General features: G+C 50.4%; 3 protein-coding genes across 5 annotated transcripts; 2 read left to right on the top strand and 1 right to left on the bottom strand.

The window, feature by feature from the left end:
- The first annotated feature begins 9,168 nt into the window (after positions 1 to 9,168).
- Positions 9,169 to 17,900, top strand: TMEM109 (transmembrane protein 109). Of its 2 annotated transcripts, none has more exons than XM_061166447.1 (4): positions 9,169 to 9,323; positions 14,603 to 14,847; positions 15,773 to 15,875; positions 16,297 to 17,900. In XM_061166447.1, exons 2-4 carry the CDS (start codon positions 14,611 to 14,613, stop codon positions 16,686 to 16,688), a joined length of 732 nt encoding a protein of 243 aa, XP_061022430.1. In that variant the 5' UTR covers positions 9,169 to 9,323; positions 14,603 to 14,610; the 3' UTR covers positions 16,689 to 17,900. The 2 variants fall into 2 exon arrangements, with proteins under 2 accessions (XP_061022430.1, XP_061022434.1); XM_061166451.1 differs by lacking the exon at positions 9,169 to 9,323 and adding an exon at positions 11,051 to 11,177.
- A 994-nt stretch (positions 17,901 to 18,894) lies between these two features.
- Positions 18,895 to 32,478, top strand: TMEM132A (transmembrane protein 132A). Of its 2 annotated transcripts, none has more exons than XM_061166426.1 (11): positions 18,895 to 19,124; positions 21,724 to 21,812; positions 22,158 to 22,376; positions 23,287 to 23,618; positions 25,308 to 25,457; positions 26,470 to 26,668; positions 26,753 to 26,896; positions 28,377 to 28,579; positions 29,875 to 30,151; positions 30,558 to 30,749; positions 31,175 to 32,478. In XM_061166426.1, the coding sequence occupies exons 1-11, from the start codon at positions 19,037 to 19,039 to the stop codon at positions 32,234 to 32,236; spliced, it is 2,955 nt and encodes a 984-aa protein (XP_061022409.1). In that variant the 5' UTR covers positions 18,895 to 19,036; the 3' UTR covers positions 32,237 to 32,478. The 2 variants fall into 2 exon arrangements, with proteins under 2 accessions (XP_061022409.1, XP_061022404.1); XM_061166421.1 differs by having other exon boundaries at positions 18,896 to 19,124; positions 21,724 to 21,938.
- SLC15A3 (solute carrier family 15 member 3) lies at positions 32,390 to 47,349 on the bottom strand. Its single transcript, XM_061166437.1, has 8 exons — positions 46,770 to 47,349; positions 43,076 to 43,365; positions 39,134 to 39,281; positions 37,362 to 37,472; positions 36,408 to 36,576; positions 34,137 to 34,295; positions 33,166 to 33,321; positions 32,390 to 32,687 (listed from the first exon to the last, which is right to left on the bottom strand). Exons 1-8 carry the CDS (start codon positions 47,325 to 47,327, stop codon positions 32,533 to 32,535), a joined length of 1,746 nt encoding a protein of 581 aa, XP_061022420.1. The 5' UTR covers positions 47,328 to 47,349; the 3' UTR covers positions 32,390 to 32,532.
- Between the last annotated feature and the right edge of the window lie 3,956 nt (positions 47,350 to 51,305).

The following is a 51,305-nucleotide window of genomic DNA, read 5'->3' as shown; positions in this document are numbered from 1 at the left end:
TAAAAGAGCTGAAATGACTCCAGGGTGACACCTAGAGGAATTAAGCTCATAAACAGAACATGTGTCCACCAGACAGTTTTCGGTAGTAATTTTATCCTGGCCAATCAACTTTAAAATAGGGAATAGAGTTTCCCAAAAAGAAGAAAAGAGGAGCCAACAAATACTTCCGTAAGTCTTTACTTAATTGGGAACTAAAGGAAACCCCACCCTGAAATGGGCAAGATGGGGTTGTTTGACATTCCAAAACTGGTTTTTGCATAGTTAAAGAAACTGGTTTGATAAACCATCTTTTCAAAACTCTGAACCCAGGGGAACAAAAGTCCTTCTAGGAGGAGCTTGCATTTCTCTCTTTGTGCTTTGAGATATAAAATGTTCTACCAGGACTCTGAGGAACTCTTATTTACACCACTTGCAATTTCTGAGACTAAGGGGGAAAAAACAGAAAAGAGACCTTTTTAAATTCAAGCAAGTAAATTTAACTTATTCTGTTAACTTACTTATAAACAAATGAGTTTTATATTGTCATAACTGATTAATGACTAAGTTTTTAGTTTTTATTTTATTTTTTAATAACTAAGATTTTCAGTGAAGCTATGGGATCTATGGCTATGTATGTCTATATGTCTGTGTATATGTTATAGATATAATATATTTCTACCTCTGGGTAGTATGGCCAAAATTAATTTGTAAAGGATCTCTATATAATTGGTTTAAATGAAATTAAGCACTTATACAAATTCTCAGAAATATAAAAGAAACTAACCCAAATGGATTTCAGGTTCACTCGAATCCGGGAAATATTCAGTATTACATTAATATCTGGTGTTAAACAAATTTAAGCCTTTTGATCTAATTAATATTGAGATGGTATAATCAGCATTATGTATAATCCTTTTATTGTATGTAGGGTTGCTAAAAGTCAAATAAGATCTGATTTTTACAAAACTTGTCAGCAAGAAAAATAACTTGCTATAGTAAGATTTTTACGAGTAAATTAAGTGTAAATGAGATAAGAGTTTTTAGGTAAACTCTTTAGGAATAATTATGTTTTACAGCCTGTTTACTTAAAAATAGTTTATGCAGATTTTTGGTAACTTGAAACTTTGGAGTTTTGCTAAGTTAAGTTAAATGATAGACGTTTATTGACTATCTAGGTCATTTACAAATAAAATAATATACTGAAACATTAATACAAAGATTCTTTTACAGAGAAACTAGTGATATTTAGGACTATTAGTTAATATGAGACATTTTCCATAAGAAAGTACATGATTTTAGAAATTATAGCTAATAAATTTTTCATTCTACAGACTGCTAATTAAAAGACAGTTCATAATTGCTTACTTCTTAACTTTTACTAGAAATTAAGGTTTTAAAGGTTTAAGATTATAATTAAAATACATAATTCAAACTTTCAAAAATTAATAAGGAAAATATATATTTGTATGCAAAGGAAAAATAGAAGTATAAAGAATGGAAGTGAATTTTGTTAAGGGAAAAGGAAATAATTTTGTTCTAAAAAAGGTTAAAGACAGAGAGAGAAAAGGGACAATATAGGACAAAATCTGAAGGTAAAAAAAGAAAGTTATAGAAGGTTATGGAAAAGAAATTCTAGGAAAAGAGTTTTGCATGTGAGTAGAACTGGCTAAGGTTAGAATTAACTTAATTGATTGAGTTTTACTATAAAAAATAAGCTGGTACAAACTTAGAATTTGGTTTTCTCTCTGTTAAGAGCAAAAAAGTTTTCTTGGCATATTGATACTGCTTTTGATGGCAGATTGTAAAGTTTCTTACCTTTTAAACAACCTGTTGTAAATTTTTGTATTTGCCTCTGAAATATTCTATTGTCACATGATTGAGGGCAGGAGGAGAAGAGAGCCACAGAGGATGAGATGGTTGGATGGTGTCACTACATGAGTTTGAGCAAGCTCCAGGAGATAGTGAAGGACCAGGAAGGCTGGCATGCTTTAGTTCATGGGGTCGCAAAGAGTTGAACATGACTTCATGACTGAACAACAACAACAACTGTCACTCGGTTAAATAAATATTGTTTCATAATGACCTATGATCCTATTTGACCAAGTGTTTTAAATTTTTTTTAATTATTTATTTATTTACTTATTTATTTTTGGCTGCACTGAGTCTTCACTATTCCGTGTGGACTTTGTCTAGTTGTGGTGAGTGGCGGCCACTCTCCAGCTGCGCTGCACGGGCCTCTCGTTGTGGCAGCTTCTCTTATTGTGGAGCATGGGCTCTAGGTGCGTGGGTTTCAGTAATTGCGTCACATGGACTTAGTTGCTGCTCAGCATGTGCAATCTTCCCAGACGAGGGATTGAACCCATGTCCCCCAAATTGACAGGTGGATTCCTAACCACTGAACCACCAGGCAAGGCCCTAAAACTTTTTGTTATCTTTGACAAACTTGCTCAAACCAATTTTAAAATGAAGCTCTCTTGACCTCTAGCTAACTTGGGGATACTTCAGAGGATACGAAAACATCTCAAAGAAAGATATTAAGTTAATTATGCTTATTTGGTATATTAAATTACAGGGGAAGCACTGTCAACTTTCTTAGGTTATAGTGTGTGTTGTGTTAGTTGCTCAGTCATGTCTGACTCTTTGGGACCCCATGGACTGTAGCCCACCAGGCTCCTCTGTCCACGGAATTCTCCAGGCAAGAATACTGGAGGGCACTGCCACTTCCTTCTCCACTATGGGTAACTGTTATTAACATAAATGGTCTGGAAATTATATGAAATGTCTAAAATTTGACTGTGTCCTGATAAAATGTTATCAGTCATAATTCTAATTATTATTTTAATATCTTATGTCACAAAAATAACTAAATTTCTTTGACAACTACATTGTAGTCAGGTCTTTAGCCTTGCCCTTTAAAGTCTTTTGTCATTTATTGACAATTTTTATTTTGCTCTGGTGCTTTGTAAAAATGCGTCATCTTCGAGAAGACTCATAGAAAGGGCTTTCTGATAAGTACAGGTTTCTGAAAATGTTTAGATTATATTGCTGAACTGGGTAAAAAAAGAATTCTAATGGAAAACCTGATGGCTTCATAAACCTATGAAATATCAGGATTAACAAGTATGGCTTTTTGTCTGAAATATTATTGACTTTTAATCTTTGCTTTCCAGATATAAAGAAACCTTTCCCCTTAAGCTAACTGTGATTTACAGCAATCTGATAAATTATATCTTTGTAAGCAGAACTGAAACAATTATCTTTTCCCTCTATTTCATCCCTCCAGAATTTGGAAACTCTTAGTGAGTATTCTTATTTTCATGGCAATACTGTTATTTGCATAAGTTCAGTAAGAACTTATTCTCCTTAACAACAGCACACAATTGGAAACATTGGTTATACTATCAAGGCTTTGATTGGAATGTCATAATTGAGAGACATGTGCATAGACTCAGATATGACAAGACAGCATTAAGGAACTAAGACTGACTTTATGGAGCCATTAACTCCTTGAAAAAAAATAGTCTGGGACCATTCAACCTAATCAGATGAATAATTCAAGCCATTTCCTGGCAGGTTCAAGAACCTCAAGACATTTTGGACCCTCAAGATGAGAGTGATTCACCCAAGTTTATAGGTATCTCAAATAGAATCTGATGGCAAGTCCTTAGCATGACTTTCCTGGCCTTGAGAAACCTTTTAAAGTTCAAATCTGAGAATCCTTATGAAAAGTTCCAACAAAGCCAATTTAAAAGAGCTTTTGTCATTGTTCAGGAGCTAAGTCAAGTTTGACTCTTTGTGACCCCATGGACTGAGGCACACCAGGCTCCCCTGTTCTTCACTATCTCCTCGAGTTTGCTCAAACTCATGTCCACTGAGTCCGTGATGCTATTTAACCATCTCATCATCTCCCACCCTCTTCTCCTTTTGCCTTCAATTTTTCCCAGCATCTGGGTCTTTTCCAATGAGTCAGCTCTTTGCATCAGGTGGCCAAAATACTGGAGTTTCAGCTTCAGCATCAGTCCTTCCAATGACTATTCAGGACTGATTTCCTTTAGGACTGACTGGTTTGACCTCCTTGTAATCCAAGGGACTCTCAAGAGTCTTCTCCAGTACCACAGTTCAAAAGCATCAATTCTTTGGCACTCGGCCTTCTTTGTGGTCCAACTCTCAAATCTGTACATGACTACTGGAAAAACCATACAGACTTTTATTGGCAAAGTGATGTCTCTGCTTTTTAATATGCTGTGTATGTTGGTCATAGCCTTCCTTCCAAGGAGAAAGCGTCTTTTAATTTCATGGCTGCAGTCACAGTCTGCAATGATGTTAGAGCCCCCAAAATAAAACCTGTCGCTGTTTCCACTTTTCCCTTTCTATTTGCCATGATCTTGATGGGACCCAAAAATTTTGAGTTTTAAGTATGTATGGTCAATTATACTTATATATATAATCAGGTTAAGTTTATTGAAACTGGACTCATTTTGCAAGCAAATTAGTCTTAATCTGGCTATATTCTGTAGAGACAAGGATGGTTTTCAAAAGAAAAATTATGTTTCAGTAATATACCTTTGTAGATATTAAGCTCTAGTGCTGTTAGTGGGCTTTGCATTTTGGTATTTACTGCCTAAGACTCACTTCCCAGATGACTCCTTTTTATCAATTTGCATTATTGTAAGGTTTAATGAACTATTAAAAGGGCAGTCTAAAATTGTTTCTGATGTTTACTCTAGTAATCTATCTTTGGATGAAGATCATATGTGCCATGACCTGAAACAAGGAGATTTCAAACTGGAAAAGGCATCATTTAAAGAACTGTCTCCAACCTAGATGAAAGGATTTTTATCATATTCTTAACTAGCTCATGTGCAGTGAAACCAAAGAGAATTAACTCCTGCATTCATTCCTCCCAATTTAAAAAGGGCCCCTGTACCAGACTGGTCTAAAGACAGGACTGCTGACCTCAATATCACCTTAGAACAATACGCACACCAGGATGAGAAGATGACATGAGGAGTGAACAGCTATTCCAAGATGCTGGGCCTGACCTATGTGATCATTTATAGTGTTTTCTTGGTTTCTATCATGGATACACAAATCCTATGAAGAGTTTAAAAATCAATCCAATTGTTGTATTTATGGTTGATTATCCATGTTCTTTTGGTTTCCATTGGTGGATTTTTCCACTCCAAAGGCTTGATTGGATGGTCCTTAGGACATTTATTCTAGAAGAAAAAAGTTATATAGTTCTGTTCAAGCCCTTATTGATATTAATAGATAGGACTCCCTCACTTGGCTAATCAATCATACCTGCTCCGACCCTGGCCATAAATACAATTTTTCTTTAAAGGTTAAACACTCAAGCTCAATCAGAACAATGAACTAAATTTCAGTCAAAAATCATAACCTCCTGCTTACTGGGAGAGACTGTCCTTCAATTATGGGATGGATTTATATTGTTAATGCAATGCTATAGTCATTTAAATTTAAAGGCTTCCTTATAGTGGGAACACTTAAATTATACTAAGGATAATGAGCTTAATAACATTAAGAAATTAGGCTGAGTGAAGGCAATGGCAACCCAGTCCAGTACTCTTGCTTGGAAAATTCTATGGATGGAGGAGCCTGGTGGGCTGCAGTCCATGGGGTCGCACAGAGTTGGACACGACTGATGTGACTTAGCAGCAGCAGCCTTATGAAAAATGTCAACTTATTATTACCCTTAAAGATAGCGATTGGTGTGGAACAGATGGGTCAGGTGACCAGGGGTCACATCCAATGGAACTTCTTGGTTTAAATGCTAACTTAAGGGACTTCCCTGGTGGTCCAGTAGCTAATACTCCAAACTTTCAATGCAGGGGCCCAGTGTTCTGTTTCTGGTCGGGAACCTGGACCCCACATGCTGCAACTAAGAATTTGTGTGCCGAAACTAAAGATCCCTCACTCCACAACTAAGACTCAGTGCAGCAAATAAATAAATTTTAAAAATCCTTACTTAAGACTTTAAAAAATGCTACTAACTGTACTACCTGTATTCTGTTTACAAGATTGTTGTTTTTCATATTACCCAAAGTGCAACTGAGATTCTGACAAATATTTTGATGACTAAGCAGCTTGAAACAGTCAACCAAATATACAGCTGTTTCGTCCCTAAGTCGTGTCTGACTCCTTGTGACTCCATAGACTCAGTGCGTCAGGCGCCTCTGTCCATGGAATTCTCCAGGCAAGAATACTGGAGTGGGTTGCTATTTCCTTCTCCAGGAGATCTTCCCAACCCAGGAACTGAACCTGGATCTCCCGAGTCACTTGCACTGGCAGGCAGATTCTTTCCCACTGAACCACCAGGGAAGCCCTGACCAAATATATAGTTCTGTATAAAATTAAAATAATTGTAATAATGAGAAGCCCGGCATGCTGCAGTCCATGGGGTCACAAAGAGTCAGACACCACTTAGCATCTGAACAATAGTATAACTCTAGATATGGGAAGAAGCAACAAAAGGGAATCATTTCCTGAAATATAGCAGACTAGTGAGACAAGTGGTTCAGATATGTTTATGGCTACTATTAACAGGGACATTAATAATGCACTGAGTGGCATATCAAGGGAATCCTCACCTGACCTAGCAATAAGCCTTCCTGGCACCAGGGGACAATTTGGTTATGAAATGCCTCCCAAACCTTGGTTAAGTTTAGGACCACAAGGAGGCACTGTAAAACAAGGAATGTCACTCACCATCCAGTTTCACAAATCTACTAGATTAAGTCCTCAGCACTGACCTGCAATACACACCGAAAGAAATTCAGGATGAAGAACAGGGTGAGCCACTCTGTGCTTTGAGAAAATAGGCAAAACAGACCCTTTGATAGCTAGATATGATAGGAAATTTTTTTTGTGAACCCTAATTCTTGCATCTTCCCATACTTAGAAAAGCATTAAAATCATGAACTGAGATACCTGTTCCTCTCGACTAGCAGTAACCTTCTATCAAGATGTATGCTGGATTGCACACACCTCTTACCAAAGTTACAGATATACTGGCCTCTCCCCCTACCTCTTGGGAGTAGTTCCTCAGAGCTATGGAAGGCTGAATTAAAAAGCTGATTCAGGGAGGGAGGGGAAAAAATAGATTTCTCTTTTAGAGTGTTGAGTTTCAGAACTGTTTCAGGAACATCAAAGGGGAGCTTACCTACATAAGAGCATTTGGGCAGCAACTTAAATTTAAAAAACAAAGAACTTCATTTACTTCATCGGAAAAAGTTCACTCCACTTATTTCCTTGAATCCCCACACCTGCTAAGAAGTGAAGATGTATGTTAGGATCTTCTGATGCTGTCCAAAATCATGGCTTTCTCTGCCCACTGAAGCCAAATAAAATATGGAGACCAGGTTTGGAGGAAATAGAAAGGTGGCTTCAATCCTCAGGTGGAGGAGGGGAGACACAGCAGGCTCCTGCCTCAAGCACTGGGCCTCCCTTCCTTGAGAAATCAGGGAATTATATAGGTGAGGGTGCACAGTCAAGGGTCAGTGACAAGGAACAAAGGTGTAAGGATCTTATATTCTTCTTCCTCTTGCACTGTTTCAAAAACAGTTATAGACTGGAGTCAAGCAGCCTGTTAGTTGGGTCCATCGTCTTTCCTGGATTGTACTGGAGCCTTCCCCTGGGGACTCAGTTGGTAAAGAATCTGGCTGCAATGCAGGAGACCCAGGTTTGATCCCTGGGTCAGGAAGTTCCCCGGGAGGAGGAAATTGCAATCCACTCCTGTATTCTTGCCTTGAAAATCCCATGGACAGAGAAGCCCATAGGGCTATGACTCGCAGGGTTGCAAAGAGGTCCGTCCGACAGGACTAAACGAATTTTGCATGCATGCATGCACTGACTACAGATAGAAATATTCAAAGTAAAAAAAGTGCTCAGAAAAGGGCAAGAGAAAAAAAGAAAACTTTTTCCTTTTTCTCACTGGAACACTTTTAGTACTTCATAGAATTAAAAAACAAAATTCACCCAAATACATTTCAAATATCTAGTTATAGAAGATTCATAAATTAGGCAGCATCCCATCTCTCCAAAGCGCTATAGTAAAGGAACGGTTTTTAAACGCAGGACATGGAATCCATGAACACAAGAAAAGATTACTTTAGGCATGAAAGTGAAAGTGAAAAGTCGCGTAGTCTTGTCCAACTCTTTCCGACCCCCATGGACTATACAGTTCATGGAATTTTCCAAGCCAGAATATTGCAGTGGGTAGCCTTTCCGTTCTCCAGGGGATCTTTCCAACCCAGGGATGGAACTCAGGTCTCCCGCATTGCAGGCATAGGTTACATATTTTATGGGGAACGGAAGGGATCTATCTATATGGCAGATTATCTCAGCCTCCTTTGGGGACAACAGAGAGCCCGTGTGACAGATTGCCTCATTGATGCTAACCAAAAAATTCCTGACTAACTTGTCAAGCCTACATTTCTGGGTGACGTTGAAATTTAAGCTACGACAGGTACTAATTCCCGGATTAGGGACTTGTCCTAACAATAAGTGACTCCATTTCAAGCCTACAGTTTTCTTTCAAACAATAGTAAAGTTGAAATAAGGACATCCAGAGAGATGAAGTGACCTGCCAGAATAACAAAGCAGGCTAAAGACCTCGTCATTCCAAATCCCGCGGCGTTCTCACTCACAATGCTGCCTTTTTTATTGAAACGGGTCTGGAATTTAGTGCCCTTCCCTCTCTAAAACTGAGAGAACATTTAGGAATCATCTGCAGAGTTAAGGTGTGGAAATGCTCTCAGAGGGAAAGGATGCATTGTTCCCGGTTGAGCGCCTCTTACTGCTCCTCTAACACCGTTTTCCCTTTGTGTCTGTTAAGCGCGAAAATTTTTCTCAAAAGACCAGGTGCGCTCAGGCGCCTCTTTCTTAGAACTACATTTCCCACAATGCCTCCGGAGGCCCCACGTAGCAGGAGAACTACAATGCCCGAAATGCCAAGGGTCTTTTCTTTTTTTTTTTTTTTTGAGGCGGATAAGCTTCCACTCCAAATTCAAAAATGAAGTTTACCCACTCTGTAGCCCAGATATAGTCACTTCTTTCCCCTTTCCTGCCAGAAACTTCCGTTCCTAGCTCGAACTTCCGACCCCATTCTTCTCCCAGTGGGAATGCCTGGGATAAATACGCAAGCAGAGAGTAGGGCGCATGCGCTGACCCGGGGGTTTGGGCCTTTGGGGAGGCCCGCAGGTCCGGGCGCGTCCAGCCTTGCGCGTGCGCAGACGATAAACCAACGCCCCAGCGTTGAGGCGCGGGTGTAGTGCCGCATTTTAGTGAAGTCGCACGTGAAGAGCAGCGGTGGCCAGAGCCCGGTGAGTGCAAGCTGAGACCGGGGCTCGGGGGCTGCACGCGGGACTCGGTGGCGGCGGCTGCTATAGGTGGGAGCCCGGCGGCCGCGAGGCCTGGCGAGCGCCTGTGGGGAGGGGTCCGAAGTCGCTCCGCGGGCAATCTTAACTGCGGACCCGGATCCTCGTTGCTATGCAACAGGGGGCGTCGTTACTAAGTAACAGGGGAGGCGCGCGTTTCCGGGGAGAAGAGAGTTTGAGGTGCTGCTCCGAGGTCCGGTGGAGGACACGCGGCTGTCAGGTTTGCGGGACGAGGCCAGCGCTGAGCCCCTCGACCCCGACTCCCGCCTACGGCTCGGCCTCCCGCGGCTTCGCTCCGAGCCCTTTGGGGGTACCCCGAACCCCTGGGCCGCGCGGCGTCCCTTGCCGGCGACGTCACCCAGCAGCCTTGGCAGGGGACACGCTGTTCGAAATAGCACAAGCATGCCACTGACACCGTGTCTCGGGGAGGCCGGGCCCTGGGGAAGGCGCCGTGCGCATGGGAAGCTGCCCCTTCGCTCGCAGCCCTGCCCCCAAACAGTTGCTGGGCAGCAGCTGTTAGGGGTTTAGCGGGGGCTGCCCCCACCTGCCAGGACGCTGACTTCATACTCCCGAGTCGCAGCTTCACCCGGTCTAGGAGCTTCCTTTCCACGCAGCTGTGGTTTTCGAGTGGCCGCTGCATATTTGGATCAACTTTAAAATAGTCCTCTCCGTACCTCTCCGTGGCTCTCCGTTACCATGCTCACCGCTTCTTGGCGGGCTTCTAACACTCATTTAACAAGCATTTATTAGTCATTGTTCTGTGCTAGGCGCTGGGGAATCCAAGGAAGGTTAGCTGTCAAGTCTGAAGGGGAGGTGCTCAAAGTCTATTGGGGAAGGCAGGCATAAAAACTTCTAAATTATGCTACAGTGCAATGAGTGGTAAGTTGGCAGTTTGTGGGCTACAACTTTCCTATATGTTTATAGTTTACAAAGTTCTTGTAGAAACATGTTAACTACTTGCATTAACTCTTAACCTCGTTTGATCCCATTTTAGATTTGAGGAGACTGAAACTCAGACAGGTTAAGTAATAAAGTAGAAGGTAGTGGCTTCTAAATTTTATTTCTTTTGGCTGCGCTGCAGTGCCTGTGGGATCTTAGTTCCCTGGTCGGGGATTGAGCCCACACCCCCTGCACTGGAAGCATGGAGTGTTAACCACTAGACTGCCAGGGAAGTCCAGTAGTGGCTTCTAGTGTATGGCAGAACTGAGCCTGGGACAGAAAAGTCTAGAGTGCTTTGTTCACTGCTGCATTTTGGGGGCTTTGCCCGAACAGTAGACTTTTCCTGTGCTGCTGATCATTTGTGGCAGCTGTCCTGTTATGCATCAGAAATCTGCAAGGAGCTCTGAAAACAAAAGTCTGAACCTGACTCTGGGGAGAGTCCCAGTAAAGAAGCCTCAGGGGCTGGAGGGTGTAGGTGGGACAGAGACACTCCAGCTTGAGGAGGCTCAAGCCCTTCTCACGGCAACCACAATTGAGAACTGTTGCTCCATGGGGGCAGTTTCTACAATGATGGGGAAATCAGGACCGGCAGAAGGCACAAAATCAGCTGCCCCTCCTGCCATGTTGTGATTTATAGTGCGAGAGGAAGCGACCAGGAGGAAAGAGCCTTGGCAGGGAGTCTGGGGACCGCCCCACCCTACCCTCTTAGCAAACCACAGCTAAACATATAGTGCCAGTTAAATGAAGCAGTTTCCCCAGTTCAGCCTGTCCCTGCCCGAGCCATATTGCTGCTGCCTAAACAAAAGCGGCAGGTCTAGTCCTGGCTTTTTGCTGCAGAACCATGACCTGTGAGCCCAGCAGGTGGGTCATCTTCTGGTGGGTGGTCTCCTTGTGGGAGTCTGGGTGTCCTCTGTCTGTGAGGTGGTTGATTTGGGGGCAGAACTTTAAACTCCTTGAGGGCAGCAACCATGTCTTAGTGAGGCAGGGTGGGTGGGGTATGGAAGGAGCAAAAGGGCACGGTTTAGATCCTGGGTTCTGGAGTCAGTTCCCTGTCCTGCTGTGTGAACTTGAACACTTGATCTCTCTGAGCCATAGTTTTCTGAGTAAATGTGGAGAAATAGTAGTATCTTATAAGTTTGTTGTGGACTTAGATGAGACGGTGAAAGAACAAGCACTTTGTAAATTATAAAGCAACACACAATTTGTTGTTGTTTGAGTGCCTGCTATTTGCTGAGACGTTTAAGACATCCTTCCTCTCAGCGCTCACGGTTGCTGCAGCCCCTGACTCCCATGCTTCTTTTTATCAAAAGTATTTGATTGGGATGAAGTGAGGAGGTATCATGGTGATGAGTTAGACCCTTGCTGAAGAAGAAATGAAGAGGAATCCTTTAAAGAAAACAATTTGAAGAAAAAAGGGAAAATGAAAGTGTTAGTTGTGTTCAACTCGTTGCGACCCTATGGTCTGTAGCCCGCCAGGCTCCTGTGTCCATGGGATTCTCTAGGCAAGAATACTGGAGTGGGTAGCTAGTCCCTTTTCCAGAGGAATCTTCCCGACTCAGGGATCAAACCCAGGTCTCCTACACTGCAGGCAGATTCTTTACCATCTGAGCCACCAGGGAAGCCTTTGAAGAAAGGGAAGTAGCCAGTAATCTGCTGTCTTATCTCCAAAGGGCTCACTCTGGAATCGGGTTAGATTTGGTTTCTGGTACATTTCCGAAGGTTGACTGGCAGGCAATGCCAGCCTCACTGTGGAGAGTTTATTTCAAGGTCCCCCAAGTCTCCTCAGATTTCCAGGTGGCTCAGTGGTAAAGAATCCGCCTGCCAATTCAGGAGATGTAGGAGCCAGGGTTCAATCCCTGGGTCAGGAAGAACCCGTGGAGGAGGAAATGGCAACCTGCTCCAGTATTCTTGCCTGGAGAATCCCATGGACAGAGGAGCCTGGCGGGCTACAGTCCCTGGGGTCGAAAAGAGTCGGACACGACTGAGCGATTGAGCACACACAACTCCCCTGAACTGCAGCAAATGGCTGCCTGAAAGTTGAGGCTGGCACAGAACGCAGGAGGCTTCCAGTTGGGGGTGGGGGGGAGCAATTCACGTCGCCTTGACCTTCTAGATAGGAGGAGACATCATCGGATCCCTCCGGATGGAGGTCCTTGGATATAGAATCCAACCCAAGATAGCAACCCTGCTCGTTAAGTCCTCAGTGCGGTCATGACCCAGATAGACCAGGAACTGACCAGTGCTTTCCTCATCTCTGACCACAGGCAGGCAGGAACCATCTGGTTCTTGATTTGTGCCAGGAAAAGAGTAGAAGGCTTCCTAACCTGAGGTTGTTCCCTCTGAACTGCCTGTTTTGCAGCCTGCCTGATCCTACAGGCCTCAGGAGGGATTTAGAGCAGCTGTTTCTGTGCCAGAAAGTGCCCCAAATGTGATATTTTTGTAACCGGTTCTTGGACCCTCCTACCCACTAAACAAGAATGAGAATATCTTCTCCTCTTCCTTGATTTCTGGCTGACTACCTGAGGGCCCTGGTAGCTATAAAAACTTCAAACACCTGACTGCTCTTGCCTCAGGGGCCTGGTTAAGCCTCTGCTTCTCAAGTCTGAATCTCCGACACTCCCAGGAACTGCAGGTTCATTTCTGAGCCTGTAAGAGAACAGGGAATTTGCTGGTGCTGTTTGACTTTTCTCAAGCACGGTAGCAAATGGAAGTTGGAACTGAAAACTGAATTTTTCTTGACTAAATTCACTGGTACTTCAATGAGTCGATACTTGTTGGGTCTTAACTTGCCTACAGCATCACATTACAGAGGAGATCAGAGCATAAAACACAAAGCAGTTAAGTGAATTATCACCAGTAATTCACGGAGTGGGATTGGTAGATGCCAAGTCTATTTTAGCTCATGAATAATCTCTTGTGTGACTTTCCAAATCACTTGTGAGATTTAAGTTGAAGAGGATACAGTATGGTGGTATATGTGAGGGTGCTAATGTCACGTGCGTGCATGCTAAGTTGCTTCAGTGTCCAACTCTTTGTGACCCCACGGACTGTAGCCCGCCACACTGCTTTGTCCATGGGATTCTCCCGGAAAGAACACTGGAGTGAGTTGACATGCCCGCCTCCAGGGGATCTTCCCAACCCACGGATCAAACCCAAGTCTCCTTGTCTCCTGCACTGCAGGCAGATTCTTTCCCGCTGAGCCACCAGGGAAGCCTGATGTCAGGTGTACCTGGATTCAAATTCTGGCTCCCCTACTTGCTACTTATCCTTCCTCAGTTTCTTCATCAGTAAAATGGGGGATAAGAGCCTACTTAATGGGTTGTTATGAGGATTAAATGAGATAGGTGGCCCATGGTTAACTTTTTATTATTAATAATATTGTTCCTTAAAAGTTGTGCTTTAGCTCTTTGCCTCCATTGGGAGCTGGGGAGTTGAGGTCATTCAGTGTGAGTGGATCTTGACTTTGCACAGTGGAAACCTGTGGGGAGCTTTTGCAGGTCCAAGCCCGGGCCATACTCACCGTGACATCAGAACATCCTGTCTTAGGGCAGAGGCATCAATAGTTTGTGAAGCTTTCAGATGTTTCCAGTGAGCAACCACAGTTGTGATCCACCTTCACTTCTGTGATTTGGAAGCTGGAATTTGGGTCCAAATCCTGGCCTTTCTCCTTAGCCCCAGTGACCTTGGGCAGATGCTTAAGTCCTAAGTCTCAGCCTCTTCTCTCTACCCATAGTGGTGAGGAGAATAAGGACCATCTCACATTATACTCCTGCAGAACGAATGGCCTGTGTACAGTGTGTTCTTATTTGAGCACCCAACTAAGCACATTTCTTTACATCTTTATACAGTGGTAATCCTATTTAAGTGCAATTTTTAAGTTTAAAAAAAAAATATATATATATATATAAGCTTTATCTAAAGTAGATTATAACCTCCTTGGGGACAAAGTCTTATAATTTTTTTTTTTTTTTTTAATGCCCAAAGCACCTAATACACAGAGGCGGGCCTTCAGGTTTTTAGAGCTGGAGCATCATAGAGAGCTTCTCATCCACCTTAAGGCACTGACTTACACTTACTGGTTTATTAATATGCAAGCAGTAAAGAATGTGAAAGAGGAACCCAATGAATCAGATGGTTATGCCCAGCTGAGGTAGAAAGTCTCAGTTCTGCGTTTCTCAACTAACAGGGAGGGGTGAAGGAGGGTGCTGAGGCAAGTCACGCCCAGGACAGTGGGTTTCTCTGCCAGTTCGGGCCCTCGCAAATGCTGTGCTTCTAAACCCTGGCAGATCCAGCCATGGCAGGCTCAGGCAGCAGGTCGCCATGGGGCAAGCATCTGTTCAAAGTCGTCCTGATGGTGTTCGTGGCCCTCCTGCTCCCGCACTCAGCATCTTCCCAGTCACATCGAGACTTCGTGACGCCAGGCCAGCAGAAGAGGGAGGCCCCGGTTGATCTTTTGAGCCAGATTGGTCGCTCTGTGCGGGGAACCTTGGATACCTGGATTGGGGCAGAAACCATGAACCTGGTTTCTGAGGTAAGGAGGGTGTTCCCTGCTGTGACCGCACACGTTGAGGACAGAGGAGTTGTCTTGTTTACGGCCATTCGTCTTGACTGTACATCCTCTGTATCATAATCTGTGGGGCAGAGAGCCCCCCTTTTCCACAGAATGAAGCTAGACAGCCCCTGCCTTTTGCACCCACTTTGTTTCATTCCTACCCCAGAGCCTTTAGCTCCACCCCCCTCTTTCCCTTATCCCTGCCTTTTCTTGCCAGAAAGACTGGGAAATGAGCCGTCTTTGTAAACCTATGTCACTGATGACTGTGTGTCTGACTTTGGTCTAAATCTGACCTAAAGTCTTAAATTGGCAAAATATCAAGACCTGAGTCCATTCTTTCACCTGGAGAGGGGGGAGTGGGGATGACTCAGGGCCTTAAGGCAGTGCTGTCTCTTCTACCCAGTGGCATCCCAAGCATGTTGCCGCATACTTTTGATAGGTCTTATTGAATACCTGAAACAAAGATCTTACCATTTATAAGATCCATAATACAGAAGAGCCAATTGACTTGGTTGTCACTGAAACATCCTAGCCCTTCAGGGATGCTGCATCCCAGACCTTCAATACTTGGGAGGCTAGGAGGAGCCACCCCCCCCCCCCCACCGCCACCAAATTTTATAGGGTGACTGCTTCAGGGATTTGATGATTCCCCCACATACCCACATTCACCCACTACCACCACCGAAGTATTTGAGCACATCAGTTGAATTAGGGCCCCAGTGTCATGGGTTCCAGCTCAGGAAGGAGAAATGGCCCATCCCCACACACTGGAAGGTGGCTGTGGAAGGGACCCCTCAGCCAGGCCGAGAAGCAGGTGGAGGCGTTCCTGGCCGGTGGTGGTAAGGCCCGGAGGAGAAGAGCATCATTAATTATGGACTCATCTCGTGCCCTCCTCTTCCCACAGACCTTGGCACAGATAATGTGGGCCATCTCGTCAGCCATCTGCGTGGCCTTCTTCGTGCTGTCTGGGATTGTTGCTCAGTTGCTGAACACCTTGGGGCTAGAAGGTGAGTGGCAGAGAACTGGTTAGGTCAGCTGGAGCTTAGCGTGTCACTTCCTGTTTGTGAGAGTTTATCTTTTCAAGGTCTAAACTTTTCCCTAGCTATTTAACTCCTCCCAGGTCTCCCCAGAGGCAAGCCTAAGAGCAGGCTACTAACTGGCATCGTGCTAAGCCATAGCGTCTCTTCTAACCAGTACCCACAGAGGCTCACTCCCATTTCATAAATGCAACAGACTCAACCAAGGGAAGGAGTCTGCCCACAGTCAGCTGGACCCGATGCTGGGATTTAAGCTCCATGACCCAAGGGGAAAGGATTTTTCCTTGGCTAAGGGGGTTTGGCTCTTCCCCTTTTAATTGGTCCTTGAGAGCACTCCCCACTCCCTTCACCGTGCCAGCGTGGCTGATTCTATAACTCTCTCCCCTTCCAGGAGATCACCTCACCCAGGGCCTGCAGCTCACCCCCAGCCAAGTCCAGACCTTCCTGCTGTGGGGAGCAGGCGCCCTGGTTGCCTACTGGCTGCTGTCAGTACTCCTCGGCTTGGTCTTGGCCTTGCTGGGACGGATCCTGTGGGGCCTGAAGCTTGCCCTCTTCCTGGCCGCCTTTGTGGCCCTGGTGAGGTCCGTGCCCGACCCCTCCACCCGGGCACTGCTTCTCCTCGCCTTGCTGACCCTCTACGCCCTGCTGAGCCGGCTCACTGGCACCCGGGCCTCAGGGGCCCAGCTGGAGGCCAAGGTGCGGGGGCTGGAACGCCAGGTGGAGGAGCTGCGCTGGCGGCAGAGGCGAGCAGTCAAGGGGCCCCGGAACGTGGAGGAGGAGTGAGAGGGTCGCCGGACGCTGCCCCCTGCATCATACCAAAGAGCCAAGCTGCTTCCGGGTCGCACAACCCTCCTTCCAGCCCCTTGCCCCTTTCTCGCCCTGTCTCTGAACCTTTCAGACCTTTCTCTCTGCAGTCCCCTTAGCCGAGAGAGGAAGACCATCCCCCGACTTGTCCTCAGGGGCCCTGTCCTCTGAGGTTCTCTTGTCTGGGCTTGGTTCTCCCCACTCTTTCTCTGCTCCCAGCCTGCCTTAGCAGGACAGGTGGTTGGCGGGGGGCTCCTGCCAGCTTCTGCACCCACTCTCAGCGAACACCCCGATCACTGCCGATGGCCTCCATGACTCAGCCACGACTTGCCTTCCTCCAGTGCTCTTTCCCTCCTGTCCTTCTCTACCTCTCCCTTTGCCAAGTCCCCTGCTTCCATCCTTGTTTGTCTTCTCCTCCTAGCCCTGTACTCCAACCAAACCCCAGTCCCTAAAGGCATGCTCCTGTCCCTTTCATTGCCCGGTGGTGGGGTTGGGGAGAGGCAGGGCCTGTGGAGCCTGAGGGCAAACAGAAGTGGGGAAGTTCCCACCTGGGGCCTGGGCTGAAACATACCTTGAGTCTGTTACAAGTGCCTTAATCCGAGCCAGCGGGGTTCTCCGTTTGCCTGCTGCTGCCATACTGTATGTAAGAAACTGCCCTGTGGCTGCTTTGTGTCAAGAGGAAAGTGGTTCCTCTCGGATTCTTGATTCCCCTTCAGCCATAGCAAAAGATGACTGCTTTGTAGGCTTGTGCCTGCAAGGAGGACCCTGCAATGGCCGTGAGCTCCCCTGTGGGGGTTTCAGAGGCCCCGAAGGAGGAAGGAGTACCCATCTTCCTGTCTGCACAGCTCCAGGCGGTTCTCCATCTCTCTCTCCGTCACTGCCACCAAGGAGTCGCCGATCAGTGGCCCAGGAGGGGTGCAACACAGACAGCAGAGATGTACCACACAGCCCCTTCTCATGCTCTGCAGCTGAGATGTCCCCACTGGGGCGGGGGGTGGCACTCATTTCTTCCTCCAAGGCTCTGGTAGAGGTGGGTGGCCTCTGCCAGGCCCTGCACACGATGTGAAGAGTAAAGAAATGCCCAGTTCTTACTGTTGAGGTTGAAATGGAATCACAGCTGCAGTGATATATATATATATATATATTTTTATTGGCGCTTGGTTGGTTTTAAATAAAGTGCACGCTATTTTATTATCTCTTTCCGGATAAAATGTATTTGCTAAAAGTCTGGCTTGCCTTGATTGCTCCCTCTCCAGCAAAACCCATTTCTGCGGAGCTGCTGTTTCTCCCTGCAGGTGCCAAATAGGGAGAAAGGGAGTGAGGAAGAAAGCTGGTACCAGGGATCCTTCCCTCCTGGGCTGTGAGGAATGAGGAGGGCACACCCCATTCCCAAACTTCTGGGACTGACCAGCTTCCAGAGAATAGTGTGCCTGTAGGGGAGGAGGGAAGGGACCGCTTCCATCCCTCTGTGCAGGAGCGGTAAAGGCTGGCCCCCAGCCAGAGACAGACTAGCTTGCCTTCCCTGCATCCCCACCATGGTTCTCAACCGGGCCCATGAGCTGGATCAGTTATTTCATGGAGGGGCCCTGGTGTCGGTTTTCCTTTTTAAACTGCCCAGGAAAGGCTAATGTGCAGCTGGGTGTCCTGCTCTAGACTGCTCACTCCCAACACTGCTTGGCGGAGGAGGTTGGGCCAGGAGACTGGACCTGGGAGGCAGGCCTTCCCCCTGGGGCAGAGAGGAGCCCTCACACTTCCAGGCCCACAGGCTTCAAGCAGGGATGGGGCTGCGTGCACCCAGGCAGTGGTCCCCTGGCCCTGTGGGCCCCCTTTCATCCCCTCTCCACCCCTGAGCCTGGTTCCTTATATCCCTGAATTCTGGTTCTGGTGTCAGATGCCTTTACAGGTGAGCAGCTTGTGGAGTGGGGATGAAGCAGAGGACGTGGCTCTTTCCTCCTTGATCAGGAGCTTCCCAGAGAGGGAGCGAACCGAACACATCGTCCTGTGCCTTGGCACAGCCAAATCAGTCCCCAGGGAAGTGGCCTTCTGATCAGCCTCTAGCACGGAGGCCCTCGGGACTCGGGATCCGCGGGGCACTAGGACCCAGCGGGGCCGAGGGGCAGCCCGAGAGCCGCGCTCGCTCCCTCCCACCCTCCTGCTCCAGCTCCGGCTCCCGCTCCATTGTCTGGGAACTGCAGCCGCCGGGCGGGCGGACCCGCGGTCGGGCGGGCAGCACCGGGGACTCACCCGGCCGGGAGATGCCGGGCGGATCGCGGCCACCTGAGCCGCCCGCCTAGTCCCCGCCTTCCTTGGGAAGGATGTGCGCCTGAATGGCGGGGCGCGCGGCGGCGGCTCCCCGGGGGCCCTGCGGCCCCTGGCTCTGCCTCCTGGTGGCCTTCGCCCTGGACATCGTGAGAGGTCAGCGGGGGGGACGGGGCGGGGCGAGGGGCAGCCGGGCCCAGACTGAGGCCGGGGACGAGGGATGCTCGGGAGCCGGGAGTCTACGAGTTCTGGAACGAAACCCCGAGCCGGTTCGCCCGGCAGCGTGCCCTGAGGGTGGAGAGGTCTCACCCCCCCGGGATCTGGCCCCCAGCCCTGGGCCTCTGTTGCTTCCCTCACTTGCGTAACCTGGCAATTCCTTCCTGATCCAGGACCAGCGCGGTCCCCGGTCTCTCGCGCGTCTTCCTCCCACCCTCGCCAAGTCCCCGCACCTTCCGCGAGCTTCCCCTCCAGCCGGGACCTCTAACCTGGTTGCCCCCTGCCCCGCACGCACCAACTCCCTAATTGGCTGTCCAGAGAGCTGTAGCCCTGTGGCTTCAAGCCCCCTCCCCTCTGCGCAGGACCCCCTGCCTTCCCCCTGCGCCGAGAAGCTCTCTGACCTTGGAGTCTCCAGGGGTTGCCCCATCCCTGCCTTCCTGAGTATGGGGATCCCTGGAGGAGGGGCAGAGCTTCCCCTGGACCTCGGGGGTGGGAGTCAGGCTGCCTCTGGCGTGGACTGAGGCTGCTAGGCGGATGATGCCAGAGAGAGTGGGGGATAGTGAGACATTTTCTGCCCCCTTCCCCCTCCCTCACAAGAGAGCTGAACTCTGAGTGATGGGAGTCCCTGGGAGTCAGGCCACAAGAGCATGTTGTAATTATCCAGGCAGCGGAGTAGACAAGAGGACCAGAAGCCAGGGTCTGACCCCAGGGAGCCAGTCACTCACCTGTTACACTTGGGGGGGGGGGCGGGGGGAGGTGAAGCTTCTCACCTCAGGCTGCTTGGTGGGGAGGGTCTTGAAGGAGGTTGAAACCATCCAGTCCCCCAGCCCAGCAGTGGGGCTGAGAGTGAACTGGCTCTAGGGCTCCTTTCAGCCACCTGCTCCCCTCCCTGGGGACCCAGCAGGAGCCCTAATAACCCCTCACATAGAGAGAAGAGGAAAGGCTTGTCACATCTATTATGCAGCAGCAACAACCCCTCCTCCAGACCGTGTGGCACGGTTTACAGAGCCCTCCGCTGGCTACCGTATCACTAAGTGCTCCTTCTATAGGTGAGGAGCATACTGACCCAAGCTTCATCAGGGCAGAGTTAGGACATAAATGCAGGTCTCCAGGCTCCCAGAGGGCTTCCCTTGTGGCTCAGCTCGTAAAGAATCCTCCTGCTGTGCGGGAGCCCTGGATTTGGTCCCTGGGTTGGGAAGATCCCCTGGAGAAGGGAAAGGCTACCCACTCCAGTATTCTGGCCTGGAGAATTCCATGGACTATAGATCATGGGATCGAAAAGAGTCAGACACGACTGAGGGACTTTCACTTTAGGTTCCCAGATCATGCGCTCCAGGAATCGGGGATTCTGGGATGAGTGTGATAAGCGCCCTGGTCAACAGACAGGAAAACTAAGTCAGAGGAGGCAGCCAGGGTGAGAGGGCAAGCAATCAAGGAGGGCTTCCTAAAGAAGGAGGCGACATTCACTCTTGGCCCTGAAAGAGGAGGGAGGCGAGGACAAGAGACCTACAGTCTAGGGAGTGAAGCCCGCAGGGGCCCAGTGGAAAGCAGCCCAGGATGGAGAGAGGGGGAGGGTGGAGAGACAGGTTGTGTAATGGTTGGTGGCTGGGCTCTTTGACTCCCAACTCCACCATGCTCCAGCTATGGAACCCCATGCCAGTCCCTGAACCTCTCAACTTCATTTTCTACAACCATAAAATGGCATTAATAGTAATAAACCTAGTTCTCAGAGCTATTATAGAACACAGAAGCATTAACATATGCAAAGCATTTAAAATAGTAGCTTGCACACAGTTAACTTTCAAAAAATTATTATTAGGGCTAGCTAGTAGTCAGTTGATACAAACCAGATATGCTCTGAGGGGTCCTTTGCCCTTTTGAGTGTTGAATACTTTGACTCCCTCCCCAGGCTTACATACGGTTCTTGCCCCTTCCCCCATTCCCGGCTTGCCCTCCAATACCCAGTTGGGATGGGGTAGAAAGAAGCAAGTTTGAGAAACCAGTGCAAGGTTGCCATGGTGATGATACAGTGGCAGCAAGGGTGGATGCCCAGCCAAGTCTGGCCAAGGACCCAGGGGGCAGAGGAAGGGTCTCTAATTCTACAAAATTCTACAAAGGAAGGGTCTCAAATTCTACAAAGCTCACCTCATCACCATCTTTTATTACCACATGGACCCTGTCTGGGGAGGGCTTGGTGTCACACAAATGCCTTGGTGTCAGAGGCAGGTAGGTAGAGGGCAGGAGCCGGTGGGGGAAGAGGAGACATTGAGAAGGTTCTGCTGGTGGGAGGAAGGCCTGCGTCTGTGGAAGGCAGAAGGAGTGACTCAGAAGCTGGCAGTCAGTCCTGGATGGAGAGTCAAATCCCGGCCCCAGTTACCTGTGAAATGGGGAGACTCCCCCCTCCAACATCCTGGGATAATGGGACTCACAACCCTCTTCTTCCTCCACCGCTCGCTACTGCTGTGCCATGGGGCAAAGCTGGGTTCAGCCCCTGCCCGCTCGGAAGCTGCCACCACCCCTACCCTTTCTCCCTCCCTAGTGGACTGTGACCAGGACCCCCTGGACCCCGTCTACCTGCCGGCGGCCCTGGGACTCCTGGATGCCCCTGAGCACTTCCGTGTGCAGCAGGTGGGCCGCTACCCCCCTGCTAACTCCTCTCTGGGCTCCCGATCTGAGACCTTTCTGCTCCTGCAGCCCTGGCCCAGGGCCCAGCCACTTCTCCGGGCCTCCTACCCACCCTTCGCCACTCAACAGGTAAGGAGGCGCCACCAGAGTCTCCTGGGCTACCGGGACTGAGAGCCGAGGTCTGCTATGTGTGGCTCAGGGCCCTTCTGCAGCCCTAGCCACGCTCCCCCTTTCCCAGAGGGGGAGAAGGAGACTCATCAAGGCTCTCTCTTACTAGCCTGAGATTTCACGTCCCCCTGAGATTTTGCTAACCCCCTGCTTTGTTGAGCACCCCCGTTCTCCCTCCAGGTGGTCCCTCCTCGGGTCACTGACCCACACCAACGGCCAGTCCCATGGGACGTGAGGGCTGTATCAGTGGAAGCGGCCGTGACTCCAGCAGAGCCCCACGCCCGTGTCCTCTTCCACCTCAAAGGGCAGGATTGGCCCCCAGGGCCTGGCAGCCTGCCCTGCGCCCGGCTCCATGCCACACACCCTGCAGGCACTGCTCACCGAGCCTGCCGCTTCCAGGTGAGTGGGGGCCCCACGTGGGCCGGCCCTGCTGCTGTGCCGGCCAGAGGGTGACCCCAGAATAGGGAAGAGAGGGCTCACCACTTCTGGGAGGTTTGGGGGTCACAGACCACCTGATTGCATTCCTGCTCTGCTAGCTCTCACAGAGCTCTGTTACTGGGGGCCCCTTGAGGAGTTCAGACCATTGTACATGACTTTGGGCAAGTAACTTAATCTCTCTAAGGCTCAGTTTCTTCATCAGTAAAATGACATAATAGCAATTCTTACCTCATATGGGGCTGGAATAAAGAAATGAGATGAGGACTTCCCTGGTGGTCCAGTGGTTAAGACTCTGCCCTTCCAGTGTAGGAGGTGCAGGTTTGATTCCTGGTCAGGGAACTAGGATCCCACATGCTGTGAAGCGTGGTGCAGCCAAAACAAAACAGAAATAGTCATTAAAAAAAAAAATAGAATAAATGAGAGGGATGCAAGAATAGCTTTTGGCACAATGCCTGGCACAAGAGCAATCCCTCAGTGGGTGTTTATATTATTGTTAGTATTGCTTTTATTGTTGCACTTTTCCCTCTTTGGCAGCCTAGCACGGGATTCCACTGGAGAGAGGTGTTCTCTCGGCTGTGGTTCTGAGACGCCTGAGCTGTAGTCAGGGCAGTCCCAGGGCATGATCAGGGGGAGGTGTTGGGGCTGGTTCACTTTGGAATAAGAATGTTCCCAAAGGTAGAAAAATGGCCAATGGGACGTGTTCTAAGACCTAGCCTGTTGTGTTGCCAGCTGGCTGTGTCACCTGCTTGCATCTCTGGCCCATGCTGGCCCTGTGTTTGTGGACCCCTCCAGCTCTGGGTTTCCTGCCAGAGGACGGGTGCTGGGGCTCCCCTGCCCCACCACGCTGATCATGGCTGTTGTGTCTTGGCAGCCATCCCTGGGTGCCTGTGTGGTGGAGCTGGAGTTCCCTTCGCACTGGTTCTCTCAGGGCTCGGCCACCCGGGCAGAGCTGGCCTACACGCTGGAGCCAGCAGCTGAGGGTCCTGGGGGCTGTGAGTCCGGCGGGGAGGAAGACCCCGGGGAGCAGGCCCTCCCAGTGGGCAGTGTGGAGCTGCGCCCAGCGGACCCCCCACAGCACCAAGAGGTGCCCCTGGATGAGGCAGTGACTCTGCGGGTGCCTGACGTGCCTGTGCGGCCCGGCCAGCTCTTCAGCGCCACCCTCCTGCTTCGGCACAACTTCACGGCTGGTGTCCTGACCCTGCGGTGAGCTGCCCAAGTCCCTGGGGATGGGTCAGAGGCAGGGAACTTCTGCAGGAAGACTGGGCAAGTGCCCCCTCCTCTTGGGGTCCTTATGGGACCCCTGACCTCCGCAAAACACATGTCCATCAAACCCCCACCAGGCTAAGTGCTGATAGCAGGCAGGACCCTGCCATTGGGCAGGACCTTGAACTTGGAATCGGAAGTAGGAAGCTTCCCTCCCCCAGCACTTTTCTGAGACTCCTTGGTCCGGTGGGGCTAACGTTGTCCACAAGGCAATTATGTCTCCATGGAGGGGAAACAGGAAGAGGACTTAGAAAGTGGTAAGTGCGGTGCCTGGGGGTGGTTAATGCTTGGATGCCCCAGGAGAGGTATTTGCCCCAGTCCCATTCATCTACATCTTTTCCCGCCTTTGGACAGAGTTGGTTCCTTCCCATAGAAAGGCCCTCCTTTTCATGTCCTTTTCTTTAGGAAGTCCTCCCCACTCCACCCCAGCCATTCCCCCACCCCACTGTTACTGTTTGTGTGTGTCCCACCCCTGTCTCTCTCCCTCTCTTCTGCTTACTGGCACCGTCGTTAGATCTTTCCTAGACTCTTAAAAGATGCCAAGCCCTGTGTCTCCACTCTGGAGCTCAGCAAAGAACAAGGCCCAGGGGGGAACCCTAGTGGTAGGGAAGGGGGCTGCATGGACATGGACAGGATCATACTGTACCTAACTCTGCAGGGGCAGGGGTTAGAGGGTGTAGGCAGGGGAAATTCATCCTTTCACCAGAAAAGCTTTTTAAAGAAAATGGTATCTGTGTTGCTGGAGGCTTGACGAATGAGCAGGTGAAGACAGGAAGGGCAGGGACTTCCCTGGTGGTCCAGTGGCTAAGACTCTGTGCTCCCAAAGCAGGGGGCCTGGGTTCCATCCCTGGTCAGATAACTAGATCACTCATGCCACAAGTAAAAGAGATCGCAGGCTGAAATTAAAGATTCCACATGCCGCAATGAAGATCAAAGATCCTGCATGCTACAACCAAGACCCTGCTGTGCTGTGCTTAGTCACTCAGTCATGTCCAACTCTTTGCAACCCCATGGACTATATAGCCCGCCAGGCTCCTCTGTCCATGGGGATTCTTCAGGCAAGAATACTGGAGTGGGTTGCCATGCCCTCCACCAGGGGATCTTCCCAACCTAGGGATAGAACCCAGGTCTCCTGCATTGCAGGTGGATTCTTTACCCTTTGAGCCACCAGGGGAACCCAACTAAGACCCAGTGCAGCCTAAATAAATAAATATTTTATTTAAAAAAGAAAGGAAGGAAGGAAGGGCAGATCAGGCTGAAAGCACAGCCTGAGCAAAGGCGGAGAGGCGGGAAGGGGCATGGTGGATGTGTACTTTGGGAGCAGCTGAAGCTAAAGGTGCCATGGAGAGATGTCACAACCGAAGAAGAAACTGGACCGACCAACCTTAGAGGGCCTCAGATGCCAGTCTAAGACTTGACCTTGTGGACTGTGGGGAGTCATAAGTGCTCTGTGAATGAGGAGAGCTGTGTGATAGGCAGGACCTGCATTGAGATGGGGTCCCCCTGGGTTGGAGGGTGGTGGGGAGAAGATTCAGACCAGAGCTCCTTATCTTTCTGCTCCAATCCAGCCCACACTTCAGCACACACCACCCCACCCGCGACAAACTGTACCTATGTCCCCTCCCCCAGGATCAAGGTAAAGAAGGGGCTGCACGTGATGGCTGCCCGCCTAGCCCAGCCCACCCTCTGGACTGCCAAGCTGGACCGCTTCAAGGGCTCCAAGCACCACACCACTCTCATAACCTGCCATCGAGTCAGGCCAGTGGAGCCAAACTCCAGGTGGGTACTTTCTTCCCACGAGGGGTCGTGTGGGGGAGGGATGGTCCTAGAGTGCAAGTGGGCAGATTTATGGGGCTGGAGGGGAGGAGGCTTCCATGCAGCCCCCTCGTATTTGCATGTAGTCCGGCACAAGAGCAGTCTCCTTCAAGGAAGCAGCACAAAAGAGATATCTTTCCTTCACTCAGCTACTATTTATCCATCTTTTGGCACATGCCAGGTACAGTGTCTGTGAGTCTTATTCCAGATGACATCAACCTGTCCTGGCCACCCAGTCACAACTCTCACAGCCACTACCCCACCTCCGACTCCCACCACATGCGTCCATTTTTCCAGGCTGTTAATATTTCCCCAAAAGCCCAGCTGCAGTTCTTAAACACTTATAAACACTTCTTACTTATGCTCTGCATCTGGGTCAAGGCCTTGGACTTTGTAGCCCCTGTTTGAATTCTAGTTCTGACACTTTATGGATAAATATCTTAGGCAAGCTGGTGAAGCCCACCTCCCCCATTCCCACCCCAGCCTCTGTTTCCTCACCTGTGAAATGGACATCACGATGCACCCCTTATAGTCTATAAAAATAAGGTACCACACAGCACTTTTCTAGGCCAGTTTCTGGCACATAGTAGGCGCTTGATCAAAGGAAGCTGTGAGGTTCTTTATAATTCAGGGGTTGAGTGCCAGTCCTGGGACTCGGAAGCGAATCTTCCTCCTTGGTGTTTTATGCCACCCTGATGGCTGTGGAAGGCAGAAGTTAGCAAGCCTCCCAGGGGTTGGTAAAGTGGCTACTTGGATCTTAAGTGGATACTGGGACTCTGGAGCCAGGATGCTTGGGTTTCATCCCAGCTCTGCCACTTTTTACTGCATGACCTTGGGCAAGTTATATAACCTCTGTACCTCAGTTTCCTCATCTGTAAAATGGGGATAATCATAGGACCGACCTCACCAAGACAGGAAGTGCTCATGACAACGCCTGACTGCTAGCAAGCACTCAGATTCTCTCTCTTCTGGCCAGCAGCCCCCTTGAACTGTCCGAGTTCCTGTGGGTGGACTTTTTGGTGGAGAATGGCACTAGTGGGGGTGTGGCGGTCACTCGCCCTGTCACCTGGCAGCTAGAGTACCCAGGCCAGGCCCCCGAAGCAGAGAAGGACAAAATGGTGTGGGAGATCCTGGTGTCGGAGCGGGACATAAGAGCCCTCGTCCCACTGGCCAAGGTAAGGGGTCCGCAGCTTTTCCCAGCCAGGCTGGGGGGCAGGTGAAGTGGAGAGCTTGGGGCTGAGCTTCTCCTGCACCCCCAGGCTGAGGAGCTCGTGAACACGGCGCCGTTGACTGGAGTGCCGCGGCGGGTCCCTGTGCGCCTTGTCACCGTGGACAGTGGCGGAGCTCTGGTGGAGGTGACGGAACACATCGGCTGCGAGTCGGCCAACACACAGGTCCTGCAGGTGAGTGGCACGTGGGAGCTGTACCTGCTTGATGCACACACAGAGTTCCTCCTTCCCCAATCAGGTCCCCAAGAGAACAGCTTCTTTTTCTTTTTTTCAATCTTTTGGCCATGCTGCACGGCATGTGGGATCTTAGTTCCCTGACCAGGAACTGAACCTGTGGCCCCTGCATCAGCAGCATGGAGTGTTAACCACTGGACCACCAAGGGAGTCCCAGAGAGCAGCTTCTTCTTGATATCAGTGACCTCACGAGGGGAACCACAGCTTTGGTCCCACCAAATCTCTCCAGAGTCAAGTGGGAGCTGTACCACCCCAAAGCCCCCAATTCAGGCATTTTCCCATTCATTACTGCATTGGCAGATGAACTGACATGGGAGGGTTAAGAGCATGTACTTTACAGTGGGAAAGGTTTCGTTTGAAACCCATCTTTGTTATCAACTAACTGTGTGACTGTGGGCAAGTCTCAACCACTCTGAGCCTCCGTTTCCTAAGCTTTAAAATGAAAATATATTTTAGGGATGTTGTAAGAATTAAAAGCACTCTAAGAGGGACTTCCCTGGCTGCCCAGTGGTTAAGACTTCTCTTTCCAATGCAGGGGGTGTGGGTTTGATCCCTGGTCAGGGAGATCCCACATGCCTCCCAGCCAAAAACCAAAATATAAAACACAAGCAGGACTATAACAAATTCAATAAAGACTTTAAAATGGTCCACATCAAAAAAGAAAAAAAAAAAAGGCACCCTAAGACTGTATTCAGTAAAGCAGGGGCTGAAACACCAGCAGCTACTACTGTTACATTTGTTGTTGTTCAGTCACTCAGTCGTGTCCGACTCTCTGCAACCTCATGGACTGTAGCATACTGGGCTTCCCTGTCCTTCACTATCTCCCAGAGTTCACTCACTCATGTCCATTGAATCAGTGATGCCATCCAACCATCTCATCCTCTGTTGTAGAATGATAAAATAATGACAACTATCATTATTTGAGCCTTGAAATAATCTGTGAGGTTAAAAAAAACAGCAGGGCAATGTTCTCCAATCAAAGTTCTAAGAGGGGGAAGCCCAGAGGCTTTACTTCCTAAATCCTGGCTGCCTGAGTGAAGGTGTCCTTTGCTACCTGTGCCAGGTAGCATTATGTAAGTGATTCCTACCTGAGAGTCCTTGGATGGATAGACCTGCCTTGCCCTCAGCCTTTGTCCACCTAAGCACTAATGAGGAGCCAAACTTGTGCATTCAAACCCTTACCTGCTGGGGGAAAGATTTTGTTGTATGCAAAAAGCCAGTTTCCCCAACAGCTCCAGGTAAACTCAGGGAAGGGCAGTACCTCCCTGGGCAATGGATCTTGGCTGCATGGGAAAATCTCAGGGAAGCCATACCTTATAGTGGAACACAGAATGAATTTCAGCCTTACCCTTTCTTACGGGGCAGGAGTCAGGAATACTCTCTGGTCTGCACCTGTCCCCTGCCCTCTGCCCTTCCACAGGTGTCCGAGGCCTGTGACGCTGTGTTTGTGTCCGGCAAGGAGAGCCGGGGCGCTCGGGGGGTGCGGGTGGATTTCTGGTGGCGCCGGCTGCGGGCCTCGCTGCGGATGACCGTGTGGGCCCCACTGCTGCCCCTGCGCATCGAAGTGACTGACACCACCCTCGAGCAGGTCCGAGGCTGGAGGGTACCTGGCCCAGCGGAAGGGTGAGTGGAGCCCTGGGGAAGCTGATGGCTTTGGTGAAGTCCCTCTGGAACTGAGCGTGCGGGGAGGGGGGCGGGATACCACCCGAATTGAAGTGTGAAAAACTGCCCTGTGGTCTGCGGTTCCTTCTGCCCCTGCCTACCCTTCACACAGTCTCTGACTGCTGTTTGTAACTGCTGACGTCCACTCCTCTCCTCCTTCCCTGCCACTAATAGTTCATATCACTTCTAACATACCGCATGATCAGGTTAATCTTGTTTGTGGTCTGACTATCCCCCTCCGCACCTCTCCCCTCAAAGGAGAGGGCTTTCTCTATTCTGTTCTCTGCTGTGTCCTCAAGATAGCTCCTAGCTCAATAACTATTGAGGGGATCCCCCCAGAGCCCAAGGGTGAGGGGGCCTCAGGCCTCAGGAATCTGTCCTCCCAGGCCCTCCAGAGATGGAGCACTCGTAGGTCTCCTTCAATAACAGAGCATCCCCTCACCTCAGTTCAGTTCAGTTGCTCAGTCGTGTCCCACTCTTTGCAATCCTATGGACTGCAGCACGCCAGACCTCCCTGTCCATCACCAATTCCTGGGGTTTACTCAAACTCATGTCCATTGAGTCGGTGATGCCATCCAACCATCTGATCCTCTGTTGTCCCCTTCTCCTCTGGCTTTCAATCTTTCCCAGCATCAGGGTCTTTTCAAATGAGTCAGTCCTTCACATCAGGTGGCCAAAGTATTGGAGTTTCAGCTTCAACATCAGTCCTTCCAGTGAATATTCAGGACTGATTTCCTTTAGGATGGACTGATTGGATCTCCTTGCAGTCCAAGGGACTCTCAAGAGTCTTCTCCAACACCACACTTCAAAAGCATCAATTTTTCCGCGCTCAGCTTTCTTTATGGTCCAACTCTTATATCCATACCTGACTACTGGAAAACCATAGCCTTGACTAGACGGACCTTTACTGGCAAAGTAATGTCTCTGCTTTTTAATATGCCTTCTAGGTTGGTCATAACTTTTCTTCCAAGGAGTAAGCATCTTTTAATTTCATGGCTGCAGTCACCAAATGCAGTGGTTTGGAGCCCCCCAAAATAAAGTCTGTCACTGTTTCCCCTCGCCTCAAGCATAGTCAAAGAGTTCCAATTAGGAGCCAGAGGGGACAGGGGCGCGGCGCCAGCAGGTGGAAGGACCAGATCACTGAGGCGCGACTGTGGGCGGGGCTTGGATAACATGCCCCCCCCCACCTGGAGGCGGGGCCTCTCGTGGGCGGGGCCCGCGCCGACGCCCCTCCCCCGGGTCGCCCCTCCCCTCAGGGCGCTGGAGCCAGAGGCCGCGGGTGTCGAGGAGGCGGAGCGGCGAGCCCGCGGCTGCCGCCTGCAGTACCAGCGCGCCGGCGTGCGCTTCCTCGTCCCCTTCGCTGCCCATCCGCTGGACGGCGGCCGCAGCCTCACCCATCTGCTCGGCCCGGACTGGCTGCTGGACGTGTCCCACCTCGTGGCGCCGCACGCCCGTGTGCAAGACCCGCGCGTAGCCTCGCTGGAGGGAGGCCGGGTCCTGGTGGGCCGGGAGCCCGGTGTCACCTCCATCGAGGTGAGTAGACGCCCCGGAAAGGGCGTATGGAGGTGACTCCCAGAATATTAATGGGCAGGTACAAAGAGTGTCGGAATGGCCCAGGGTGCACCTGGGGAAGTTTGAGCCCGGGGGACGGGGGACTGGGTCGGAATAGGGCGGCCGTGTAATGGGGGCGAAGTCCTCAAAGTATGAAGGGCAGGGGTTGGGTGTTTGGGGCCTAGGTCTTGAGAGAGGAGGGAACTGTCCCTTAGGAGTGGGATTGTGGTCCAAGTATATATAGGGTGTGTGGTTTGGGTGCAGAAGGTGGGAAAGCTGCCTAGCTCATAAACCAGATCCCTCTGTAGGGGTGCTGGGTTCTTCAAATAGAGAAGATGTGACTGTGAATGATACTTCTCCCCCACTTCCAACTCCCTCTCACCCTCAGGTGCGCTCCCCATTGTCTGACTCCATCCTCGGGGAGCAGGCGCTGGCTGTGACAGATGACAAGGTCTCCGTGCTGGAGCTGCGGGTGCAGCCGGTGATGGGCATCTCACTGGCCCTAAGCCGGGGCACTGCCCACCCCGGGGAGGTCACAGCCACGTGCTGGGCGCAGTCCGCCCTTCCCGCCCCAAAGCAGGTGACACGCTGCGGGGTCAGGGGGTTGAGGTCGACATCTCTAGCTGGGGGTTGCTAACCAGAGGGATGGGAGGTACCTCCACCCTTCACCTTAGGGTTTTCAGGATGAGGACTGACTCCCTGTAAGGTAGTGAGCTCTCTGCAGCTGGCGGTGATCATGCAGTGACTGGCTGGAGTATGGCAGTGGGAGGTTATTAGAGGGCTCTAACTGAGGACCCTCCCGATGACTCAGACCCCGGGGCCGAGTAGCAGACAGGTGATTGACGCATGTCCCCTCTCTCCCTGTGTCTTGTCCCTCTCTGCCTGTGTCTGTTTTCTCTCTGGTCTCTTCTCCTCCTCCGTGTGGCCTGTGTCCCGTGGGAGTGGTCTCTGTGTGCATGCGTGCGTGCCCTCGCATGTCTCTGCCCGTGTCTGTGTGCCCCACAGGAGGTGGCCCTCTCCCTGTGGCTGTCCTTCTCTGACCACACCCTGGCCCCGGCCGAGCTCTACGACCACCATGACCTGGGACTGTCCGTCTCAGCCGAGGAGCCCGGTGCCGTGCTGCCAGCTGAGGAGCAGGGTGCCCATCTCCGGGTGGTGGTGAGTGGGGCGGGTGCCGAGGGGCTGCCCTTGCACGTGGCTCTGCACCCCCCGGAGCCCTGCCGCCGCGGCCGCCACCGTGTGCCCCTGGCCTCTGGCACAGCCTGGCTAGGGCGGCCCCCTGCTCCCACCCCAGCCCCTGCCCTCCCATCCAGCCCAGCTCAGAGCTCGTCGCCAGCTCCAGAGGCCAGCGTGGGTGGAGGACGGCGGGCAGCAGGCAGCATGGGGGGCAGTGGGGATGTGAGGGGTAAGTTCGAGCAGACAGAGGAAGAGGCCAGGAAGGAGGAGGCAGAAGCTAGGGAGGAGGAGGAGGAGGAGGGAGAGGAGGAGATGGTCCCCGCCCCTCAGCGGGTCACCGAGCTAGAGCTGGGCATGTATGCCCTGCTGGGCATCTTCTGTCTGGCCATCCTCATCTTCCTGGTCAATGGCGTGGTCTTCGTGCTGCGCTACCAGCGCAAGGAGCCTCCCGACGGTGCTGCTGACCCTGCCTCCCCCCAGCCCCACAACTGGGTCTGGCTGGGCACCGACCAGGAGGAACTGAGTCGCCAGCTGGACCGGCAGTCCCCTGGCCCGCCCAAGGGGGAGGGGGGCTGCCCTTGCGAGAGTGGGGGAGGAGGGGAGGCCCTGACCCTGGCCCAGGGCCAGGCCCAGGCCCCTGCTGGGGGCACCACCAGCTCCTCGGGCACCCTGGCCAGGAAGGAAGCCGGGGGGCGGAGGAAGCGCGTGGAGTTTGTGACGTTTGCGCCAGCGCCCCCGGCCCAGCTGCCTGAGGAGCTGGTGGGGGCTCCGGCCGTGCAGTCCATCCTGGTGGCGGGCGAGGAGGACATCCGCTGGGTGTGTGAGGACATGGGGCTGAAGGACCCCGAGGAGCTGCGCAGCTACATGGAGCGGATCCGGGGCAGCTCCTGACCCTCCCCGCCTGCCTGGCCCGGCGCCGTGGGCCTTCAGCCCGGGCAGCCTCCCGCTCATCCTCTGGTGCTTGTTGATCTGAGTCCCTGCCTGGTCCCTCGCCGGGACTCCCACCCAGGCCCCCTCTGCCCTGCCCCTTGTCATGGACCGTGGTCGTGAGGAAGGGCTCGTGGCCCTTATTTATGAGAACCATTTCATCCTAACGTCCGGTACAGAATTAAACTGAGGACACCAGCCGGGTACTGCCGCTGTCTGTGTTGGGGGAAGAGAGGCGGCTGTGGGGGATGGGGCTCTGTTCAGCCACTGTCCCTCCTGGGACAGCTTTGGGGGGCTGGGCCCTTGGCCGCCTTCTCATAGCGACCAGTGATTATGATGAACAGCAGGGCTGCGGCAGCCTGAATGCCGGCCAGCAGGAAGAAGTAGAGGTCCATTCGGTATTTGTTGATGTTCCCTGGAGAAAGGAGGGGTTGGCGTTTGGGTCAGGGTGGGGCTGTCCTGGAGCTGGCAGCTGAAGTCACAGTGGGCAGTGGCTGGGATCTGAGCACACTGGGCAGATGGTCCTCCAGCACTAGGCTGCCCTGGGTGTTTCCTGTGGTGTCTACAATGTCCTGTTAGCTGGCTGTTCTTTCAGGGACTTAAAACAGACCAAGAAAGGTGACCCTTAACCAGAATGGCAGGGTTCCAGAAGCAGGAAGGCGCCTTGGAGGTCTGCTGAGTTCATAGACTCCTTTTGGCTAGTTAGGGTCATGGAGGCCCAAGGAGGGGAGGCCACGCTGTGGGCGATGAGCTAGGTTTGGGCTCCAACCCCGTTCTCCTGAGTCTAACGTGCCACTTCCTTCTGCCTGGGGTCAAAGCACTTAGCAGTTGACACCCCCTTTCTAAGCCTCCTTCCAACCATGTCCCACTCCCGGGGAGCCCCCCAGACTCACCATTATCCTCCGGGGAGTACAGCCAGCCCCCCGGCAGTGACAGTAGTCCCACCAGGCTGGAGCCCAGTAGCGAGCCCACCCCGGACAGGCAGAAGAAGATGCCCATCATAGCACCCTGCATGGAGCGTGGGGCCTCTGAGTATGCAAACTCCAGGCCTGCAGAGAGGGAGGAAGGATTATCCAAGGGGCTGGAGGAGGAGCAGAGAATAGGCTCAGGCCCCAGTCTGCTGGGCCACAGCCCCCACCCCGCCCCCACCAAGCCTCTCTCCTGGCCTCCCCCAGATGGCCCCTTGCCTCTGCCTGGCTCATCTTCCCTGGACATGTCCTCCTGACTGCTCCCACGCTGCTGTCTCCCCTCTGCCCCTTCCTCCTGGGTCTCCCACTTCAATGATGGCACCGCTGAGCCAGCCCGGTCTTCACCCTCTCTCTCCCCCACCCTCTCTGCCCAGCTTTCACATCATCACCACATCATTTTGATTCAACCTCAGAAGTCTCTTCCCAAAGTCTGTCCCTGCCCCTGTTCCCTCTGCTCTGGGCCACATGAACAAAGGGAGGGCAGAGAGGACCCCCGTCTGCCCAGGGGCCTTGGAGAGGGCCTCGTGGAGGAGACGGCAGTCAGACTGGGAGGGGAAGTCTAAGTCCCCTTAGACTGAAGGAGAAACGGGAGTTCACATCCAATCTGTGAAATAGGCAGGTAGAGGGGACAGCAAGTACAAAGACACAGAGGGTGGGGAACATGGCACCAGGGGGGCTGGGGGGAAATTGGTATGGGAAGTGTCTTATTCACCTCTAATCCCCACTGGGATTAGTGCTGACAAGTCCCCACTGGGTGACTGCAGCCCTGCTCAGAAGACCCTGCCTGCCTCCATGAAGACAAGCTCTAGAGGCTGATCCCATGAAACCTCTGACTTCAAGGCACCACCACGCAGAGCCCATCACCTGTGCAAGAGCAGGGGAGGGGTCCAGGGTACCTGCAATGCTGGCAAAAATCTCACTGATCCCGATGAGCATGTACTGAGGGGTCTGCCACCAGATGGACAGTGGTGCTGCGTAGTACGTGTCCCGCCCAATCTGCTGGGACACTGTCTGGTTGTGATTGATGTATTCTAAACGCTTCATCTCCAGGATTCCTGGTGGCAGAGAGAAGGTATACAGTCAGATCCACTGTGGGCAGCTTGTGCTAATCTCTTCAGTCATGTCCAACTCTTTGCGACCCCATGGACTGCAGCCCACCAGGCTCCCCTGTCCATGGGATTCTCCAGGCAAGAATCCTGGAGTGGGCTGCCATGCCCTTCCCCAGGGAATCTTCCCAAATCAGGGATCAAACCCATGTCTCTTATGTCTCCTGCATTGGCAGGCAGGTTCTTTACCACTAGCACCACCTGGGAAGCCTTTAGGCAGCTTTGCCCATGACAGACCTTGGCAGGTAGTGGGTATTCACTAAGTAGCTAGTGATTGACCAGGCATCAGGTAAGGAAATTAATACTGGCCCTCCAACTATTCCCTTTTTGCCTTGACTGCTAGGAAGCTCAGAACTAGATTTTGCACTCAATAAGAGTAACAGCTCTTATTAATTGAGAGCCTGTTATGGGTGAGACACCTAGTATGCATTCTTGTAAATGAGAAAGAGAACTTTAAGCAATCAGCCCCAAGTCACAAAGCTGATAAGTAGTTGGGGCCGTCCTTGTGCCTCAGTGTGTCTGGTTTCAAAGCTGGTCCATTCCCATGATATCACATGACTCCTCTGCTGCAGCATCAAGTATTACAGTAGCATTTCTAACCTGGCTTTCAAGTTTATTTTCTCTCCCTTCATTGCTTAGGAGACAGCTGTGCTCTCATGGAACGAACACTGTTTATGTAATTAAGTGACTTGGGTTCCAGTCATGGCCCTGCCACTGGTTAGTTGTGTGACCTTGGGCCAATCACTTAACCTCTCTGAGACCCAGTACTTTTATGCAAGAAGTTCAGTGGTAATGAATTCACCTGCAATGCAGAAAACTTGGGTTCGATCCCTGGGTCGGGAAGATCCCCTGGGGAAGGTATTGGCTACCCACTCCAGTATTCTTATCTAGAGAATCCCATAGACAGAGAAGCCTGGCAGTCTACAGTCCATGGGGTCGCAAAGAGTTGGACATGACTGAGTGAGCACGCACGCAGGAATAAAAATCCCAGGATTCTTGTGAGGGTGATATAGGACAAAATTTACCAAAGTACCTAGCTGAAAAACAATCTACTTTGGTTTTCATCCTTTCATCCTCAGTTAACAAACACAATACTGTTTACTGAGCTTTAATTCCTTTGGCTCCTACTTATGATCCAGGCATGGTGCTGAGTGATTTACTGATTTCATCTTATTTAATCCTCACAACACTCCTGTTAGACCACATTCCATGAGGGCAGAGCCCAGGCCCTGCATAGTGTCTGAATGAATTACTCTCTCCTTTTTAAAGATGAAGTTCAGAGACACTAAGAAACTTCAGGATCATTATGTCACAAAGTGAAAGGGCTAAGGTCAGTGCAGTAGCATGCAAAGCTTCTTTTATCAGAGCCCTTTCTTGTAAGTGGCTTCGCAGCTTCAAATCCTTTTGAAATGGAAGAAGGAAAAGAATAAATAGTAAATACTTTTTGAAAAAAAGTCCCCCAACCACTGAACAGCTGTGTGTCTTTGGAAAACACATTCTACACACTTATTGAATATCTATGTTCATTATTCATGTTGTTGTCCAGTTGCTCGACAAAGTGTGTCCGAGTCTTTGCGGCCCCATGGACTGTAACCTGCCAGGCTCCTCTGTCCATGGGATTCTCTAGGCAAGAATACTGGAGTGGGTTGCCATGCCCTTCTCCAGGGTATCTTCCTGACCCAGGGATCAAACCTGGGTCTCCCACATTGCAGGCAGATTCTTTACCATCTGAGCCACCAGGGAAGCCCTCATTATTCATAGCAGTGAATAAAAAAAGAAAAAGAAAAAAAATTCCCTGCCTTCAGGGAGCTTACATCCCACTGGGGAAAATCTTTTTTCCTCTCTTGACCTGAGCTTCCTTATCTGTCAAAAATGAGAGGAGGCTGGACTCAAGGAGGAGAGTCTCTTTCAGCTCACATCTTCCAGAAGCCAAGACTGGCACCTACAGGTGGAGGGTGTACTTGGCCCAGACCCACAGCTCCATAATCAGCCCCTGGGGGAGCCAGCCTCCCTCCAGCCCCAGACAAAGGCCATCCCACTCCCCCAGGCCCCACACTGCACCTGCCACAATGACCGAGGTGAAACCAAAGAACATCCCCAGTGCCATCTTCTGCAGAGCAGAGGGAAGCAGCTTGCAGCGCAGCAGTAAAGGGTCAAGCAGGTGGTCCTTTACAGGCACCAGAATCAGCAACACCACGACATTGGCCAGGAGCAGCCAGGCTTCTGGGATCTGCAAGAAGAAACCAAGAGGGGCAGGTGAGCGGAGCAGAAGGAGCTCTGGACCAGAGTCGGCAGACCTGGACTCCATCCAGATTGTCCCTGCGTGACCCGGAGTCAGTCTGTTCCCCTCCCCTGAATGCACACTTCTCAGCTGTGCAACTAGGGGACGGATTAGATCAGGGAGGGCAAACAGCATCCTTTAACTTCTATCAATTGGCTGTGGCTGCCTGGAACGTTCATGGGCTCAGCATGAAAGAATGTCGAGATTGATTAGTGATGTCTGCCATGGGCAAGGAGTGAGGTTTAATAGCAAATATTCAGTTAGCCAAAATGTTCATTGAAGTTCTTTCATAAGGTGTTACAGAAAAACTTGAACGAACTTTTTGCCCACCCAATATGTCATTTATCTGCCAGTTTGATTTTAAGAGTCTCTGCGGTGGCAAGGACCTGGTTTGGAAAGTCCTGGTGCAAGGCAGAGATCTGAGTATCTGGGGTTCCAGAGAGGGAGCAAATGAGGAAGAGATAAGAATGCCCCAAGTGTGTCTGATCTGAGAGTCTGGTGCAAACTGGCAGTGAGGCCCACTTCAGAGCAGCGGTAGAGTGAAGCTGGCCAGATGTCTTGTATGTAGCTGAGCTTTACGGCAGGATGCCTGGACCTCCAGATGCATTTTCTATATCCCAAGGATGCTCTGCCACTGGGAGACAGGAGTGTGGAGGCTGCTTCAGTATTCTTTTTCTCAGAGGAAGCCCCCAGCCTGGCCTGAGATTAGGGCTGAACGCACATGTGTCTCTCACCTTGTAGACACAGCTCTGGACTCTCAGATCCTTGGATTTGTTGGTAGGGCAGTTGGGGAATATGTTCGGGATTTGGAGGTGAAGACCTTGTAGGACGTACGTGGACTGCATCTGCCGAGAGAACTAGAGATGAGGCTGGAACAGAGCTGGCCACCTTACCTCCACCCCAGGACGCTCCCAGCTCCAAGTCAGGCATTCCTCTGCAGTAGTACAGGGCGGCCAGGCAGCTGTCCCCTTTCCTAGTCTCAGGGAGAAGAGACCGCACCACCCTCCTCGCTCCTGGGGAGCTTCCGTCACTCTGCTCCCAGGCCTGAGGGCTACGTGCCCAGCTTTGCTCCAGAGCGAGGGTCCCAGCTGGTCTGGCTCATGTTCATGTCTCCAGGGCCAGCATAGAGTACTCGTGGATAAATGTTTGTTGACATGGGGAAGATAATGACATGGCTGGCCCCATGGGGAGCTCTTATCTGACACTGAAGCCAAGCTGAGTCACACAGGTTGACACAATTGGGGATGCGTAGCCACTGATCCACCAGAGTGTCCCTGGACATAGCGGCAGGAGCAGACTCCAGGGGGCCCTGTCATCCCAGGTGTTACCCTGTTAGTTGCTCTGTGAGGGAGGGGGAATCCAAGAGAATCCCGCAGAAGGGCCAGGGGGCAGCAGAGGTCCCTTGTGCTGACCAAGGCAGCAGTTGTTTGCTGACTGGTATGGAAGGATGTCAGTGTTCTAACAACTGGTGTGACTGGGGATCAGCCATGGACACACACGTCCCATCACAGACAGCTTCTGCCTCTGTGCTGTCTCCAAGTAGCAGGCTGACCCTGAACGACCCCCATCTTCTGCATCTCGAAACAAGATTCCTACAAAGCAGATGTGGGAGGCAATGACTTTAGGGCCTAGGGCTTAGAGGTTGGGGTTAGTTGCCCACCCTCCACACACCCACACACTTTGCGGGGCGGGAGGAAGCAGTGGTTCTCAAACCTCGCTAAGAGTTAGCACCATCTGAGAAGTTTATTACACTAGAGACTCCCCTGGCAATTCTCTTTCATGAATCTGGGGGTGAGACCTGGGAATCTGTATATTTTTAAAAAACTGTGCAGGGGATTCTGAGGCAGAGCCAGGGTTGGGAACTTCTGTTGCAAAGCACTGGAGGTGCTGAGCTTGTCTCAGACTTGCTGTAGGGTCTCAGATAACTGACCCACCTTTTCTGGGCCTTCGTTGCCAAGTCGGAGAATAGAATGCTTCAGAGTTGTCTGAGCCTCTAGTCTAACATGAGAAACTGAGGCTGGGAGGGATGGGGTGATTTATTCAGTCACTGGGACTCAGACCCGTCTCCAGAGCTGCTTGTGCACTCAGGGAATGTGATTATTGGGACAGCTTTGCATCAGGGCCCACCTGGCTGCTACAAGGCAGCAGTTCACTTTGTGAGGCCCTCCCCCATTAGGAGATGGGGGGAGGGCGCGGGGAGGGGCTGGTAGCTCAGCTGGTAAAGAATCCACCTGCAATGCAGGAGACAGGGGTTTGAGCCCTGCGTCGGGAAGATCCCCTGAAGAAGGAAATGGCAACCCACTCCAGTGTTCTTGCCTGGAAAATTCCATGGACAAAGAAGCCTGGTAGGTTACATAGCCCATAGAGTCGTAAGAGTTGGATATGACTTAGCGACTGAACCACACCACCCTCATTCCACATGCCCAGAGTATCTATGGTGAGAGATGAGACTACTAACGGGCTTAGGGAGCCATTTCCTCCAGACTGAAAGGGCAGGGGTGCTGACCTGGAAGTATACCATCCAATAGGGTACCAAAGTCACCATGATGGGCAAGATCTTCACCAGCACCTGGAAGTTGGCGATGTCCTCTTGGCGGGAAGGGCCAGGCTGTGGAAACCTCTGGTCAGGCAGCAGCTGGTCACTGGGAGGGTCTCTAAGGGGCCAAAGAGGCAGCAGATTAAATGGCAGCTACCGTCACCACCACCATGGCTACCTTCCCACATCCACCATCACCCCCTACTTTAATCCCACTCCCCTATCACCAGTTATCACAGCCATCATCTCGGAAATCACTGCCCTCCTCTCCTCCACTCCACCATCAGTATCACTTTCACTGACATTATCAACATTTGCACCCCTATCAGCATCATTAGTACAGTAACCACAGTCACCAAAGCCATCCTCTCCACGGAGTTCTCATTGCTATCACCATTAATTTTGTGTGTGTGTGTGTGTGTGTGTTGGCATAGCCACTGTCAATACGATCACTATCATCCCTGAAGCAGAGGTGGTGATCAAGACTCATTCCATCATAGAGCTTCAGCCTCTTGGGTCCTAGGGGAAATAAGACCAGAGGCTGTGGCAAGCAGAGTCTTGGGGGATTTTTTGGCTCATAGTGTTGATTTGCCCTGGGAATCAGGGAAGCCCCTGACTCAGGGAAAGAGGCATTACAGTTTGAGACACTCCAGTTCCCCAGGTGTGGTCTCCAAGCCCATCCTCCTTAACAGGCAACAGGAGAGCCCTCTCCCTACAGACCAAGGAATGGAGAGGTAGGGGTAGGGGGAACATTATTAGGAGGCAGGAAAGATCAGCTTTTACCCTTTGCCCTTTGTCTTGAGAAGTTTCTAATCCCTTCTCACCCAAGAGCCTCAGCTCATCCTTTGAGACTCCCAAAGGGAAGATACCAGTGTGGTGTGATGACCATCATGAGCTTCTCCCCTCCCAGTTTGTGATGCCGCTTCTTGACTGATGGATGGGGTTTATCTGCCCTGCCCTTGAATCTGAGGAAGCCTGTGACTGACTGTGTTAACCAACAGAATGAGGAAGAAGTGATGCTCTGGGACTCAGAAACTCCAAAAGGCCTTCAAGGGATGCAAAGCTTCCACTTCTTGTCTTTTGGGACATTTTCTCTTGGAATGCTTCCTTTCTTTCCTAGCCCAAACACCTTGCCTCCCGGGGGCGAGGCCACACAAAGAGGAACCAAAGTGCGTTTGCTGACAGTCAAGGTCAACAGTGAACCAGGAATGTGAGCTGTCTTGGGTGTTCTAACCCTTACAAGTCCCCATGTGACTGCAGCCCCCATGACATCACAAGAAGCAGAACTACCCAGGTGAGCCCAGTGAACCACAGGACTTTGAGAGGCAAAAAAGGTGGTAGCTTAAGACACTAAGTTCTGGGGTGGTTCATTAGGCAGCAATGGATCATTCCAACAAAACCTTATAGCAATGTACCAGGTTGGGAGAAAGCATGCTCTATACCTTTTCTGTCTAGATTCCACGGATGGGAGCTATAACTGGGTCCACGGTCTGGAGACAGGTTTGCTTAGCATAAGTAGTCAATAAACTCAGGGAAGAGAGGGGCAAAAGGCAGCCATTGTGCATATGCAAGATTATTCAGAACTTTCCTCCCTTGATGTTGTTTAGTCACTCAGTTGTGTCTGACTCTTTGCAACCCCATGGACTACAGCATCCCAGGTTTCCCTGTCCTTCACCATCTCCCGGAGTTTGCTCAGACTCATGTCCACTGAGTAGCTGGCTTTGCCATCCAACCATCTTGTCCTCTGTCATCCCCTTCTCCTCCTGCCTTCTATCTTTCATCAGGGTCTTTTCTAATGAGTTGGCTCTTCACATCAGGTGGTCAAAGTATTGGAGATTCAGCTTCAGCATCAGTCCTTCCAATGAACGTTCAGGGTTGATTTCCTTTAGGATTGACTGGTTTGATCTCCTTGCTGTCCAGGGGACTCTCAAGAGTCTTCTCCAATACCACAGTTCAAAAGCATCAATTCTTTGGTGCTCATCCTTTTTTATGGTCCAACTCTCACATCTCTACAAGACTACTGGAAAAACCATAGGTTTGACTATACGAATCTTTGTTGGCAAAGTAACGTCTCTGCTTTTTAATATGCTCATAGCTTTTCTTCCAAGAAGCAAGAGTCTTTTAATTTCATGACTGTAGTCACCATCTGTAGTGATTTTGGAGCCCAAGAAAATAAAGTCTGTCACTGTTTCCATTATTTCCCCATCTATTTGACATGAAGTGATGGGACTGGATGCCATGATGTTCGTTTTTTGAATGTTGAGTTTTAAGCCAGCTTTTCCACGCTTCTCTTTCACCTTCATCAAGAGGCTCTTTAGTTCCTCTTTGCTTTCTGTCATAATGGTGGTGTCATCTGCATATGTGAGGTTATTTCTCCCAGTAGTCTTGATTCCAGCTTGTGCTTCATCCAGTCTGGTATTTCGCATGATGTACTCTGCATATAAATTAAATAAGCAGGGTGACAATATATAGCCTTGATATACTCCTTTCCTAATTTTGAACCAGTCTGTTCCATGTCTGGTTCTAACTGTTGCTTCTTGGCCTGCATACAGGTTTCGCAGGAGGCAGGTAGGATAGTCTGGTATTCCCATCTCTTTAAGAATTTTCCAGTTTGTTGTGATCCACACAGTCAAAGGCTTTAGTGAAGTCAATGAAGCAGAAGTAGATGTTTTTCTGGAATTCTCTTGCTTTTTCTATGATTCAACAGATGTTGGCAATTTGATCTCTGGTTCTTCTCCCTCTTCTAAATCCAGATTGAACATCTGAAAGTTCATATTTCATGTACTGTTGAAGCCTGGCTTGGAGAATTTTGAACAGTACTTTGCTAGCACGTGAAATGAATGCAATTGTGCAGTAGTTTGAACATTCTTTGGCATTGCCTTTCTTTGGGATTGGAATGAAAACTGACCTTTTCCAGTCCTGTGGCCATTGCTGAGTTTTCCAAATTTGCTGGCATACTGAGTGCAACACTTTAACTGCATTATATTTTAGGATTTGAAATAGCTCAACTGGAATTCCATCACCTCCACTAGCTTTGTTTGCTTTCTAACAAAGTGATGCTTTCTAAGGCCCACTTGACTTCACACTCCAAGATGTCTGGCTCTAGGTGAGTGATCACACCATCACAGTTATCTGAGTCATTAAGATATTTTTTGTATAGTTTTTCAGTGTATTCTTGCCACCTTTTCTTAATATCTTCTGCTTCCATACCATTTCTTTCCTTTATTGTAACCATCTTTTCATGAAATGTTCCCTTGGTATCTCTAATTTTCTTGAAGAGATCTCTCTCTAGTCTTTCCCATTCTATTGTTTTCCTCTTTTTCTTTGCTTTGTTCACTTAGGAAGGCTTTCTTAACTCTCCTTGCTATTCTTTGGAGCTCTGCATTCAGATGAGTATATATTTCCTTTCTGCCTTTGCCTTTCACTTCTCTACTTTTCTCAGCTATTTGTAGGACCTCCTCAGATAACCATTTTGCTTTGTTGCATTTCTTTTTTGAGGGGATGGTTTTCCTCCCTTGGGAAAAGAAACTGGTTTGGCTAATTTCTTAGTTTTTCTTATACTTAATATCAAGGTGGTGTAGAATTCTGTCCCAACTGCCTTCACTGGTACCATCATCTCCACAACCACCACCTCTGCTGCCATGGTTTGTATTTATTGCCAGAAGTTATTGTCACTGATAACACCATCATCCCTATATTCATCACTTCCATCACTGTCAAGACTGTTAACATCCTCATACTTTCTACAGTTAGTTCACTGTCAATATTACCACCACCCTCATCTCCATCACCATCCTCAGGCATAGTGGGCAGCTCTAGCTGCCCATCATCATGAAGGGCTACCACTGGAGCTGATCCATAGTATCTTTAAACTGGACCACCTGGCCCCTCCCCCCAGAGTCCCCTCCTCACCTGGAAGAGCGTCGGTGCCACAGTCGGGGACAGCAGTTTTGGAGAGCAAGTTTGAGCATGGAGGACACTTGGCTGCCTGTGGGCGGTTTGATGATGAAGCTGGGGGTGGCAAAGAGGAAGATGAAGAAGGCCAGGCCCACACAGCCTGTGATGATGCAGTAGCCCAGCAGGAAGCTGATGTTCTGTTGGATAAAGGCCACCACCAGCAACGACAGCATGGCACCCACATTGATGCTCCAGTAAAACCAATTGAAGAAGCGGCGGCTGGCATGGCGACCAAGATCCATCACCTGCCAGGCAGTGGTAAGAGTGAGGAGCAAGGAGGGTTGGTGGCACCCTGCCATGACATACTCTCTGTGACTGCATGACCCTCCTACAGAGACACTTCTTGCATCAGTTGGTGGGCATTCTGGCACTTTCCTAATCCCTGATCACTAAGTAGATGCTCAATAATATTTGTCGAATGAATGAATAAACCCTTCCCTTGGGAGTCACTTGTTAATGATAAGGACATTTTGGCGCAGCTGTTTCTTCATGCCCTTGACACACATTGCTTTTTTATTGTCACTAAGTGGTGCACACAACAGATGTCTCTCATGCCACTTTGTTCATTTCTAGCTGATTTATCCCTTTGTGTTTGAGCAGACCATGGCGTGCATAACCTTCATAATCAGAAAAAAGCCAGTCAAGATCTCAGGTCTGCTCCACAGTATTAAATATGATTCATGCATATTACTGGAAGAACAAAAGTCCAATGGAAAATTTCCTCTGCAGTTTGGAGATGCAAATAGCATTTTCTATTGTGCCCCCACCCCTACTTGCCTCCCAGTCAAACAAAGTTGGCATAATCAGGGAAAGCAGAAGTGATCCCAGATGCAGCCCCAAGAGCAGACTTTGGCCTGATTTAAAAAAAAAAATTCAGGCCCCCCAGCAAGGGCAGAAGGGCTGAAAAATCTTTATTCAGAGTTTGGATCAATCTGTGACAACCAAGCCCCAGGCCCACTTCCGGTCTGCTGGCTTGGATCAACTGTATTGGCAGCTGTCCTGCTCCTAGATCCTGGTCCAAATTCTGACTCAGCAGGTCTGGGGCAGGGCCCGGACATCTGAAATCTGAAAAAGCAGTGAGCTCTGGAAGTCACCTCTAAATAAGCAAATTTGTACCCCATCACCCCTTCAACAACTCCCCAAATCTCAGAACCCATCATTCTTCTTCTACCCAGAGATACATATATCCATTAGCTAAGCAGATTTTGTCAAGCTTTAACTTCTGTGATTGCACTAGGAAAAAGATAACTAGGTATTTTGTTCCTTTTCCAGATGTAAGATTAGAGTTCACACAGATGCATTTAAAACTGCATCCCTTTGGAGATGTTGAGGGATCCTCTTGGCAGTAAAAAGGGAAGGGCCTGTCCACTCACTGAAAATCCTTGCTGTAGACTTTCAAGCAGAAAATCAAATAAGTCCCATAATGAGCAGTCACTCCATTTATTAATTGGATGTAAAATGAATATGACAGTTGCAACTCTAAGGGGAAGAGCAGGCAGCCCATTCAGGATATAAATGAGTTCTCCCAAAATGAGCAGCCACTTTGTTGAGAATGATGGATGGCCTGTTCTGAAACCAGCAAGTGTGTTAAAACGCTTGGCTCCTCTGTATGGCTGTTCTGCCAGATGATGCCAACCCTTCCCACCCTCCCTACCCATCTGACTGTCCCCTTGAATTCTGCAACAGCCCCCTCACTGCTCTGGTGTGCCCACTCTCGTGACCCCCATCCACTCTCTACCTTGTGGCCAGAGCCATTTTAAAGAACTCAAATCTAATCATGTCCATCCCTGCCTCAAATCATTTTAGTGTTTCTGAACTGCCTAGGGGTCAGGTCAGACCCCCAGGCAGCCTTCCAGCCTGGCCCGGCCCCACCCAAAGTCCATGCTGCCCAGTGGCAGAGCCTCTGAGAGGTCAATTCCGCCACCAAGAGGTGGGAGAGACAGGAGGCAGTAGATGGCTGAGGCCCTCTGGAGGTCAATGAGGTCAAGGCACAGGTTAAGGACACCTGGGGATAGGGTGGGATGTCAGTGAAGAGGACAGTTAAGGGAAGGTGAGAGATCCCCAGTGGCAGATTTTGAGGGTCTCCTGGTCTGAAGGAAGGTCAGTGGGGGCTGAGAAATGGAGAGGGCTGTCCTGGGGGCACTGAATCCCTCATCAGCAAAGCTATCCAAACATGCTGGGTGAGTCACTCCTTGGCAAGGTCACTGGAGACTATGTTGGATGCTGGACTGTGGATGACAGCTGAATGCAATGATTCTTTCTAAAATGTCCCCTTTCTGATTGTAACACATGTAATTAAAAAGCATTTTAAAACAGACAGTTAGGTAAAAAAAAAGTACAACTAGTCCAGTGGCCTGTTCCCACTACTGTTAAAATTTTTCCCAGTTTCTCCCTTTTGTTGACACCTGGTCTTTTCACATGGCTGTGATCATATTCTGTATGCAGTTGTGCACTGCTTTTTCTCATTAACATTGTAAGTGATTTTTTTCAAATCATGTTACATATTTTAAAAAATTACTGTCTTAACATCCCACTGAGTAGAACTATCAAAATACAGCTGTGCTATTAGGTATTTTTCCAGCAGTCATGTACGGATGTGAGAGGCAGAGGCCCCAAAAGGAGGCAGAGGATCCAAAAATTGATGCTTTTAAACTGTGGCGCCGGAGAAGACTCTTGAGAGTCCCTTGGACTACAAGGAGATCAAACCAGTCAATCCTAAAGGAAATCAATCTTGAATATTCATTGGAAGGACTGATGATGAAGCTGAAGCTATAATACTTTGGCCACTTGATGCAAAGAACCGACTCATTGGAAAAGACACTAATGCTGGGAAAGATTGAGGGCAGGAGGAGAAGGGGGCAGCAGGGGATGAGATGGTTGGATGGCTTCACTGATTCAATGGACGTGAATATGGGCAAACTGCGGGAGATAGTGAGGGTCAGGGAAGCCTGGCGTGCTACAGTTCATGGGGTTGCAAAGAGTCAGACATGACTTGGCAACTGAACAACAATAAATCAGGTGATTACTCATTCAGTTAGCAAATATCTATTGAATTTTATGTGCCATATTCTGTCCAAAAGGATACAGAAAAAGGCTCAGAAGTTAGGATATTGGCCCAAGTGCCGCTGGTTCCTGAGCAGCAGAGCTAAGATCTGAACAAGTAGGCCTGACTCCACCTCTGGCACAGCTGGCGGGAAAAGGCTTGCTCCTCTTGCAGACCCCAGATCGCTGTAACACGCAAATCTGGGGCTCCTGATGGGGCCTGAAGTCCAGGTAGCCGTATCCTCCTTTTGAGCAGCTCTCCAAGAGACCTTGGAAAGGTTGGTTAATGTCCTGAAACCTCAGTGTCCTCATCTGTAAAATGGCATAATACCACTACCTACCCTGTAAGTAGTTCAGAGGATGAAATGAATTAAAACACGGAAAGTGACACATCGTCAAAGAAGGCCAACTAGGGTTGTCACTATTGTTGTCGTTTTAGTTGTTGAAATAAGCAAACCCCGACCCCCTCTCCCCCCAGCTTCTTTCAAATAAGGAAACTGGACCGGAGAGCGGAAGTGGTTTGTCCGAGGTCACGCTGGCAGTCAAAGCCTCCTGATTCCCAGATCCCTCCCTCTCCCCCCACCCTCCCCGGCCCTCTGCCACTCACCTGGTCGGCCCCAAAAGAGGTGAGGTTGCTCCTGACGGAGCTGGCGGCCAGGGCGAGCAGCAGCAGCACCGCGTAGATGGTGGGCGCGCAGTAGGTGGCGCGCGAGGGGTGCTGGCAGCCGGGCGAGGGGCAGGCGGGCACCAGGTGCGCAGAGGGTATTTCTCCGCAGAAGGAGCTGCGGCCGTCGGGAAAGGCGGTGGCGGCCAGCAGGCCCGAGGCAGCCAAGTAGAGCAGCAGGCTGAGCACGATGGCGCGGTAGCGGCCCAAGTACACGTCGGCCAGCCAGCCGCCCACGGGCGACAGCAGGTAGGAGGCGCCCAGGAAGACAAGTGCGGCACGGGACGCCTGCTCGCCCCCCCAGTTGAGCTCGGCGCTGTTCAGGTAGAGCACGAGGTTGCCCGTGACGCCGAAGAAGGCGGCGCGCTCCAGCATCTCCACCAGCAGCACCGCGGCCGCCGCGGCCCGCCACCACCGACGGGGCCCCCGCGGCCTGCGCGCCAGGAGCGGCTGGCGTTCCTCCGACGCCCAGAGCGCCCCAGGGGCGCGCGTCCCGGCCATCCTGGGCCCCCTGCGGCGCGACTCCGACCCACCCCCGTCCCCCGCCGAGCCCCCCGCCCCTCCCCCGTCCGAGTCCCTCGCCCCTCCCCCAGGCCTCACTCCTCTCCTCCCTTCCCTCCTTTCTCACCTCCTTGGGGGGGGGGGTCCCCCTTCCTCTCCCTCTCCCCTTCTTTGCTCCCCCGTCCCCTCTCCCCGTCTTTCTCGCCCCCTCGGGAGCTACCCGGATTCTACCTCTTTGCTCCCTAACTCTCACCTCTCCCCTCCTGTCACCCCTAACTCTTCCTCCTTCCTCCAGCCATCCTACTGCCGACCCTTCCTCTCGACTCTTCTCTGCCCCTCCCCCTCCTTTCCTGTCGGTCTCTCCGGTTGGCTGCCTTTTCTTAACCGTTGTCCCTTTCTCTGGCGACACCTGGCCTGCACCCCGGAGACAAGGGTCCTCACAGGGCCTGCCTCTGGCTCCACCGCCCGCTGCCTCCTCCACTGCCTCCCGTCCCAAGACTGTAAAGCCTGTTCCCCCGTCCCGGCCCTCCGGGCACCTCTCCCTCCGAGCTCAGCCTCGTCTGGCTCTCCGCTTCTTAAGAAACTCAGGGAGCCCCTAGCTTCCCCTTTCACTGCTTCTGTGGCCCAGGCTGCGTCACATGGTGCCCCGGGGCTGTTTAGGAGAAGCGAAAGCCTGGGTCACACGGACCCTGCCCGCCCAGCTTTATAAAAACCTCCTTCCCCGCCCATCACCCTCTCCCCCAGCTCTGCCCACTTTCCTGGAGGCTGGAGGGATGTTTTCCCATCTTTCACTTTCATTTCTCCCTCGGATCCCACTTTCGCTGCATCCTCTTCCAGTCACTTCCAAAACTAGAGATAAAGAACCAGAAAGGCAACCTGTATCATTTGGTCCTACTCTCCCACTTGGTGGATGGGGAGACTGAGGCCCCCCATGGAGGGGAGAGGAACGAAGGTTTGGGGAGAACTGGCTTATGGTAGCTGAACTAGGGGTAAACCACTGCCTGGTCTCTTGAGAGACACAGGAAGCTCTCAAATGCAATTCAGATTGTGCAAAAGCTATTGTGGAAAAGGAAGTGGGGGCACCTTCAAGAAGCTTGTTGAGCCATAGAGGGCCCACAAGTGAGTCTAGATTGAGAGAGCCTGGCCTCAGACTAAATCAAAATCAGGCCTCAGCCCTCCCCTCCTCGGAGCCCTGAGAACCCTTGGATTAAAGGCCAGCCCTCACCCTGACCTAAAAGTCCCACGGCATCTGGCCCCTGCCCTCCTCCAACATCACGCAGCCCCACGTCCACTCACATCCCGCCACACTGACCTTTCTGTTCCTCTCAGGTGCGGAGCCCCTTCCCACCTCCGAACCTTGGTCTCGGCTCTTACCTCTGCCAGACTGCTTTTCCTCCAGCTCTTTGCATGACTGGTCTCTTCTCTTTATTTAGATTTCAGCTGGAATATTTCCTCTTCAGGAAGACCTTCCCTGGTTACCTGTCTAAGAAGTTGTCTACTGGATTCTCACCATCCTTTCTCTGTCTCATTGTCCCGTTTTAATGTCTCCAGGGCACAGAAAACTTGTTCAATGACTGGTTGTCTCCTCCAGTGGAGTAGAAGGAACCTGTTCCACTGGGTCAGACAGGAACTTGTTGAACCTCTTTAAAAAGACTTTGTCTTTTTAGTTTTAGGTTTATAAGACTATTAAGAGGATGGTACAGAAATTTCTCACACACCACTACTCTCACACATGCATATATAGCCTCCCCCATTATCAAGATCACTCACCAGAATAGTACTTTTTTTTTTAAAACCCAGGATGAACCTACATTGAAGTACTATAGTCATCCGGAGTCTGTAGTTTACTGTAGGGCTCATTCTTGGCACTGTACGTTCTGTGGGTCTGAACAAATGTATAAGGACATGCATCCATCATTACAGCATTATGTAGAGTATTTTCACTGTCCTACAATTCCTTTGTGTTCTGCTGATTCATTCCCACCCCACTCCCCAAGCCCTGGCAACCTCTGGTCTTTTTATTGTCTCCATAGGTTTGCCTTTTCTAGTATGTCATATAGTTGGAATCATACAATATGTAACCTTTACAGACTGGCTTCTTTCACTCAGTAATATGCATTCAAGATTCCGCCATACTTTTTCAAGGCTTGATATTAATAGCTCATTTCTTTTTAGTGCTGAATAATATTCCATTGTCTAATGGACCATGGTGTACTTATTCATTCACATACTGAAGGACATATTGGCTGTTTCTAAGTTTTGACAACTATGAATAAAGCTGCTATTAACATCCATGTGCAGGTTTTTGTGTGGATGTACATTTTCAGCTTCTTTGGGTTAAAATTCAAGGAGCTTGATTGCTAGATCAGATATCCAGCTGTTCCAGCAATATTTGTAGAAGACACTTGTCTAAATTTTCACTGTTTTAACCTAATGACTGCCCAGTACTTGGTACTGGGTTATACACACACATGCTTGCATATGTGCTTAGTCACTCAGTCATATCTGTCTCTTTACGATCCCATGGACTGTAGCTTGTCAAGCTCTTGTGTCCATGGGATTCTCCAGGCAAGAATACTGAAGTGAGTAGCCATGCTTCTTCAAGGGATCTTCCCAATCCAGGGATCAAACCCAGGTCTCCTGCATTGCAGGCAGATTTTTTACCATCTGAGCCATCAGGGAAGCCTACTATAGTCTCAGGAAGGCTCAAAGCTAAAATAAATGGAGTCTTGCAAAGCTGTAGACGCCATAAAAAACTGGTTGTTCAAATTTTCTATCAGGCAAGAAGCCAAGCTTGTGATGGATGGGAAAAGCCCATGCAGGGATAAGAGTAATGGAGGGTAATGTAGAGAAAGCAGAGCTCTCCACCCAGGATTCAGCCACTTTAGTCAGGGGCAAGCGCCGAGGATGAGGTGGGGAGAGACTGGAGTCTCCCAGTCCCTCCCAGATAGTTGGACTCTTCTGCCTCTACCTGGAGGACACTCAGGATCACCAGGATGTGGTGACGACATGCATGTCACATTCAGACTCTGTCCTCTCTTGACAAGGTCACTAGGGTGGCAGGTGTGACAAATGCCATCTTAGAGGGCTGAGCCTTGCAGATGAGAGTGTTGACCTGCCACCTGTGACCTTCAGGAGGAGGTGGCTGAAAGGAAATTTCCTAAAAACAGTGTGGCGGGACCTCCTTGGTGGTCCAGTGGTTAAGAATCTGCCTTCCAATGCAGGGCACATGGGTTCGATCCCTGGTCAGGGAACTAAGATTCTACTTCCCATGGAGGCAACTAAGCGCCCACACTGCAACTACTGAGCACACCTCAACAAGAAGCCCATGTGCTGCAACTGGAGAAAGCCTGCAAGCCACAACGAAGAGCGTGCAAGCCACAAGTGATACCCAGAGCAGCCAAAAGAAAAACAAATAGAAACCAACAATGTGGCTAGCAGAGAAAAACCAGAAGAAAGCAGAAAAAAAAAAAAAAAGTGCCGTTTTTTCCTTGCTATCCAGCCTCTGTCCCTGAAGTGTACAGGGAGCAGGAACTAGGATGGGGTGATGAGGAACCTGATTGCTGGGTAGGGGTGATTCGTGTCCTGCAGACACTAGAAGTAGTGTTCTGAAGACAGCTGTGACTACTTTCCTGGCATGAGTCAACATCAGTTACCTGTATAAAGGGCTGGAGAGCAGAATTTTAGTCTGAGGAGACTCAGACTCCATGTCCATGTCCCATAAGCATATGTGGTTTGACCCAAATAGCATTTGGCCCCATGGTGCAAAGTTTTTGTTCTTGCTTTTTTTAATTAAAAAAAATGTTTAAATTGAATTACATCCTTAAAAAATTCAGAAATGGTCACATGAAAATCGGGATTTCTGGGGACTTTCCTGGTGGTTCAGTGGTTAAGAATTCACCTTCCAATGCAGGGGACGCAGGTCTGATCCCTGCATTGGAATTAAGATCCCACATGCTGCAGGGCAGCTAAGCCCTT

Source organism: Dama dama, chromosome 2, assembly GCF_033118175.1.
Source record: "Dama dama isolate Ldn47 chromosome 2, ASM3311817v1, whole genome shotgun sequence".
Lineage (NCBI taxonomy): Eukaryota > Metazoa > Chordata > Mammalia > Artiodactyla > Cervidae > Dama > Dama dama.
The sequence above is the reverse complement of the archived record's forward strand: the minus strand, read 5'-3'. Positions and strand labels throughout refer to the sequence as shown.

Coding starts and splice junctions, on each gene's coding strand:
- TMEM132A (XM_061166421.1), top strand. CDS start 19,037: ATGGCGGGGCGCGCGGCGGCGGCTCCCCGGGGGCCCTGCGGCCCCTGG. Junction 25,458..26,469: donor CCAGTGGAGCCAAACTCCAG/GTGGGTACTTTC, acceptor TCTTCTGGCCAG/CAGCCCCCTTGAACTGTCCG. Junction 26,897..28,376: donor CCAACACACAGGTCCTGCAG/GTGAGTGGCACG, acceptor GCCCTTCCACAG/GTGTCCGAGGCCTGTGACGC.
- TMEM109 (XM_061166447.1), top strand. CDS start 14,611: ATGGCAGGCTCAGGCAGCAGGTCGCCATGGGGCAAGCATCTGTTCAAA. Junction 14,848..15,772: donor CCATGAACCTGGTTTCTGAG/GTAAGGAGGGTG, acceptor CTCTTCCCACAG/ACCTTGGCACAGATAATGTG. Junction 15,876..16,296: donor GAACACCTTGGGGCTAGAAG/GTGAGTGGCAGA, acceptor CTCCCCTTCCAG/GAGATCACCTCACCCAGGGC.
- SLC15A3 (XM_061166437.1), bottom strand. CDS start 47,327: ATGGCCGGGACGCGCGCCCCTGGGGCGCTCTGGGCGTCGGAGGAACGC. Junction 39,282..43,075: donor TGGCACCGACGCTCTTCCAG/GTGAGGAGGGGA, acceptor TTGGCCCCTTAG/AGACCCTCCCAGTGACCAGC. Junction 37,473..39,133: donor ATTGGATGGTATACTTCCAG/GTCAGCACCCCT, acceptor TTCTCTCGGCAG/ATGCAGTCCACGTACGTCCT.